The following is a 72,089-nucleotide window of genomic DNA, read 5'->3' as shown; positions in this document are numbered from 1 at the left end:
CACAGTGCAAATCAAAAGTGTTATAATTATCTGTGTGTACAAATTGCTGAGATCATTTTGACCTGAGTGCACCCTAGATCTATATATTATTGAATTCTAATAATTGCCATGTTGGGCTCCACTATCACAATGTTTTACACTGCATAAGGGTGCTGGGGGAGAGGCAAAATAGGATCTTTCCCAATTGTGCATTTTACGGATGTCATTTTAACACATTTGGGCCTAGTACTACTAGTGATATTTCCCAATGAGATTTATACCTAGAAGTGCATGATGTTCTTGTTGTGGTAGTTGAATACGAACTTTATTTACAATCACCATGTGTGAAGTCTCTTTTGTGACGATCAGTGTATTTATTGTGTGTGACGGCTTTTTGCTGAGGCAGCGGTGCGCTTTACAAAACACGCTAACATAACAGAACTTAACAAAGTGCTGTGCCAATGCTTTACACATTGCCCTGAGATAGGCCTAACTATTCAGTGCAAAGCTAGCCAAGGGTTAGTGCAGGCTATAAAGTGAGTGTAATCACCCACCCATGACAGGAGTGGTAGGTTCTACCTGGCTAGGGCCTCACCTCAGCCAACCAGAACGTGCCAGTTCCAACAAGCAGGCTTTGGAGAACTTCCACCATTTTTGTAATAGTGTTGCTACCTATTTCAGGGACAAGAGTCTGAAGTTCTTTTCAAAATTTGACAGTTTTGAGGACAGGCAGGCTCTCATGCTAACGGAAGGTGACTTCATTAATCAATCCCCTAATAATATTATGTCTACATTTTCCACATCTCCTCCTTGAAAATAAAAACTCTTCTTTCACACATAACATCTGTTTTTTCAGCTGATCCTTGTTCTCCCAGAGTGCTGCAGACCGCATTGCTTTCAGGGACTGTCCGGGACTATGTGGGGAACACTGTCAGGGACTTGGGCAAGGACTAGGAACTGGGTAGAAAACTTACACAGGAAGAGGAGTACAGCGCTGCCCAGGATCATACAGGGAGTCAGAAGAGAAAAAGGGATCCAAAGGGGAAGCCTGTACAAGTGAACAAGATGGGTAAGACTCAGAAAGGAAGGGCACTCACAAGGTAATTTAGCATTCAGAATAACTACACCCAGAACGAATATGCAAGACATATATATGAAACAACATTAACAATAAAGGGGGGTGTGGGGTAAAGCACTCAGGAGCTCCACATGGTAAGACTGAAGCTCAGTAAGTTTCTTACCCACAATTGCTGTTACAGATACTGACTGCAAATACCCTCATGTAGGATATGCATGCACAGGCAGGGTCTGTGGAGCTTATACTTATAGTGATGTTATAAATGTAACTCAAAGACAAAACTCACAGTGAACAAGAAACACCACCTAGGTAGTCAGCTGAGCCCACGGATCCTGGCGATCAAACAGGAACGTGCAAGGCAGTAACAGCAAAGGGGTAGAACTAAACACAAGCACAATAGACAAGGAGCTAGCAAGGAGGTGTGCTTAGCAGGAAAGGAAGGAAATGACAGGGCACACTTGGCAGAAAGCAGGTAACAAACATACAAGGTAACAGAAGTAAGACAGCAGAATAGAAAGGCAGCAAACTAGAACTGGAACCAAGGAAATGGGAAGCAAGGCAGGGACTGGAAACGGATATACAGAAGGGGAGGCTACAAGGGTATACTAGAATAGTGCAGGTTAAGGAATCAAGAAAACAAAGTAGCATAGAAGGCAGTGCTGGGGCAGGAACAAGAAGTGAGCTAAGGCTCAGGAGTCAAGGCAGCACTGCAGGCAGTGCTTGTTCAGGAACAGGGAATTTACTAGAGCTCAGGAGTCAAGGTAGCACTGCAGGCAATACTGGTTCAAGGAAACAGGACATAGCTACAGCTCAGGAAACAAGGAGTCAAGAGAGCACTGCAAGCAGTGCAAATCAGGAACAAGAAATAGCTAAGCCCAGGAACAAAGAATAACTAAAGCTCAGGAACTCAGGAAACAAGGTAGCACTGCAAGCAGTGCTAATTCAGGAGAAGGGAAACTGCTACAGATCAGGAACAAGGAATAGTAAGGCTATGGGGTCAGGGTAGCACTGCAGGCAGTGCTAATTCAGGAACAGGGTAAACAGCAGCAGGTCGGGAACAAGGTATAATTAAAGCTCAGGAAACACTGGAAACAAGAATAGCAAAAGCTCAGGGAACTCTGGAATCAAGGATTGGTCTCACCGGTAAACAGCTACAATGACCAACCTTTGCCTGAAGGGAGCTGGGGCTTAAAAGAGCTCACAGTAATCACATGCAGCTGGTGTGAGCAGGCTAGCAGCAGCCAGCCACAGGTGAGCTGATTTCCTCCATCCATCTTTGGCCTGCAGGGGTGGAGACAAAGCAGTGAGCAGGGAATTCTGGGTAATGGAGTTTCAGGCATGAGTAGGCTGGCTATAAGTCTAAGCCGGCTGGCTTTCACAAAACCCGGCATGGATTGGGAATGGATGTCAATTCCCAAATAGTGTCCAAATGGCTGGAAGTCAAGAAATGCATGCAGGGGAGTGTCAGGAAGCATATTAGAACACAGGAGAGTCCCACAGTTCAGCCCCTTGGTGGTGGACACGAGAACACGGGGAGCGAATCATGACAATTGCTGCCTTCTTGAAAAAGGTTAATAATCAGATTCTCGAGTCAGAGTCTTCTCCTAGTGCTGGAAAGAAGCAATTGGGGATCCTGGAGACTTACAAACATGTCACCTAATTTCTCTCCTGCCTACACCAGCTAAATCTTTTGAGAAGTGCATCAATCAAGAACTAGCTCAGTTCTTTACCACTGACAACCATCTGGACTCATCTCAGAATTGTTTCCAGAGTGGCCATAGCACTGAATTTGCACTGGTCGCAGCAGCAATTTCCATTCACTGCCAGGTGGATAAGGGAGGTGCGGCAATCCTGATTATGCTAAATCTGTACACAGCCTTCAATACAATATCTCCATACTGTTTGGTGCTAAGATTGCAACAGACTGGTCTGAGGGACACTGCTCTGGATCTCTTGGGATCTTTTCTGGTGTTCCAGTGATTTTCCGGAGTCCCAGAACTACGCTTGGGATTATAGAGCTTTAGTAGGCAGGGACTGAGTCATCCTACCACCTGATTACCCATGAGCCTAGGACCGATTAGCTATAGTGTCTCATTTGCCCTCCTATTCACTAACAGAGGAACAAGTGATTAGACACCCCAGAACACAGCACTCCCGACCCTCTCAGGAATCGCATTTGCAGGACACACCCTTTTACTCTCACACTGGTACTACTCCACAATAAGATCGGACAGAAACACGAGAACATTTCAAAATGTTTATTTTAACTTTCGTGCTCTAATATGCAGTAAACATGCCACAATAAGTAAGAAAATGCCTAACTAAAATACGGTCAGCATAGTAAGTGGTCCATAAATCATAACAGGAGCTGTCATTTTATAAGATAGGGTAGACTAATCTCCCTCCCCTTCTACAGAAAGAAATTATTATATACCAGAAGATCTCTGGGTGTTTGCAGCAGACCCCGTACCTAAGCATACACAGATGAAAGTTCTACATATCAGGTGCTGTAACGATCTCTTCCCTGGAAAGATCCCTCTTCAGTGTGTTGCTACCCCACTGTGTATACCTATATGACAACAGTCTGTGTTCCCAAAAAACAGCTGCATTTGTGTGTTTTGTCTAAGTATTAGGGCCTGACCAGAACAGAATAACAAGGGGCATTGTTTTTGGACCTTGTCTACAGTGTTCAGACTAAATCCCAGTAAAGAACGCCATGCGAAAACAACAGCAGGGTCTGTGTGAAAGTGCAGTGTGGTACAAAGCAAAATATGTTTGTAAAGTAAATGCACAAAGCAGAGAGCAGTCTGCAACATGTACATGCTAACTGTTAGAACTGGGGGTCTCTAGTTGGCAGAGGTAGGTACCACTGTCCAAAAAGGGACCCTTGCTTCCAGTCAGGGTAAGGAGGAAACACTCTTTAGATAACCTCTGCTCACCCCCTTGGTAGCTTGGCACAAGCAGTCAGGCTTATCCAAAAGCAATGTGTAATTATTTGCACCAACACTCACAGTAACACAGTGAAAACACCACAAACTGACTCCACAACAGTTTGGAAAAAAAGGTATTTAATCTAAACTACACAAGACCAAAACTGCATAAATCCAACATACACAGTTCAAGAATATGGTCGCAAAAGAGTTCTTAAAGTTGCGATAAAAATAATCTACAGTTGCGTGAAAAGTTCACAGTTGCGTCACGTTTAGCCAACAGTACATTTAAATGCGACAAAGTTCTAAAGCAGAAGCTGGTGCGGTGGAAAACAAGCGATGCGTTGCTCCTGAGACCCTGGGGAGGCGATGTGACAACCCCGCTGCAGCAGCGGGTGTGTTGCGACGAATCCGATCTGTTTGGGGAGGAAGGCGATGACTTGTATAGATTCCGGCACATAGGTTCCGTAGGAAGTTTACCCTCACAAGGGCACGATGCGATGATCTTTGGAGTTGCGATGATCTCCGGGGCGATGATGCGCGGACCAGCGTGATCTCTGTCTCGCAGCTTCTCAATGAGATGGCTTCTGCGACGACACTCGCAGCGACGTGATGCGGTCTGCAAGCAAGCAGTGCGGCGATCTCACCCAGCGACGACGGGCTCTGCGACGACACTTGCAGCGATGGTAATCTTCCCGCACCAGTCTAGTGCATCCCGCAAATGAAGGATGCGACGGCTTGCGACGATCTCGACCTTCGTAGCGGCGGGAATTTCCTCGTACTGTCGGGGGTACGCTCTGCAAGCGAGCGATGCGACAAAACTTGCAGAAAGTATTTAAAAGCTTGGTTTCCAGCTTCCCAACACAGGTACAACTTCCAGAGGCATCACAACTGGCCCAAGCACTCTAGGAAGGACAGAACTCTCTCAGCAGAGTTCAGGGAAGCTGGGGGTGAAGTCCTTTTGTTCCTGGGACTTCAAAAACAGGGAGCCAGCTCTTCTCAGGGCCTTGAAGATTCCTTCAAGCAAGGGGACACAGCACAAAGAAAGTCCTTCCCCTCTCCTTGGCAGGAAAGCAACAGCAGGTCAGTCCAGCAGAGCAACAGCAGGACAGTCTTCCTTCTTCAGTTTCAGCTTTCTCATTGGCAGAGGTTCCTTCTTGATTCCAGGATGATCTAATTTTCTTTAGTCTGGGGTCCTGTACTTATACCCCTAAAAGTCTTTGTTCCCTTTGTGCAGGAGGACTCTGAGCCCGGTCTGAACCAGTTCTGGGTGTTCCTTGAGCACTTTGTTTTCCTGGCCTCTCCTTTCCATTCAGAGAGAGGGGCAGGGTTGTCAGCCGCCCAGCACGAGGTGGAGCCAGCATTGTGGAGGGAAAGCACAGGCCTGGAGCACTTTGTTGACATGATTCCTTCTCTCCTTTCACAGTGCAGGGCAGAGACCTCAGATGCACCACAGGGGGTGGAGCCAGCGCTGTGGGGGGCAGGCACAGTCCTATTCAGGTCCCAGGTGCAGCTCCTCCCTCCCATCTAGATGCAGATCTCTCTATTCACCACTGGGCGGACTCATTCTGTCTCCTGGAATCCCCCAGCCCTGTCACTCACAAACCAGACAGTCAATTCACAAACAGGCCAAGGCACATAGAAAGGTCAGACAAGAGAACAGCCACTTTCTAAAAGTGCTGTTCTCAAACACAGGATTTAAAAAACACCTTTCCTAAAAGATGTGTTATTAAATTCTGAGTTCAAGGATATCTGACTTTTATGTCCTATCTTGCTCCTGTGGGAAGATATGCAGGTAACCACTGTACACAACATTCCCCATTATAGCCTATGGGCAAGATAGCCTTACAGTAGTGGAAAAGGAATATGGCTGTAATTCATTACCAGAGCATGTCACCCACACTAGTACATGCTCTACCTTTCACATATACTGCACCCTGTCCAGGGGTGATCAATGTACACAGAAAGGGAAGGGTTAGGCCTGGTCAGTGGGGGCAATGATCAGGAGGACATGGCAGTTCACAGTAAGCGTGGGTGTAAAATCTGTTTCGTTCGCGGAATTTGCGGATTTTTGGCAATTTCGCGGTCCGTGAATCCGGCGAATTTGCCAAAAAATCCGTAAATTCGCAAGCTTGTGGATTTTTTTGCTTGGTCGCGCTTGAAAAATACAATATCGCGCATGCGGCGTTGACTTACCGTGATTCTGAGTCCGCCGAGTTGTTTTTCTCCAGGTTTGCGTGTGCTGCGCCATTTTGGATCTTGCTGTGTGACCGCGCGAGATTTTTTCGACCGCAATTACGTCATCGCTGTCCGCCATCTTGCACAGCGAGAGTTTGACAACGTGAGCATGTCATAAGGGCCCGCGATCACGCGTCGCGGGAGTAAACAATGCCGAACACGTAGATGCGGCTCGCAGCTGACTTCCGGCGGGAGGTTTGAACAGCTCGCTTTCCCGAACTTGCAAAAATTGCAATTCTGCACAAGAAATCCACTGCAGGCAGCATAAACGTTCTGAAAATCATGATTTTGATCAGAATAACTCCTTAGATTGAGATTTGGCTGCACTTTTTTGTGCAAGGAGTCCATTTTTTGGGGGGGGGGGAGGAAGGAAGTGCCCCAGAGTCTCCAACTTCCTGTTCCTGTCCAGCAGATTCCTCCCATTGCTTCGTCCATCTCCTGGTCTCTTTTCATTTGGATCTGGAGCTGCAAGGAATACTTTTTGTGGCTGCTGCTGGATATTTGTATTTGAGGACTTTTTGGACTTTGGAGTTTTTGGATCACTTTTGGATTTGAGATTTTTCAAGTAAGTTGGTGTTGTTTGTTTGGGGCATTGCAGTTGCTGCAACTACAATTTTAAAACTTTTTCACAACTTTAAAAAAAATATATTGTGGGAAGCCACGGTATCCAGTAGGCCCAGGGTTAGTCATGGGTGCATGATACAACTGTTTCTGTGAGTTTTGTTGGACTTAAATCTCATTTATGTCATTGAATGTTAGCTCACTAAATGTTAGCTCACTAATTGTGGATTTTTAAAAAAAAATTATTTTGGAGTGCCTGTAAAGCCACACTAGCCAGTAGGCCCAGGGGTAGTGAGTGGTGCATGGACCAAGTCTTTCTGTGGGGTGTCTTGAATTTAAACATCAGTGAGGGCATGGATGGCATTAGAATGTGGTGATTTTTGTGTGTTTTTTTACTTTTTGGGGTGGTGTTGGGGCCTGGCCATGTGGTTGGGGGCCATTTTGAGGCCTGGTCCAGGCAGGGCCTGGCCATGTAGCTGGGGGTCAAGGGCCCATTTTGAAGACAGTCACTGTGCTCAGGCCTGCACCCAGTTTGCCTTGCTTTCTTCCATTAGGCCCAGGGTTACTCAGTGGTGCATGGACCAAGTCTTTCTGCGGGGTGTCTTGCATTTAAACATCATTGAGGGCATAGATGGCATTGGATTGTGGTGATTTTTGTGTGTTTTTAGACTTTTTGGGGTGGTGTTGGGGCCTGGCCATGTGAGTGGGGGCCATTTTGAGGCCTGGTCCAGGCAGGGCCTGGCCATGTAGCTGGGGGTCAAGGGCCTATTTTGAAGCTAGGCAGTATTCTCAGGCCTGCACCCAGTTTGCCTTGCTGTCTTCCATTAGGCCCAGGGGTAGTGAGTGGTGCATGGACCAAGTCTTTCTGTGGGGTGTCTTGAATTTAAACATCATTGAGGGCATGGATGGCATTGGATTGTGGTGATTTATGTGTGTTTTTCAACTTTTTGGGGTGGTGTTGGGGCCTGGCCATGTGGGTGGGGGCCATTTTAAGGCCTGGTCCAGGCAGAGCCTGGCCATGTAGCTGGGGGTCAAGGGCCCATTTTGAAGCCAGGCAGTTTGCTCAGGCCTGCACCCAGTTTGCCTTGCTGTCTTCCATTAGGCCCAGGGGTAGTGAGTGGTGTATGGACCAAGTTTTTCTGTGGGGTGTCTTGAATTTAAACATCAGTGAGGGCATGGATGGCATTAGATTGTGGTGATTTTTGTGTGTTTTCCGACTTTTTGGGGTGGTGTTGGGGCCTGGCCATGTGGGTGGGGGCAATTTTGTAGCCTGGTCCAGGCATGGCCTGGCCATGTAGCTGGGGGTCAGGGGCCCATTTTGAAGCCAGGCAGTTTGCTCAGGCCTGCACCCAGTTTGCCTTGCTGTCTTCCATTAGGCCAGGGGTAGTGAGTGGTGCATGGAGCAAGTCTTTCTGTGGGGTGTCTTGAATTTAAACATCATTGAGGGCATGGTTGGCATTGGCTTGTGGTGATTTGTGTGTGTGTTTTTCAACTTTTTGGGATGTTTAACTGATGTTCCTCTGGCTTCCATTGCTTTTAGAACCACCAGTGCCAGGAAGAAGTCCTGCAGCGGTGTGTGCAGCACAACATTACGTGACGTCATGTGTGGCCACAGACAAGACAACTCTGCAACTCGTGCGGCCTGCTGTTCTAACATCTAAAGAAGATGGGCCCAAAGAAAGGTAGCTGTAGCGCCTCAGTGAAAAAAAGTTGCCAGCGCCACTGCCAGTAAGAAGGAGCAGAAGAAGCAAGTGGCGCCACCTACCAAGGAGACTGGTGGGCCCACCGACACCTTTTTTGGGAGAAAAAAAACTACGCCTGCAGCAGCAGCGGTGTCCGCCGGGGACCAAGCTGGAAGCAGCACCTCTGCTTCATTGGGCTCAGTGCCACCACGCCAAGTTAGGTCCAAGACCATGAGTGCTGCTGAGGCAGCCACTTTAGTTTCTCAATCACCATCGACCAGTGATGTTGGCTCATCACAAGAAAGTACCATCCAATCAACGCCGGGTGTAACTCAGCTGACGAGTGTTCAACAACCACAGCCGCAACGACAACCACAGGTGCAACTAGTACAAGCGCAATTACATGTAGAGGCGCATCGAGAGGTGCATGGAGAGGTGCAACTAGAGGTTCATGGAGCGGCACAACTGCCTACAATGCTTGTTCCTCCAGAAGTAGGGGCACATCAGGAAATTGATATTCAAGCGGAGGTATCATCCGAGGAAGCCACTCCTCCTGATGATCCCCAGCAAGAAAAAGGTCAAAGAGGGCTACTACTACTACTACAAATTTTTCTTCAAGCCCCCTTCATTCTGATGACCTTGATCTTGATTGGAACCCACCAATGCAGTCTGAGAGTGAGGCACGCCATGAGCCGACAAAGGTAGCTGAGCCTAAAAGGAAGGTTCCCGCAAGGCTTCCACTTATGGGTGATGACGACGAACAAGAAGTGGTGTCTTCTGCTGCTGATGAACTGTCTGATGACGACCCAGTCATCACATTCGTCACACCAGCCCCAGCGGGCATGCAGCAGACAGACATTTTCACCCTATCCCGAATGGCTGCTGAGCGGATGTGGGCGGCGTGGCACTGGTACCACCACCAACGCAGTTAACTACAACACCAACACGACCTACAGCTTCCATATTTTTTAGTCAGAAGGGCTGGCAGGGACCTCCATCCAGCTCGACCTCCATTACCTCAAGTAGTGGTGCTGTAAGTGAACAACAGAGACAAATTCAGCCATGCCCATCCTCCACTTCATCTGGCATTGAAACTGAAAGTAGCACCTCCACCACCAGCAGACATCTCCAGTCCCCAGTTTGGGACTTCTTTAGTGTTAGCAAAAATGCGGAAAACATGGTCGTTTGTTTGATTTGTAAAATATTAGTTAGTCGAGGTAAGCTTGGTACCAACTATGGTACCGGAGGCCAGAGAGGTCATCTCCAAAAACACCACAATATCCAGTGGGAGGCGCACTTAAGGAATATCCGGGAAGCCAAAAGTAGAACTGCTCCAAATGTATCCATTCACATTGCATCTGATGCTGATGAGGGGCTGATTGTGCAAGGGGGAAGTCAAGAACCGACCGACATTTTTTCTGGTACACCCAGTACCCCTGGCGGCAGCACTGCAGTGGTAGCGCCCACACCCTCTACCCCTCCAACATGTATGAGGCACACTATGAGGCACACTAAGAGTCTGGGAGAGACACCAATGCGAAAAAGTACATCAATGAGCCTAACTGGTTTGAAGAAGTCTGCATCATCATCATCATCACGTAAAACGGTCCAGACCACCATTAGCAGAATGTTTTGGTCGGATGCGCCATTTGAACGCAACCACCCAATGGCACGTCTGTATAACGCAAAGCTGGCTAAAATGTTAGCGCTGGACCTTCTCCCTTTTTCTTTCGTGGAAGGGGTGGGTTTTCTAGAATTTGTGGCAACAGTCTGCCCTAAATGGAAGGTTCATAGCCGGTCCTATTTTGCCAGGGTTGCCGTTCCAGCACTACATCAAGATGTGCTGGAGGTGATTGGCGCAGCTATCCTGAAGAGTGTTGTTCACACTATCCACCTGACAACAGACATGTGGACCAGTTGCCAAGCCCTTGATTACATATGCATCACTGCACACTGGGTCTCTTTTGCAGGGGTTAAAGACTAGTTAAAAGCAGGTGTTGACACGAACACAGGTATTGAAGCTACTCGGAAACATGCAACAGTAGCCATGTTTGCCATAGAGAAAACTCATACTGCACCTAACCTTTTGGAGGAGTTTGATAGGAAAGTCTCTGAATGGCTGCATCCAAGAAATTGCATAGTTGGTTATGTTTCCACGGATAATGGCAGTAATATAGTTAGGGCCATGGCTGATGGTGAATATTTCAGAGTGCCGTGTTTGGCGCACAGTATTAACATCGTGGTGCAAGATTTCTTGAAAAAAGAAAACACAGTCAGCAAGTTACTGACCACCTGCCGAAGAATCTGCACACATTTCAGCCATTCTTTTAAGGCCTGGAAGCAGCTGAGGAGCATTAAACATGAACGTAGACTGTCAGTCAAAGGACTCATCCAGGAGGTGGCAAAACATTGAAACTCAACCTTTTACATGCTTGAGAGTCTGTCTGAGCAGTGGGGGGTAATAAATGATTATGTCTATAAACTGGGTTCTACTATGAAAGACATGAGGCTAGAGTTGGAGGAATGGAAGCTAGTTGGAAGCCTGACAGACATGATTCGTCCTTTTGAAGTCTTCACGCGTGAAGTCAGCAGGGAGGACTGTTCTTTGGGCAAAGCTATCCCATTGTTGGTCATGCTAGAGCACCAACTGAAGGCGGTGTCTTCAAAGTTCCGAGATGATGTTGAAAAGCAAGAAGCATATCAGTTGGTGGAGAGGTTATTAAGCCGCCTAATTGACAATGAAAGGCTTAAAAACATACATACAGAACAATATTACATTTGTGCCACTATTCTGGATCCACGGTACAAAAAGGCAGTGGCCAGCAAAGCATTCATTCCTTTTGATGAAGCAGATGTTTCAAAGTACAAACATTGGCTAGCTGTGTCAGCCACTCGGTTAGAAAAAGAGCGGCAGAAAATTCAAGGAGCCGGCAGAAGTACAACTGAATCAGCAGGCCATCCGGCATCAAGTTCCACTTCTGAATCTGTGGCCGAAGGGAGTCACTTTCCCTCACAGCCGTTAAAGACACCAGCAACCGTATCATCATCCTCACCTGCACCAGGCCCAGCCATAATATTGTCGGAAGCGGATTGCCTAACTCAGCAATAGATTGCTCGTTCCAGTGATGCAAAGGCCACAGATGGTACGCAAAGTGAAGTAACCCTGGAGAACCTTGAGTCAATGGTACAGGTCTATCTGGATGACACAACAGAGGTCTTTGTTAATCAGAACCCATTGCTGTATTGGTATAGGAAAAGGCCTCTATGGCGACTGATCACCAACCTGGCTCTAAATTATTTGTCTTGCCCACTCGCAAGCGTGTCTTCTGAACGTGTTTTCAGTGCTGCTGGTGCCATTGTAACTTCAAAAAGGACCCGCCTCTTGCCCAAAAATGTGGAGAGGTTAACACTGATCAAGATGAATCAGCACTTCATACCACCAGATTACAAAATACGTGAATGCACGCAGGAAGAAGAGGACACCGACTTAGGTGACGGAAGTTCTTCTCTGTTAGCTGACCTACTACCATCTCAATTCATAGAGTTTGAGGACGAACTCTCCTTCCCTGACACCTAGGCCTGAAAATGACTTCATTTTTTTTGTCCTTATTCACTTTTATTCCTGTGTGTCTTTCTTTTGTTTTGCAACTTTTACCACAACAAAACTCTAATCACCTAATCACAACAAGTCCATCAGCAGCACTGTCTTCATCTTATTTTCCTTACTGATTTGAAGGTACCGCAGTCTGCATTCCTGAGGTTCACAAGTTCACAACTCAATCATGCTCCTCTATCCTCCTCCTCCAGACTCCCCCTACTCATTTCCCTCAAGGCAGATGGATGGATTACGAAGAATAAAGAAACTTTGTCTTCGTAGACGAGTCCCCTCAAGTGGGACTGAAATTACTGACTGACTACATGCTTGCTGATTGCTGACAGAGTTACTTCTGAAATTGACAGGAGAGGCTGCCCTGTGGGCCCTCACTTTGCGAAGAAGATGCGGACAAAAAGTAGAACAGGTAATGAATAATGAGAAGATGGCATGCAGTGGACAGCAATGGCTGTCTGGCTCTGATTAAACCAATTGCTGTTTGTGCATGAAATGATCATATGTCTTGTCTTAGTTATCATTTAATCTTTTACACAGTAATTGTAACTCATGTCTACTACTCTGTTTTTTTATCTTGTTTAATTCAAATTGTACTTAAACTTCAGGGGCCACTATGTTGCATTTTCCAATTTGCAAAATGTCCTTGGAGTGGACTCACTTGCCAATATACCATGATGATTGATTAAATAATATATCTTTTTTCTTTACAGTCACTCACTGGGATGGACAGATCATCAGCGTCAGTTTACAGAAGAACCTTGGCCAATTCGTGAGTGGCAAACAGGTAAACCAGTCTACAACAACTACTACAGCAGAACTACATGTCTGTCTATTCGTGGTATGTAGTGGTCGAGGTTGAGGCAGTGTACTGTTGTTGTTATGCCAGGCAGAGTCCACTCCACTCCAGACTGCAGTTCATGTAAAATTGGGGCTATGTGGCTTGCTGCATACAATTAGATATGCTTTGTCTGTCTGACAAAGAGCCTAGGTATGCTACATCAGGTTGCTTCACTCAGTGGTGCCTCCCTTGACAGTCTGCATGGCCCTGCCTCAAGCTTGGGCCAAACATCCGTTATGATTTCGAAATTTGCAGTTTTTCGGTTTGTCGCGAAATTACAGAAAATTCGCAAAATCTTGAGCGGAACGGATTTTTGGCCCATGCTTGCGGCAGGGCCATGCAGATGGTCAAGATAGGCGCCACTGAGTGAAGCATCCTGATGTAGCATACCTAGGCTCTGTGACACAGACAGACAAAGCATATCTAGTGTTTAGGGTTCAGAGCGATTTACTAGGGTTTTTGGGTTTCAGTTGGTAGGGCTCCCGCGGAGTCTAGGGCTCAGGGCCTGATGTAGGCTCGTTCAAAATGATGTTGGCAAGGTTTTAGGGGGATTGGCGTTCTTTGGTCCATAATTGGCAGAATTTTGACCTTTTTTGGTGTTTTGCGGGCGTGTGTGTTTGGGTGAAAAGTGAAAACTAGTCGTAGACCTTCTTCTTCTTCTTCAAAGAGCGCAGTTGTTCGATGTTGTTCAGCCTTGCTGAGATTCTTGGGAATGGCTGGAACAAGTGCCCAGGTAAGTTTCAAGAGGATCGAAGTAGTGGAAGTGCTGAAAACAGATTTTGTTTGTGCACAGCGCAATTTGCAATGTTATGGATATCCCAGTATTGCATATTTTTTGGGGGCTGATTGGGGGTGTTCTAGATTTGTGGGGGTGGGTTTATGGGTCTGGGAGCACTGCTGGGAAGGGCTAATTTTGATTGTAAGTGGTTTGAAGAAAATCCAGGGTGGAGAAGGGTGGTTTGGGATTATTTGCAGACAGCGTTTTGGCACAATTTAAACTGAGGCCTAGCAGTATTGCACGTGTTTGGGGGTCTGTTTGGGGGGTTTCTAGGTTTTTGGGGGAGGGTTGGGGGGTCTGGGAGCACTGCTGGGAAGGTCCAATTTTGATTGCAAGTGGTTTCAAGAAAATCCATGGTGGAAAAGGGGGGTTTGGGCCTAGTTGCAGACAGCGTTTTGGCACAATTTAAACTGAGGCCTAGCATTATTGGAAGTTTTTGGGGGGCTGTTTGGGGGGGGGTTCTACATTTTTGGGGCTGGGTCAAGGGTTCTGGGAGCACTGCTGGGAAGGTCTACTTTTGATAGCAAGTGGTTTGAAGAAATTCCATGGTGGAAAAGGGGGGGTTAGGGCCTAGCTGCAGAGCGCGTTTGGAGCGATTTTCAGGTAGGCCTCTGTAGATTTTTTAAGTGTGGCATTTTCCATTTCTGCTTTTGGCCTGTTTGGGGGTGTTCTACTTTTTTGGGGGTGGGTTGAGGGGTCTGGGAGCACTGCTGGGAAGGTCTAATATTGGATGCAAGTGGTTAGGAGAAAATCCATGGTGAAAAAAGTTTTTCTTTTTTAACTCACTTGGGTGTTTTGGGAGGGCTGTTTGGGGGTGTTCTACTTTATTGGGGGTGGGTTGAGGTGTCTGGGTGCACTGCTGGGAAGTTTGTTCTAAAATCGCAGTTTACACTTTACACCTAGCTTGAGGGGAAAGGTTCGCAAATTTCGTCCACAATTATTTATCCTTGAAAAGGAGACACAGAGTACGCACTTTCGAAATGATGCTTGTATGTAATTTGTTATACTGTTGACTCTGAAACTGAAATTGTTATTTTGCACTACACAGCGTACCTTATATTTTTTACTCTGTGGTGTTTTAATATCACTTCCTGTTTTTCCATCAACAATTACAGGCCGTTTTTTACCCTGTGCAATGGGAAAATGGATGAACTCAGGCTTATGTGTGCGTGGGGGTGTGGCGGACCGGAATACCAAGCGCGGAGGCCGTATATAGTGGGCAATGTTTGATTTATTTCCGTATGGTTGCTCAAAACAGGGTGATTAGCAAGAGTCAATGATCCAGAAATGAAAGGCACGTCTCCACGGGAGGGGTCCAGGTCCGGTACCGATGTCAGCGGGCTCTCCGGGTCTTCTACTCTTGGGGATGTCCTCGGAGGTACCGGGAGAAAACAAAGAAAAGAAAGGAGCCGTTAGTCCTGCCGGACTTCTCTCGTCAAATCCCTGTTACCGGCACCGGGAAGTGTGAGGGGTAAGAAGACGAAAGTGAGGAGGGGTCGGAAGGGTCAGGATAGGGACGGACACAAGCAGGGTATCGAGAAGCAGTAGGGGTGTAGGGTGGTGGGACGTGAGGATTAAAGGGTTTATTTACAAAGTGGAGGAGTGCTTTACAAATTTTACACAGTGCTCCGAGTGACGACGTGAGCCTAAAGGGTAGTTCAAATATACAGAAAGGAATTATTTACACTGCACCTAATGTGCTATCAGAGGGGTTCCGTGTCACTCACCCGCTCCGCCGCAACTCTCCAAGTTGAGTTGCGGCCGCTCCCCAGCAACCTCCGGTGGACTCCACCAATCTTCGGACCAGTCTTCTTCCTCTTCGGTCGCCGTCTCCTTCGCCTCTCCGGTCGGGGTCTCCTGCCACAAGCTCAATCCGACGTCGGACTGTTTCCTGGTTCCGGCATTTCTAGTGTCCCGGTCACGTGAGGGGGAGGTACTTCCGGGGTCAGGTGGTAGTGCTTCCGTGTTTCCGCCGTTCCGGATTGGGTCCTGGAACAGAGGACAGAGGGTTGGACATTTGGTGGGTTGGGTTGCTACTATGGACGCTCTGGCCGGATTCTCTGTCGTACGGGAAGGACTGCAATACCGTGGTGTGTGACGGGTAGGTGGGGCCGCCGTATCACAGCTTACCATTAGCGAGCCGCAATTCTGCATCCGCCAGGCAGGCAGTGGACAAGGTGTATTCTGGTCCCCAACATTGATTGACTCAGCGTCAGATGGAATGGAGGAGTACCGCGAAAAAGAGGAATGGCTGGATGCATGCAACTTCCCAAATTCAACAGGACAACTACAACAACATACAGTTACAGTATCCATCTTCATTTCTACTTATCTTTTAAGTAATGTTATTGCTGTGAACTTCTATGAGTGTGACTCTGTGCATTTGTTTGCTCTCTGCTTCAATTCATCCCTCCAGCCATTGTATGCTTTTTTCTTTGCTATTTTTTAAACTAATTTAATGTACTAAGTAGTTCTTCTCTCTGAGGTCAGATAGGGAAGTGAAATTGCGTAATTACTGCAGCCCTGTACTGTCACATTGGTTCTTCATAGTTAGTACATTGTAGAAAGTACTACTTACTTTTCAGTAATCTATCCATTTAGCAAACAACTTCATGCATGTAGTAGTGCGCACACTCCCTTTATGTCCCTTAAACGATTTATGGATAGCTTTGTATCCAAAGATTTGTTTATCTTCATTTGTTGTTTGTCCATGCTGTGCTTTTTTTACCTCTCTCCACAAAACTTTCCCCACAAACCCCATTCCCATCCAAGTTTCAAACTCTAACCCTCTTCCCCCGGGCTGTGTGGTTTTCATTGAGGTGTGAGTAAATTACAACAATAATTCCACACACTCCCTGGGGAGGATAAGGTGCAAGCAACCTCCTCAAATCAATTTTAAGGCAGCTTGATGAATCCTAGGATGTTGTAATTCTGGTTAAAAAAACGAGTATTTTAAAATAAATTCTGAATTTCATGCCCACCATCGATTGGATCCATCGTCAACATCATCCTCCTACATGTCATGAAGACTTGTTACGCTGCTGTGTCACTGTTCTTGTTGTAGCCATAATCATCCATGCAATTCTTTTTTCCCCATACTTATCTTCAGCATTGCTTAGGCTACTGTTCCTTCTAATACTCCTCTCAGGCCACTCAATGTCTCATTTTTTTACCTTGTTTTTCATATGCTGCTACTGCTAGTGTGGTACCACTCCTACTAACACCACAACAGCGGAATTTTGGTCCGGGGTGGCGTAATCGCCATTTGCCATGCAGCCAGCGCTGTGCCTAGCTCTATTCTCAAACACGAATCACAGGTCAGATACGCATTTTGGGGAGGTAGAATAATGGGCTAGGACTCGGATGAGAGACTGACAGTAGTACTAGTAAAGTACTAGTAGGCCAATTGAATTCACTAACTCTGTTAGTGGCACTTTTGAACATTTTTGGACGTTTTAGATAATTCATGCTGGTAAGTTTGAGGAAACCAAACGTGTTGTAACCCCCGCCCACCACCCCGCAAAATAACATCAACGCATACACTATGTTGAAGTATGTAAAATAAATAATTGTATTTACCCTAACAAAAATAAACTAGTCCCACCCCTCCCTAACCCAAACAATTGTCCATTTCAAATAGTCCTCTGAAAAGTCCCAAATAATCCCCAACTCCTGATTCCACCCCGAACAGTCTTTAAAAAAGGGGCAAGGGACAGTCACTTCCTCTGGTGGTGTCCTGTAGACAGGTGGTCCCGTAGCTCTTTGCGTGGGTCCCGCAGCTCTTTGCGGAGGTCCCGCATCTGGCGTTGTTGTTTCTCAGCCAGGCGCTCCAGGAAGTCCACTCTTTTTCTGAGGCGGCGCACACGTGTCATCCAGGCTCTGGGGTGGGCAGCAGTTGTTTTTGCTGCTGTGCGGCAGCGGCGGGAGGCTGTTGGGCCACGGCGGCGTTTAGCTGGAGGCTGCTGGCTGGTGGACCCGGGGGCACTGGAGGAGGATGCAGTAGTTGCCGCCTCCTCGTCCTGCTCCCGAGCCCACAGCCGCCGATATTCAGCGCAAATGGCCTCCAGCTTACGGGCTCTGGCCCGGACAGCCATCTCCTTCCGGGTGAGCTTTTGTTGTGGAGCATCTATATGAAGAAAGAAAGAAAAATACTGTAGCCAATAGTCTTTAACATTAACTCAAAATAATTCATCAGAAAGTGGTCTGACAGTCAGTAACACTAGCAACTTGCAAGCACAGTATAACATTTTGGCATGTAACTTTCCGCCGTCTTTGTAGGCCTGTGACATTAGTGGGAGTTTCAGGAATTCTACTAGCAGCACTATGGACTCACTACTACATAGTCAGAGAGTCAGAGACTACACCAGTCTTCTTCTTTTTTTCTCTTGTTTTGCAAAAGAAATTACTTGTACGTGAACTTGTGGTAGCCTAGCCAGCAGCATAATGCCAGCTCACTCAGCTTGCACCCAAGAAAAACAGACACAAGCCATGATGACGCAGACTCAAATTACTTTAAGCAGTACATGCAGGTGGTGATAGGGAAACTCTTACTTTTCTATAGGGGTGGCACTGGCCATACTCGGTTACATCAAGGGCTACTGCTCAATGTAATTTATATTTCGCACTGTCCCCCCGGGCCTTGACTACTACAAAAGGAAAATGAAGATTATTCATTTCTGATCCTATATCCTGCCAATCACATGATCTTTGCTTATATGATGGATGGCTTTAGGTGCTTTGTTTTGATAGATTGAGTGAACAACAGCGATAGTCCACCCATGACACAGCTGAAAGAAAATTATTAACATAGGGAGTGAGGGTGGTACCCATAATTGCCGGAGTAAGGGACTTTAATTGATATAATGTCAACTATACAATACATTGACAATATATGCTGTGCTTGCAAAGTAAACTACTGTACTGTTAGTCAAGGGAATATTTCTGAACAATCACAACTTCTTGTATTTGGATTTCCTCAGCTTTGCTACTCTGGCACGGACATGCTGTTCAAAGTAACACTCTTCATCCACTGAGCGTCTGCTCTACTACATACACCTCTGCTATCTATGGGGAAGAAGAAGATACCATCCAGGCTCCCAAAGTAAACGTTTATCATTCTTCTTAATGTCTCAACTGTACCAAGTTTACTTTTTCTCAACAACCAACTAACACCCTTTTCATTTTATTTGGTAAACCACCGTCTTGACTTGCATTTGAGTTTGACCCAAATGATATAGTGCAATGCACACCACACATTCATTTTCTCTGATTCTCCCACACAGGCAGTCATCTTTTCTTTCTCCTCCAACCATCCTTGCTTCAAGCAGCCATGCATGTGATTCCTTCCTATCAGCCACCTCTGGCTGCATTCAAAAACACGTATCGTTCTTTACAGTCATAAATGTTATGACTCGCTCGTCCTTCCTTTCAACCTTCTTTCCCTTTTCGGTCTTCACATCCCTCAAGTTCATCTGATATGACTTGGCTTCACGATAAAAGTTTCCCAGCTGAGTTGAAGTCATAGAGGGGGCCATGGCTTACCCGAGAACTACCGCCGCTAATGCTATGGCTAAGTCAAGGTTGACTGTCTTCTCCGTGATTGGCAAAAATGTAGTTCTAAATTAGTCATTGTTCTTAACAGTACAGTGTACTTGTACCAGTGTACTGTCTACTGTACAGTACATCATACACTCCTTTGCGAGCCTACTCAAAAATGTCAATAAGTAAGGAATATAATAACTTACCACCGTCCGCCGCCGCTGAGCCTTCCCCCCAACTCCTCCTAGTGGCACTTGTTGTGGCGCCACCGCATCACCTGGAGTGGACCCCTCCGCACTGCTGACCCCGGCACTGGTGTTAGGTGCCGCATCCGATGTTGTGACGTCTAGAAAAAACATGTCATATTTTCAGATGCCATACACCACCCCTATGTCGTCTCGTAATGAAAGAAAATGTTAATACATAACCAATTTGTAATTATTGGGAATAAAAAAAAGTGACGGTTTTGGGGAGGGTGATAACCTTTTATATGGTTAGCCATTAAATGCTACACTTTTTGGCACAACTAATGAATGCTTGCTTTTTGACGTGCACCATTTTTATAATTACAGACAGAAGATTCCATTGCCTATCTGCCAACAGGACAATTCACCACCTACTCCTCATCACCAGCAGTACTTTAAGTACTTTAAAGAAGGTGGGGGCTCCCGCACAGTTATTTTAATATTTGATGTGTTAAGTTATATTGATTCAAGGGAATGTTGTTTAAACTTTAACGTCATCTATCTCATCACCAGTGCTCGCTCGCAATACTGCGCTATTAAAAATGAAGAAGTATTTTTTTTATTACTTATTTGAAAATAAAACTTTAAAACTAACAAACACTGTGTGGTTTTTGTTCACGAGTGAGTGAGCGGAAGGGTTTGAACTTTGTACTACTGCACTGTGCAGGCATGTTTCCGTGACTCTGATAGGTCGGTACTCGGCGGTAGTCTTCTTCTGTTCTTCTGGGTCGTAACGTAATCATTGGTCAGACTCACTAGATAGTCGGTCAGGGGATTGGGGGTTGAACTTCTGTTCGGACTGAGGTATGTGGAAAGTCGAACTGCACTCTATCATGAACAATGTCCTATTTCTCTTGTCCATACTTCTGTATGTGCAGAATAGTCCCTGAAACACTAGCGGAATGGTATGTGCTCCTATCAAATCAAAAAAGCCAACTACTAGCTTATTCTTGTTGGACATATTGACATTTTGTTGTAGGAAATTGTCAAAGCACTTACATTAAGAAGACTGGAATAGACAGCAAGGGCAACCCAGAGGACTGCACTCAGTGCCTGGATCAGAGTTTTGTTTAACACCGTTTGCCGACTGGGCAAGCTTAGCTACCTACACAGACCGACTCATAATAATAGTAAATAATAGTAGTAGCACAGAGAGTGATGGTAGAGGCAGGATAAGAATGTAGAAACAGTCTACAAGAAGATCAAAGACTATTTTCTAGAAAATAGAATTAGGAAACAATTTTGAATGAATAGGACCTGTAAAAGTTAGTGAAGTATAATTATTAATATTACCAAAAGAACAACTTACTGGGGCCAGCAGAAGAGCCTGCAGAGGACCGTTCCTGCCCACCTTGTTCTGCCGGAGTTTCAGTCTTCTTGCCCCTGGGAGGTGCTGATGATCATGAAATAAACACAAACATGGATGATTGTTTTTTTGAAATATTTGATTTCTTTGACCATAATCTAAAATTATCTCGGGGAAACAAATTACCAACAATTGCACTACATGTATTGATTGACCTATCTGATCTGGTCAACTAGGATAGATAGTACAGTATTGCTGGATTCGCAGACCGTCTACTTGGAAAGTTATGTAAATCACTAACTTAACCAACAACAAAAAGGTTCTACTACGACTGCCAGCACTCAACAGCACGCGACGTGACAGACACAGTCCGTCACGTCGCGTGCTGTTGAGTGCTGGCAGTCGTAGTAGAACCTTTTTGTTGTTGGTTAAGTCCGTCATCATGATTGCAGACCACTAAAAAAAGTCCTACTACTAAATAACTGTTAGGAATCAGGCGCAGTCCTCTTTCGGTGACCATGCCCTGTTGTCACATGACCGGCAGGGGTGGGATAAAGGTCAGTCCTACCTTGCTGTCGGGGCTTGTTATTGTTCACCTGTGGGTTCCTGTTTGCTGGCTGCAGTGTTCTTGACCTTGGTGCTGTCGATTCCCACGGACTCGTGAGAATTGGATCCCTTTCTATTTCTAGCCCCCTTTTTTTTGAGTCAGGCCCTTTCTTTGTCCTTGTTCTGCCCCCTGTTTTTTTTTCTGCCCCTGCTTAGAGAGTTAGTTTCTTTCCCTCATTTTTTGGATTTGGTCCCGTATTTTTCATTGTTCATCGTGATTTCTATTCACCTTGTGGTCCTGGGTTTTTGGGACTTATCGTGTTTTTCACTTCCCAGGAAGCGGCACTTGATTCCGTTTGTCCGCGAGGAGACAGCGGTGAGAGCCGGCGCTTTGTTTCACTTTTGCGCGGCTCTCTGATTCACCGCTCCAGGTCCTTGTGAAGCGGAAATGACGTTTTAGGTCATTCCGCGAGTGCAATACACACCCGTTTGCATTCGTTTTTCTTCCCCGTCCTACTGACTTAGTATTTTCCGTTTTGGTTTTCACGCTGTTACAGAAGCGTGAGGGTTTTTTGTCCTTTTGGAGTTTTTTCCCCTATATTACATACGTTGCTGTGAGACACCTTGTTTCGTTTTTGTTGATCCAGCATTATTTTTGCTCCAAGAGACTTATCTTGGGGAAGAGGTGGCTGGCTGTCTCCACGATACAAAACCTGTGCTTCAAACCGGTAAGCCTTTATGAATGTGGGAACAGGACATGGTCATTGATGTTGGGTTTTCAGATAGGGCATGTACTATGAAGTGTATGCCCTTGTGTTTCCCTAGGTGCAGACGCGTGGAGGAAGGAGCAGTTCGTTCTTTGCTCTATAGGGGTGGTAGACTTGGTGTCTCCCCGTAATCCACCCCCTTTTCTGGGTCATCAGTCTACTCATTTTATATCTTTTGTGAGTGGCTGGTGAGTCGGGGAAGTGGTGGGTACATACGTCGTTCCTGCAGTGTGTGGGCCGAGTGGGAACCTAACAATAACAAGTCATAATATACTCAATCTATCAATCCACCACTATCTCTTCTTACTGGCAGCAGGAGTACAATGGAAGGACTAGACTTGATTCTCTAGTCTCTCTAGCATTACGCAGTTCTGCTCTCAAATAAGCACAAAGTTGCAAACAAGTAAGCATAGTAGCAACGCCACTGAGCAAGCAAGCACCTGCAATCACAGAAGCTATTTAAACGTTAATTTACCTGCAATGTAATCGAATCGGCAGCATTCTTGCTCTTCGGGAAAAACATATATTAGCAATATAACACAGAGCAGAAGAAAACAAAGTAGTTATTAAATAGCTACTCACCAAGGCCAGGGATCTCCACATCTAGCAGGTGGAGCACGTCCTGCTTGCGGTCACGGAGGTCCGACCACCGGTGCGTCGCTTGATGGTAGGTGCGCCGGACCCTTGACTCCCTCCGCATGGCCCGGCACACCTTAGCCCACAGCTGGCGACGCTCCCAGAGGCCATACCCTGACGCGAGCCTGCCCCCTGCTGCCACGGTCTTGGGGAGGTGGTGCTGCACATAAAAGATCAGTGCAGCCACCTCCACCGGGCTAAAAATCTCCCTGGCCGTCACATCCTCCTCTCTAAAGCACCTGCAAGGGAGCTGGCTACATGGTGCAGGACCCTTCCCCTTCAGATCTTTGCCCGCTCCCTTTGTCATGGTCCTGGACAGTAAAGTAAAATAAAAAAAGGAAAGAATAGGCAAAAAGTAATGAAAAGAAAAAAGTTAAAAACAGTAGTTTTAAACTAACCAAAAGTAGAAAAAAACACAAAATATAGTTGTAGAAAAAGAGAGGGATAGAAAATGAGTAAAAAAGATTAAAAAAAACTTTTAACAAAGAAAGGATGGCAAAGATTCAAGCTGGATACAAAAAGCATGCCCAGGACCATAGCAATGAATGAAAAACAAGATGGCCGTGCCCATTGAGGACCGCGTGGGTAAGTTTGCGCGATATTCCCCCCGCGAGCACGCACAAATGCACGCGAACACGTAATCGCTCCCCGCACACAACGCGAGCTTGCAAATAGCACCCGGAAACAGAAATACACAACGCGCACAAGATAGCCGCGCCCATGTTAGACCGCATGGGTAACTTCGCGGTAACTTCGCGGTCGGTGCGCTGCAAGCGGCCCGCGAACACGCAAAAAAAAATAATCTTCTAATTCGCACGAATTCGTGGATTTTGCGGATCGCGAATTCGTGCATTTTGCCCATACTTAGTTCACAGACTGCACACAGGCACTGCGGTGGCAGGCCTGAGACACCATTTTAGGGCTACTCATGTGGGTGGCACAACCAGTGCTGCAAGCCCACTAGTAGCATTTGAATCACCAGCCCTGGCACACTCAGTGCACTTTACTAGGGACTTCTGGGGGATACAAATATGCCAATCATGGATAATCAATTACAATCACAATTTACACAAAGAGCATATGCACTTTAGCACTGATCAGCAGTGGTAAAGTGTCCAGAGTCCTATTGCCAGCAACCACGGGTCAGGAAAAATAAGGGAGGAAGAAGCAGAAAGTTTGGGGATAACCCTGCAAAAAGGGCCATTTCCAACACTAACATAGCATAAAAAACAATAATGGGCCTGCATGGAACACATGACTAGGACCCAAACAGTGAGCTGCAGGGACTACAGGGACACACCTTTCCAGCCTCCTTGTTGAGTTCCACAGGAGTCCTCCCTCAGTCCCACTTTGTTTAATCTTTATGTGTCCCCATTAGAAAAAATTGGTACAATCTATTAGGTTCCAGGTATTGTACTATGCCGCTGACATCTAAATCTTTGTCTCCATATCTGACAACTTGGCAATGGTGGCAGACAAGCTCAAGTCTCTTATTACTTAAATTACACCTGGGTGAAGGAGAACTGGCTCAAATGTATTGTAAAAAAAGACTGAGATTTTGGTCTTTCGAACACGAAACTCTGTGTGGCCTGAGCTCTGATGGCCTGAGAGGTGTGAACTATTTGCCACACCTGTGGCCACCGCCACTAGGGTGATTTTTGACAACATCCTTCCTTTGACTCCCAAGTCAACAAGACAGTGAGCGCTTCATTCATCATTATTAAGATCCAGAAGAAGATCTTTCCCTTCTTACATGTGGAATTAAAACCTTCAGTGGTCATCGCCCTCAATACATCACGCCTTGACTATGGCAACACCCTATATTTAAATTCCAACAAGAACTCTCTTAACAAACTTCAGGTCATCCAAATTGCAGCTGCCCGAGTGGTTCTGGATGTTCATAAACATCTTTCTGTTAAGGAAAGATTGTGGTCACTTTGCTGGCTACCGTGAGGAAGCGGGTGAGTTTCAAAGCTGTCTGCATGGTCTATAAGGCTTTTCACCAGCAAATGTCTTTCATTACATTTAGCATTATCTGGCTTGTGTTGTAAGGTTTTCCAGCTTCATTGCACTGCAGTAAGACACGGCTGATGCTGTTGCTTTATTCCACAGGCGTGGTAGGGCCTAGGTATCACAGCTCCTCTCTCCAGGGGTCTCCTGTCTGTGTGTCAGCTTCAATTTCTCAGAACGCAACAACGTACTCGAGAGTCAATCGAGCCTGCAAGGAATTCTGGTGTGACTTCCTCATGCATACTTGCACTGTACACTGCTTGCAGGTAGCCTTTTTCTCAGACCACGGCTATCAGATCACGGTTGATACAAAAATTGATTTTACGTTCCTTCGTTAATAAAGAAAATATAAAGCTTCTTGTGCCTGGCAAACTGTTAAGAAAAATTAATCAAGAAATGCTGCAAGTTAGTCTCTCCATTCTACTAAAAGAAAATAAGACCTTTCAATAGAATCATAGTGCTGCACTGGGCTTTGAAAGACTTGAGAAAGAGTTTAATCGAGCTTCTCTTGAATGCCGGCGTCCTGAAGGTGTGTGGATAGGGTGCGGTGGCAGACTGTGTCAAAGGGTGCTGATAGGTCCAGGAGGATGAGGGCGGCTGTTTCTCCTTTGTCCATCAAGGTCCTGATGTCGTCAGTGGCGGCGATGAGGGCCGTCTCGGTGCTTTGGTTGCTGCGAAAACCGGATTGGGAGGGGTCCAGGATATTGTTGTCTTCAAGGTAGCCGGTTAGCTGTTTGTTGACAATCTTCTCTATTACTTTCGCCGGGAATGGGAGCAGGGACATGGGCCGGAAGTTCTTGAGGTCCTTGGGGTCCTCTTTGGGGTTCTTCAGAAGGGCGTTGATCTCGGCATGCTTCCAGATTTACGGGAAGGTGGCTGTCTCGAAGGAGCAGTTGATTGTTTTCCGGAGGTGGGGTGCGATGGTGGTGCTGGCCTTGTTGAAGACGTGGTGAGGGCAGGGGTCCAATGGGGATCCGGAGTAGATGGAGTTCATGGTTTTGATGGTGTCTTTGACGCTGATGCAGGACCAAGTGGTCAGGCGGCTGGTGCGGGTGGTAGTCACAGGGGCGGTGGACTCGTGGTGGGTGCAGGGGGATAGAAGTTGAAGCTGTCGTGGATGTCGGTGATCTTGCGGTGAAAGAAGGTGGCCAGGGAGTCGCACAGGTCTTGTGATGGTGGGATGTCGTTGGTGTTGGAGCTGGGGTTGGAGAGTTCTTTCACGATGCTGAAGAACTCTTTGGTGTTGTGTGCGTTGTGGTCTAGGCGGTCCTTGAAGGCGGTCCTCTTGGCGGTCCTGATGAGTTGGTGGTGTCTGCGGGTGGCGCTCTTAAAGGCTGTGTGGCTATCTGGTGTTCGGTCTTGGATCCATTTCTTCTCCAGCTTCCGACAGTTGTGCTTGGAGGTCCGGAGGTCTTCGGTGAACTAGGTGGCTTTCTTGTTGGTGTGGTGGGTTGTGGAGGTCTTGAGAGGGGTGAGGGTGTTGGCACAGTCGTTGATCCACTGTGTGAGGTTGGTTGTGGCGGTGTCTGGGTCGGTGGGGTCGGTGGGTGGACTCCGGGCGAGGGTGGTCGTCAGTTGGTCCTTGGTGACCTTGCCCCAGCAGCGGCGTGGCAGCTGTTGGGTGCGGTGGTATGTGGTGGGTTTCCTGAAGGTGAAGTGGACGCATTTGTGGTCGGTCCAGTGGGGCTCGGTGGTGTGGTTGAAGGAGACGTGGGGGCTTGCGGAGAAGATGGGGTCCAGTGTGTGTCCGGTGGCGTGGGTGGGTGTCGTCAAGAGCTGTTTGAGTCCGAGGTTAGCGAGGTTGTCGATCAGGGTGGTGGAGTTGGCGTCGTTGTTGTCTCGAGATGGAAGTTCAGGTCCCCGAGGAGGATGTTGTCTGTGGAGGCGAGGGCGTGGGTGCTGATGAGGTCGACGATGGTGTCGCTGAACTGTGGTCGGGGTCCGGGAGGTCTGTAGATGAGTGTTCCTCTGAGGGTCGTGTTGGGGTCGGTGTGGATCTGGAAGTGCATGTGCTCGGAGGTGGTGTGGAGGTCGTCGGTGTTTTTTATGATTCTGATGGAGTCTTTGTGGACGATCGCGATTCCAACTCCTACTCCGTTGTCGCGGTCACTGCGGGAGATCTTGTAGCCCTGTGGGATGGCTATGGCAATGTCTGGTGCCGAGGTGACGTTCAGCCAGGTCTCCGTCAGGAGGGCGACGTCGGGTGAGGTGGAGTCTAGGAGGTCCCAGAGTTCGATGGCGTGCTTGCGAGCGGAGCGGCTGTTGAGGAGAATGCAGCGGAGGTGGTTGGGTTCTTTGGCTGGTGCTTTTGTGGGCTGGATGCTGGTGTAGCTGCAGTTGTTGCAGGTGAAGGGTCCTTGGGTGCATCTCGTTGTGGCTCTGTAGCAGGGGTGGGCTCGTCCGATGGTGAGTGCATGGAGGGTGCTGGAGTCCTAGTGCAGTCTGGCGTGGTGGGGGGCGCGGGGTCCAGGACTTCTGGCGCTGGGCGCAGTCCAGGCGCGGACGGGCGCAGACGGGCTTTCCTTTGGCGCACCTTCGGCGTGCCAGCGGCGCGTCCTCCATAAGAGGCGAAGTGGGAGGGAGGAGCAGCTGGGAGGCGGGAGTGGGGCGGCCAGTGGGCGAGGCATGGGACAGTCGAAGGCAAAGGGGGCAGGGCCACAGGGGTGCAGCGGCGGGAAGCGGTGGGCTGGGGGCTGGGGAGCACAGAGGGAAGGGCGCAAAGGGACGCCTAGAACACAGTAACAAGAATTAAAGATACAAAAATGCACAAAGTAACAACAGAGTACAATCTAAAGGAAGGTTAGCGGTACAGCAGTCACCCGGGGCACACCAGCGGCGAACCCTTGGTGGCGGCAGAGAGGCGGGGCAGAGTCTCAGGAGGAGCCGTGCGGCGTGGGGAGCGCCCTGGGCAGGTCACACTCACCTTCCCCGCGCGTCCTCCGTAAGAGGCCAAGTGGGAGGGAGGAGCAGCTGGGAGGCGGGAGCGGGGCAGCCAATGGGTGAGGCACGGGACAGTCGAAGGCGAAGGGGGCGAGGCCGCAGGGGTGCAGCGGCGGGAAGCGGTGGGCTGGGGGGCACAGAGGGAAGGGCGCAAAGGGACGCCTAGAACACAGTAACAAGAATTAAAAATACAAAAATGCACAAAGTAACAACAGAGTACAATCTAAAGGAAGGTTAGCGGTACTGCAGTCACCCGGGGCACACCAGCGGCGAACCCTCGGTGGCGGTGGAGAGGTGGGGCAGAGTCTCAGGAGGAGCTGTGCGGCGTGGGGAGCGACCAAGGAGTTTTGTCGCTCCTGTGCCACCTGCCAAGCAAGTGGCAAATCAGGTGGCACCACAAAGGTGGATTATTTTCCCCAAACGCAGAAGGAGGGGTAGATAGTGCTGCCAACCATATTACAGGTTTTGTGACGGTGCCTTACACTGCTCTCGAGTATCGGAATAGACGTTACCCGATTTTGAATACATATCCCTTCGAAGCACCTGTTGACGCACAGGACCTCCGGCCGCCCCTAGGAGGCGAGAATCTCCGTACGCTCTTTCTGATGGACACTATCACTTTGTACCGCACATAGGAATGCAACTGGATCTTGCTCTGGGAAACTAGCCTATATGAAGACATTTGGACAGTTGGATTATTGACATCATGCTCTATCGGCGCGTATGAGGAACATACTGTTTTGTATTTGAACTGTGGGACTGAGATTGTAATTATTTCTTTTGCCCTGACGAAATTCCCAAGGCACGAAAGGGAATGAAACGCGTTGGCTGTGCCATTGTATTTTATAAAGACGGAAATAAAGAATTCAATAAAGAAGGAACTGAAGGTCCTCAAATCTTGTGAACTTTTTCATGCTGAACATATTACTGAGTGCACCTCTCAACAATTTTTGTAAATCTTTGGCACCACAAAGGCCCCCCTAATATCACTACCTGTGGTGAGGGTTCCCTTTGAAAGAGTTGGGATAGACATTGTTGGACCAATGGATACCCAAACAGCATCTGGGCACAGGTTTATTCTGGTGGTAGTGGATCATGCCACCTGGTACCCAGAAGCTTTTCCCCTAAGGACCACAACAGCAACTGTTGTGGCAAGAGCCTGCCTGAGAGTTATCTCAAGATTGGGTTTTCCGAAGGAGGTTGTCTCAGACAGAGGTGCAAACTGTATGTCTGGATATTTGACTGCTATGTGGAAGGAGTGAGGAGTGAACTAAAAGTTCACCACACCCTTTCATACACAGTGCAATGGTCTGGTGGAGAGATTCAACAAGACCTTAAAGGGCATGATTAAGGGTTTACCTGAAAAGCTTAGGCGAAGATGGGACATCCTTCTGCCCTGCCTTTTGTTTGCTTACAGAGAGGTCCCACAGAAGGGGGTTGGCTACAGCCCTTTTGAACTTCTGTTTGGGCACCCTGTAAGAGGACCCCTTTGTCTGGTGAAGGAAGGATGGGAGTTACCTCTCAAAGCTCCAAAGCAAGACATTGTGGATTATGTTGTTGGTCTCCGCTCTAGGATGGCTGAGTATATGAAAAAGGCATCCAAAAGCCTTGAGGCTAGCCAGGAACTCCAAAAAGACTGGCATGACCAAAAGGCTGTGCTGACTGTTTACCAGCCAGGGCAGAAGATGTGGGTGTTGGAGCCAGTGGGCTCAGCAGCACTCCAAGACAAATGGTCTGGACGCCACACTATTGTTGAACAGAAGGGAGAGGTAACCTATTTGGAACTCCCAGGAGCACCCACAGGGTGCTTCATGTCAACAGATTGAAGCCATATGTTCACAGGGCAGACATGGGCTTGCTCATGGCTACAGATGAGGGACAGGAGGAGGAGAGTGACCCTCTCCCAGACCTGCTTTCTCAGAACCCTGATGATGGTTCAGTTGATGGTGTAGCCTTGGCAGGCAGACTCACTGACCAACAGCAACAGGATTGCAGACAGGTTCTACAGTCCTACAGACATATGTTTTCACTGACTCCAAGTGAGACTACCGGGTGCACTCATGAAATGGACACTGGGGACAGTCTGCCTGTCAAGAGTGAAATCTACAGGCAACCTGATCATGTCAGAGACTGTATCAGGACAGAGGTCCAAAAGATGTTGGAGTTGGGAGTCATTGAGCCCTCAGAGAGCCCTTGGGCCAGTCCAGTAGTCCTGGTGCCTATATCTCACACCCAAGATGGTAAGAGAGAGATGAGGTTTTGCGTGGATTACAAAGGCCTCAATGCTGTCACTAGGACAGATGCCCACCCAATACCAAGAGCAGATGAGCTCATTGACAGATTGGCTTCTGCCAAGTTTTTGAGTACATTTGACTTGACAGCTGGCTACTGGCAGATCAGACTAGCTGATGATGCAAATGCCAAAACAGCATTCTCAACCCTAGGAGGTCATTATCAATTTGTGGCAATGCCCTTTGGTCTGAAGAATGCACCTGCCACATTCCAAAGGTTGGTGAACCAAGTCCTCTCAGGTCTGGATGACTACTGTGCAGCTTATCTTGATGATATTGCTGTCTTTAGCTCCACTTGGGAAGATCACCTGATCCACCTGAAGAATGTTTTGGAGGCCCTGCAAAAGGCAGGCCTAACTATCAAGGCTACCAAGTGCCAGATAGGGCAGAGCAAGGTTGAGTACCAGGGCCACCTGGTAGGTGGAGGTCAGGTTCAACCATTGGACAGCAAGATCCAGACCATAAAGGACTGGACTGCTCCCACCACCCAGACACAGGTCAGAGCTTTCTTGGGCCTGACTGGGTACTACAGGACGTTTGTCAAAAGTTATGGGTCCATTGTGACACCTCTCAATGACTTAACTTCAAAGAAAATACCAAAGAAAGTTCAGTGGACAGTAAGCTGTCAAAAGGCATTTGATGACCTGAAGCAGGCCATGTGCACTGCACCTATTCTGCAAAGTCCAGACTAATCCAAGGAATTAATTGTTCAAATAGATGCTTCTGAATTGGGTGTGGGTTCTGTTCTTTCACAATTGAATAAAGATGGTCAAGACCAGCCAATAGCTTTTATTAGCAGAAGGCTGACCCCCAGAGAGAAATGTTGGTCAGCTATTGAGAGGGAGGCATTTGCTGTAGTTTGGGCCCTGAAGAAGCTGAGGCCATACTTGTTTGGTACTCACTTCAAGATTCAGACAGACCCCAAGCCCCTCTTGTGGCTAAATCAGATGAAGGGTGAAAATCCCAAACTGCTTAGGTGGTCCATTTCCCTATAGGGTATGGACTTTACAGTGGTACATAGACCTGGGACTGACCATGTCAATGCGGGTGGACTCTCCAGATATTTCCACTTAGAACATGAAGTCTCAACTGGTCAAGGTTAGTTTAATGTCCCTGCGTTTGCGGGTGGGGGGGGGGGTTGTGTAGGAGAGTAGGTTCTGCTTCCTATGGTCACCCCCACTTTTTGCTGTGATTCTCTGGTTATTCGACTTTAGTGTGGCTGTGGGCCTGCTAATCAGACCCACAGCCCAGCTGTTCTCTCTCTAAATTGATATCATGTACTTTAGGTACATACCTGATTGGGTATTGGGTCACCTTTGTGAGCCCCTGTATAGTGTATTATACATGTAGAGGGGTGGAGAGGAAAGAAATACATATAACGAAGCGTACACGCAGTGACACACTTGTGTATTATGAAAAACTGCCCTCACTGACACACAATGTGTGTGACATGCATCATTATCGGTTCTGCTGTGACGCCCAGACGTAGCCAAGCACAGGGCGGAGCATAGGGAGGGGGAACATAAAATACAAGGACAGAATACAACACAAAAATGAAGGTGACAACAGTGTTCACAACAGAATATGACAATCCAGGACTGGGTGCAGTGATAGAACAAAAAGTGCAGTCAGAATAGTAAGGTTAAACTGGCTCCTGGATACCTGATTAAGCTTTATTAGTAAGTTCCAAGGTCAGGATTAAAACTGAATTATGGATGGTGGTGTTAAAGTAGGAAATTAGGACCCCCTATGTTAAAAATAGCAATGTGTATGTACATAAGCGGCGTTCATTTATGTTCACAGTACCCCTTGGTGTAAACAGAATGGATATCGTTAAAACTCTGACTGTGTTGTCCCACTAGCATAGACCCATGCACACACGTACATGACAGCCACTTTAGGCACCATGGTCTCTCAGTTTGCGGTCGATCGCCAGCGCCCCTTCCTTGACCCTGCAAGCTTCCCCCATGCACCCTGGCTGCCCCCTCTCCCACATGCGCGAGTCATGAGCCCACCCCTCCCGCATGACTCTGTCCCTAAGAATCGAACCCCGCGCCTGACCAACACCTCCTGTCCCTCCATGAATACCCCTCCTTTGATGACCTCTTCCTCTGAGCCTGAACGTCAGCCCTGACCACTGGTCATCCCTTAGCCTGAGGATACAGTTTATTGCCCACTACTTTATGCACTCGTCTCTCTTGGAAGAAGCTACTATTGATCATGGCCACCCCACCCCCTGAGACTCGATCAGGCACACACAATCCAATGGAATCAGCAGAACACTCAGCCGCATGACAGCCCCCTCCTATTGCATGGAGGATAAGGGCCCTACTGTAGCCACGTGGTGGAATACCTCCATACTATACAAAGTGTTGATTGTAATAAAGGATGCCTGTGTGCCACAAACCTGTGTATAAAAGAGGAAGCCTCAGAGAAACTTGTTAGAGCACCTCCCGAAGACACTATGCGAGTGTCCCAAAGGACAGGCTCTCCTCATGAGTAATAAACCCTGTTCTTGTTTTCCTACTTCCAGTGCCCGTCTCTTTATTTGGTAGCTATTCAAGATGCAAACGAAGAGTCGCCCTGCACCAGCGGCCTGGGCATCGGGTGCGATATGGGCGGACTTTTCACAATTGGCGTCCCAAACGCGGGGCCCATCAGCGACATAAGGTCCGGTAAGAGAGGTCCAGACGATGGGGTGAACATCTAAATGATTGGAGTATACCTGCCTTGAGAGGGCCTTCGTCCGGCTGCCGATTGAATGAGCTTCACCGATTCCGAACGGACCTCTCTCAAGTGACCTATTGTCCTGACTGGAATCCCACAGGAATGCTGCGGTAAAAACATGGAGAAAGAGAATGATCGGGCGCTGGAAAAAGGAAGGCGAAGAACTGCCCACATGGTCCGGTCCGGGTAAGGTCGTGACACACGACAAATTGCGAAATTGATTGATTGATTGATTGTTTGAAAATACTAGTATTGCCTATTGATTGCTTCTGGGAGATTCTCTATTTGCAAACAAACACAGAAACGCCATACTCTGTTTAGTCTTTGCAGATAGTGAAGGGTAGGCAACGCAAAACTTTAACACGTCGTGCCTATTTTTTTTCTCCCCATTGATTGATTGATTGAATCGGGCATTGAATTGTTCGAAGTTGGTTCTCTTAGGAATCTTCTCTGCCTGCAAACTGGGAAGAATAGGAATATTCTCTCTCCCTTTGCAGAGAGTGAAGGGTAGGTAACGCAAACCTTTAACACGTCGTACCTATTTCGTTCCTCATTGATTGATTGTTTGTCCAAACATTGACTGTTTGGAATTGGTTCTTTCTGGAGGTATTCTCTATTTTGCAAACGAGCACAGAAGTCGCCATACTCCAGTCTTTGCAAGTAGTGAAGGGTAGGTAATGCGGACCTTTGTCCCCCGTTGTAATCTGTCATGCCTATCTACTCCCCACTGGTTGATACGCCAGTTTCACCCGGACCATTTACTAGAGGAAGGTCATCTGGCCCGACCAGAAAGCACCCCTAGTAAAAAGGACATATACAATAATAGCGAAGTGATCACTGTAACCTGTTAAACAGAAAACTTTAGCATGAAACCACCTGGAAAGAAAAGAATAGGAAAGCGAAAATCAGTAGGCCACTGATGAACATGAACTTTTTAATAAATAACAAACAAAGAAACGATAACAATATATAATGATAAAACTTATTAATGCCCTAGAAACAAGAAAACGTTAGAAATAAGAACGGTAAACTGGGGAAAATACAAGTCAGCAGAACATCCGCCCCATTCTGGAAACTTCCAAAGTGCAACAAGTTTACGGCTACGCCCAGCCGGAAACAACACATATAGGGCGGGTCCTGCTGCCAACAGTCGGCCAAGAGATCATCACGTAGGGTGTAGCCGGAGGAGAGGCCGAGGCCAGCGGGACCCGGCCAGGGGATTGCCTTGACAACGCCGGAGAGTTGCAGGGGGGGGAATGTCTATGTCCTCGACCCTCCCCTCTCTCTCCTAGTCCGGCCGCGGTGGCACTTGAGAGTTGCAGGTAGTCCCTCCACTCCCTCTCCCGGTCCGGCCACCAACGGCCGGGGGCTGGGGCCAACGGGATCCGGCTGCAGCCGATGAGCCAAGGAACCCGTTTATGGGGCCAGAGCAAGGGGCGTCCGACCGACATCCACCGGAAGCCCGGCCAAAAGACGGACGGGACATTTTTTTCCTTTTCTCCTTCGTAATGGCAGCGACAACACGCCAGGCGCCACTTCTTTCTTTTTTCTTCCGTAATGGCAGCAACCACACGCCAGACTTCTTTCTTGTATAATGGCTGCGACAACCCTGGGGGGGGGATGTCTTGCACATGCCACCGACCCCCCCCCTCGTCCTCATCGCCTGGTCCGGCCATGACAAATGTCAAGCGAGACGCCGTGGGGTGCACTGGGAGGGAGAGACGGTGCGAACAGGCCTCTCCCGCCTCCCCAGGTGGAGGCTTCCCAGCTGCACCCTCAGCGCTCCAGGCGCCCGGAGAAGGGTTCTTCCACTGTGGCGATGCTGCAACACCTCGCCCGACAGGGTGGAGCCCGTCCGCTCCTTTGACCCCGCGATCGCCGGTAGTTGCCGAACTTTCAAAATGGCGATCGACCTGGCAAGAGCGGGCCCAGCACGAAGGAATGGCCCGGTCGCCCGTTGACTCCACCACCGTAGTTCTCCACAACCTTGAAGATTCTAGAGGAGCCGCGGGAGTCCCCGACTCCCGCAAATACCCCCGATGGGGAATGACTGCCATGAGTGCCCTCGGAACGACGGTAATGTAGCCGCAGGACGCCGGCGCTCCCATGCTGTCGCCAGCCTCAGGTTGAATGACTAGAATCCTGCAGACTACAGATCGGATCAGTTCCGGCGAAAGCACAGTATGACCCGGTAGAAAAAGATTGTTGCCTCCCTCCCCTTTTGACTGATGGTTCAAACCACCGATCCTTTCTTTTGCCCTTTAACGGAACTTTTGGACTGCCAAGAGAAGCTCTGAGCCAACCACGAGTTAATAGACATTTAGACTATGCCTGGTTCTGCCTGACTGCACCCAAAATGGCGCCGATGCAAATGAAACTCTCACACTCCTTATTGTACCCCGATTGCTCAGCCTTGATGTCATAGGATATGTATGAAGCTTTTTAAACATATAGATTGATATAGAATGTGTACTGGTTATGAGTTCGGACAATGGATTGATATAGGATGTGTACTGTCAGTTCGGGAAATGAATTGATATGAGATGGGTACGGGTTATATGTTCGAACGAAGAATTGATATTGGATGGGTACTGGTTATGTGTGCAGACGGTAAATTGACATCAGATGGGTATTAATTGAACATTCGGACAATGAATTGTTGTTGAAATTTGGCGCATCATGATTATTGAAAGTTCGAAATTTCGATGCTTATGATATTCGCTCACACTAAAGATTCAATATTACACTTGGTGCACTTTTTATGAAATAAACGACCACCGACTCCACTAAAAGTTTTTCTAATAAAGTATTCCCACATCTACAGTTCTAGCCTGCTCCGTGGCCGGCACACGGGGTTGTAGGCCCATATTTTTGCACTGACATTCTTATTAAAGATTTTTGGAAAAAGCAAACGTAGTTGTCACGTGTGAATTAGTAAGTTTCGAATAAATGACCACTGTTTAAAGATTAAAAAGTATAGTACGCAGAGATACTGCAAAAATGAATAATACAGTTTTTGTTGTATGTACTTTGCACACTTTTGTACAGCTTAAAGCAACCGCTAAAAGATCCTGGAATTCAGTCTATACTTTAATGCTACCTGTATCAGAAAGATTGTACTAAAATGCCCCTAAGTCGCTCCAAAGGAGTGCCATCTGGCCTCCCTGCATACGATCTGTAATACCACACTTGGGTGACCTATGCTATCCACCGGCTTCCGATAAACATCTCTCGCACACTAAAAGGTTCATCTGGGCTTAAATGCCGAATTGGCAAGAACTGCGTTCCGGGGAGATAGACCGCGTATGTAGTAAGTAAAAGCCTTTTCGGGTTTATGCGCGCTGTTGTATTCTTAAATGCTGCCCCCGCCCCCTTCTTTTTCCCTCTTTCTGCAGGTCACCGTGGAACATCGATTAGGAATACAAAGAAGGAAAATGGTGATCTGGCGGACGAAGAAGACAGGAAAAAGGCGTTCGATTATGGTGCCCATGCACTCCGAATAATACCACCAAAAATAACGTGCACACATGATTAATCACTCCACGCTTAACTAAATAAGGAAAAGTTTAGGGTATATTTCGAGGTAGGGGTTACACAAGTATCCTCCGCCGAGAGGACTAGGGACATTGCCAATATTTGAAAACCTCCTACCTCCTTTTCCGCATCCTCATAGGCACATAACTAAAAGCTGCCCCATTGCTCTCCAATTGACACCAACTGTTGTCTCAGCCTGGAAACGCACTTGCTAAAAATGACTCGAATAAACCTCCGTGAGCACTAGCCCGACCAGGTTAGTTCACGACCAGTTGCCAAAGGCGTAAGTGTGTACAATCAAAGCCACCAGTAAGAGGCAGCCAACGAATGAAAGATAAGAAAAGGGTAAAAAGAGCTTAGGATGATAAAAGTGCACAGCATACAGAAAAGGGATAATTTTGGCCAATAACTGTTTTATGTTTTGTCTTGGATTTTTTGTGTATAATACATGTACTGTCTTCCCCGTCTGAGTTTGTATATACGTGATGTATGGATCTACGTCATCCCTCCGTTTGTGTTTCCGTATTACTTAACCCCTGTTGTTCTATGTTGTGCGCGCACTGAATGGTCCATTACTGTACACGTTTCACTCTCTCTCTCTCTTCCACCCTCTTCCTCTCTCCATGCCACACGTGTACTGAAATGGACCACTTAGAGTGCGGTCTCTCTCTCTCTCTCTCTCTCTCTCTCTCTCTCTCTCTCTCTCTCTCTCTCTCTCTCTCTCTCTCTCTCTCTCTCACTCTCTCTCTCTCTCTCTCTCTCTCTCTCTCTCTCTCTCTCTCTCTCTCTCTCACTCTCTCTCTCTCTCTCTCTCTCTCACTCACTCTCTCTCTCTCTCTCTCTCTCCCTCACTCTCTCACTCTCTAAAAGCCCCCTTGTTCCCTCCTCCCTTATGCAAGGACGATGTGCCCCACCGGCACAAACCTAATTGGACTCCACGAACACAAAGGTGTCCGGCAAAATTGACCAAAACCAAAACGATTGTGACTTGCCATATTACTACCTCTCCCTTCTGCAAACAATAGAACCCGAGTTGGTAATGAAGGAAAGGATAGGTAAGACGACGGATGTCCCCTAATCTGGCCTTCTATGGGGGGACTATAACGTCACTGGCCTTCTTTTTCTCAGTTCGCTAAAAAAAAGCAATTCCCAATGCACAAATTACTTCGCCCCTCTGCCCTTGAGTACGAATGTCCAGAGTACCCCACTTCTCCCGATCGACCCCAGCTCCCTGTCCAAAGCGCCCCCGTTTCCCCCGATTAACCCCAGCCTCATGTCAGCTACCCACGAAACGTAATTGATGACCTTGATTAACGGTCATTCCCCAGGAAAGCCATGTTTTACGTCCACCCCCTTCTTCACGACGATAACGCCCCACTTACAAGAGTTAGCCGACCCTGAAGGGGGATGTAAGATTGTCGATGCTTGGGCTAAAGGGAAGGGTGAGTCTCTACATAAGGACTCGACTTTGAGTTTGATATGATACACTGTGTATAAAGGTCAAATTTCTCTCCACGCATGTCACGAATGAACGCCAAACAAGTCTATGAATTCAATATGCAATGCCCTTCTACAGACTCCATAAAAACGACCTCTGACTGTGACCGATGAACCTATCCCCCACCTACTCAGGAATAGGGAAGGAATTGCGATGTATATCTGTTCTCCCGATCAGTTTTTCTAAAACTTGTTTTTCACCCATTTAAAGATACAATCACCAAAGGAGAGGAGCTGGACGTGACGCACAGCCTGGCCACAGATCATGGAGCACGTGTGACGACCAAAGGTGGAGCCGCAGAGCAACGAGACGCTGGACGAGGCACAACTTTCAAGTTCAGCTGATGAAGGAATAAGGGGCTGCCTTGAAGCCCTCGACTTGCTGACCCACTCGTGCCTGAAGTTCCCGTCCCTTTTTGAGTCCGACTGATGGGCCTGACTGCTCATTGTCCTTTGCTCCCTTGGTCCCTTGGTGTGTTCGAAGATCTGGCCCCACTCCGCCCTCTCCTCCCTCGATTATTCAACAAACTCTTTCATATAAAATTTGACTATGGACTGGGATTTTGTCACGGAAAAAGAAAGACACGCAGGTGCCCAGCATAAGGCACCCCTAAGAAATTGAGTTAGGAAACAGGACTGTGATCTAACAGCAGAGGACTGATTGCACCCTGCAACGTGTAAGGACGAATCCGAGCTGGACCTATAGCTCCACCGCCGGTGCTCAGCAGCGCCAACAAAAGAAGACGGACTCTGTTAAAAGACATTGCGACAAAGACCCTCCCCCTTTCCAGAACTTTCTATTCGCCCCTTGACTAAATTACTTGTATCGAATTGAATACCTCCCTCAACCATTTTGTATTGCCTTTTAAGAAATGTTTCATCGGTCATTCATGTGGTTAGTCTCTCAAAAATCCCCTATAGTACTGACAAGCCGGAAGGTATCAGAGCGTTCTTTCTGTATATGATGTCACTAGAGAGAAAATGTGAACTTGATTTTTATGTGTCGGAACATTTTTCTTGATTCTACACCTACTAAATATTATGCCGATTTCTAGGCTTGTATAAAGAGCCCAACAGATGTAAAATTAACATGTGTTGTATTCTGCCTATCACATCGACTGTGTAGAAATTGAACGTGCTTATGTAAAAAGCGGCGACTGTTAAAAATAGCAATGTGTATGTACATAAGCGGCGTTCATTTATGTTCACAGTACCCCTTGGTGTAAACAGAATGGATATCGTTAAAACTCTGACTGTGTTGTCCCACTAGCATAGACCCATGCACACACGTACACGACAGCCACTTTAGGCACCATGGTCTCTCAGTTTGCGGTCGATCGCCAGCGCCCCTTCCTTGACCCTGCAAGCTTCCCCCATGCACCCTGGCTGCCCCCTCTCCCACATGCGCGAGTCATGAGCCCACCCCTCCCGCATGACTCTGTCCCTAAGAATCGCACCCCGCGCCTGACCAACACCTCCTGTCCCTCCATGAATACCCCTCCTTTGATGACCTCTTCCTCTGAGCCTGAACGTCAGCCCTGACCACTGGTCATCCCTTAGCCTGAGGATACAGTTTATTGCCCACTACTTTATGCACTCGTCTCTCTTGGAAGAAGCTACTATTGATCATGGCCACCCCACCCCCTGAGACTCGATCAGGCACACACAATCCAATGGAATCAGCAGAACACTCAGCCGCATGACAGCCCCCTCCTATTGCATGGAGGATAAGGGCCCTACTGTAGCCACGTGGTGGAATACCTCCATACTATACAAAGTGTTGATTGTAATAAAGGATGCCTGTGTGCCACAAACCTGTGTATAAAAGACGAAGCCTCAGAGAAACTTGTTAGAGCACCTCCCGAAGACACTATGCGAGTGTCCCAAAGGACAGGCTCTCCTCATGAGTAATAAACCCTGTTCTTGTTTTCCTACTTCCAGTGCCCGTCTCTTTATTTGGTAGCTATTCAAGATGCAAACGAAGAGTCGCCCTGCACCAGCGGCCTGGGCATCGGGTGCGATATGGGCGGACTTTTCACACCTAACACCCCTACTCTACTGCTAAAATCAACATGTTTCGACCTAAGCGTGCCCTCAAATGGTCGGTCACATCGGTTTTCTTCAGGACATCTAGCCGTCCCAGTCTCATATAGTAACCCCCCACTTGTGCTCCTCTCAATGACGTCGCAACGTCGTTGAGAGGGGCACAAGTAGTGTCCAAGCTATCCGCGGAGCTATCCACCAGAGCAGTTGTGCTCCTTGGAACTCCACCCCCCAGACGTCAGGTTGAGTTTAATCACTTAATAAGCTTGTATATGTCATCCGTGTTGGCGGAATTCCCTCCACATGGACCTAAATGATTGACAAATCTACTAGTACCTCTGTAGCACCAATCTAAGGCAAGGTGGGTGTTGGACTTGACCCTTCTGGCAGGTTCACCCCTGAACATTTTGCTTTTAATGGTGACACGGTGTTAGTGATTTTTGGCTTCTGCGCACTTTACCACTGTGTCCCAGGGTGAAGTGCGTGCGTGTAGTGAGGTTGGCCTGCCCTCCCATAGGAATGCAAGGGGAATGTATGTGTCCCTGGTAGTTCCTGATGCATGGGGAGTGCCAGATCGAGTTTGGTATGTGCGGACTCGTGTGATTAAATGCTGCGCGATGATGTGTGCGTCATGAATGTGTCTAGTGTGGAAGTGCCACTTCTAGAAGTTGGCATGTCTGTGTAAATTATGTGAATTGGCTGTTTGGCTTGTGATTGGCTGGATCTGGCTGGTGAGCCTGGCTCCAGGAATCAGGATGGGTCTGCCCCGGTGGCGAGTGGAGAGATCTGCATGAGTAATGTGAGGGAGGGGTGCACCTGGGACCTGAATAGGCTGGGTCTTTCCTCACACAATGCTGGCTCTGCCCCCTGTGGTGCGTCTGATGACCCTAGCCTGACTAGTGAATAGAAAGAGTGGCAGAGCACAACAGAGTGCTCCAAAACCAGCTGCGACTGGTTTTTCCCCTCACCCTGAAGCCAGACAAAGGGTTTCAGTGTATAAAAGGGGCTGTGTCCCCTTGCAAGATGTTCTCTACCTGATCCTGACTTGAGGGGGGCCTGCTGCTGCTGGGTGCCAGAAGGACCGCCACTGGGACTGCCTCTCTGCCTGGAGGGCACTGTGAGCTGGCCCCTGGGCCCAGCCTTTGCCCCCCTACCTCCATTTCCTTTCTAGACCTTGTCCCTGGGCTTTTGGGACTCCTTTGACCTGCAGCACCTGGGGAGTGCTGACCTCCCCCTCCAAAAGAGCGCGTTGCGCCGCTCGCGCGGCGATCCCGACCTCAAGGGATTCCCCGGCGTGGGATCCCCCCTTTGTTGCTGTCTTTCCAAAGCAGGTGCCCACCCTGCAGAATTGCCGCAATTTGTAGTGATTTGTACCCTACACGGGTGCCACCCAGCCTATCTAAAATGGGAGCCTACCCCGTACTCTTGCCAAGAGATCACCGCGCTGACCTCAGCAGTGTGCCCCGGAGCCTAGAGGCTCGCCCAAGGGGCCGCGCTGCCATTGGCTGCCCAAACGGAAAAGTCAGGCAAGCTGTAGCGTGACGTGGCCAGGCCAGCAACAAACAGGAAGCGGACGGGAGCCCACCCCGCGCTCCTGGACTGAGGGAGACTCCTGCGTCATCACTGGAGGCTTAGGCCACCCCCGGAGTCCAGAACCCCGGAAGGAAGGACCCTGCAAAGCGAGAGCCGCCGTCCAAGAAGCAGGTTGCAAGAGCCCACGAGAGAGCAGAGGCCCCGGAGGAAGAGAGCTGACCGGCAAGGCATCTCGACCAGTGAGTGGGGCCCGGTGTTGTTTGTTTCAGAGGTGGGCGTCTGGGCACATTGCCGGTGCCCGCCCCCCCAGTGTGCTCTCTCCGTCTGAGGGCATTTGTTATTTAGAGCCTGTCAAGGCTCTTCCGACGTTGGGGGCACATTATTTGTAAAAGTCCCAGAGCGGGACACCAACAGGGTCATTTCTGGATTTCGAATCCTCCAAGAGGGCCTCCAACGATAAAGGGGCCTTTAGGGTGGTAGAGCGGCCCCGGCTGGCAGCGGGCCGCTCCCCCTAGTGTAGGCAGCATCTCTTTTTGAGCCCACGAGGCTCCAAGGCCACAGTTTTGTATTCAGAGCCCACGAGGCTCCCATGTTCCCACATTGTTTGGGGCCCTACCATTCATTTTGAGCCCTACAGAGAGCCAGGAGGCATGCTGGTGCCAGGCTCAGTTCTACAGCTGCCCAGCACTTAGTGGGCTGCTGCTCTTTTTAGGAACCTTTGCGCAATCTCCTTTGGCTGCCTGCGCAGCCTGCCCTGACATTTTGGACACAGGGCGTTCCAGCCCCTGAGAGGCCAGTTGGCCTGGGAACAGTTATGGTGTTGTGCCCTTGTGAGGGGTAAATGTTTTTGGCCCTATGTGATCTTTGCGCAATTTGTGATTACCTGCCTAATGTGTGATGCCTTCTTACCTACACCTCTGAATGTGTCTTCATGCATCATGTGTCTTGCCTATACCCCTAAATGTATATTTTTGCTTAGGTGGTTGTGTTTCCTAGTATAGTGATACTAGTGAGTTCCTGGTTCCCTGCGTGATATTTTCCTAAGGTGGTTAGGGTTGCATAGGTGGTACTTACCTTTTACCAGTGGTTACTGGTTGTGTGCTACATTTGCTATTTTGTGCTACAATGATATGTTCTATGTTCTAAGTGTTATTCCTACAAAGGGCTAATTCTACCAAGTGCTAGTTCTAAAAGTGCTTATTCCTGACAGTGGTCCAAGTGGCCCTGTCCCATGTATATAATACCCTGTAAATTCTGTCCATGCCTATGGCACATTGTAAAGTGTGTGTTTCTTATCTAATGTGTTTGGTATAATGCAAAGGCTATTGTTATATAACCTTCTGTGGAGTTCTTTTTGTGGAGGGCCTTGGATGTTGTTGCTGGTGGGTGCGTGCACAAATACTTAACTTACATTGCCTCCGGGGTAAGTCTTACTGCTCGTGTCACGCTACCAAGGGGGTGAGCAGGGGTTATCTTGGTGTGTAACTCCCTTGCCCTGACTAGAGTGGTGGTTTCTGCCTGGTTTTGGCGCCAGCCTTAGCCAAACGGAAATCCCATTTATAACAGGGGGTTACTATATGAGACTGGGACAGCTAGAAGTCCTGAAGAAGACCGATGTGACCGACCATTTGAGGGCACGCTTAGGTCGAAACATATTGATTTTAGCAGTAGAAGAGGGGTGTTAGGGGGTCCTAATTTCCTACTTTAACACCACCATCCACAATTTAGTTTTAATCCTGACCTTGGAAACTACTAATAAAGCTTAATCAGGTATCCAGGAGCCAGTTTTAACCTTACTATTCTGACTGCACTTTTTTTTCTATCACTGCACCCAGTCCTGGATTGTCATATTCTGTTATGAACACTGTTGTCACTTTCATTTGTGTGTTGTATTCTGTCCTTGTATTTTATGTTCCCCCTCCCTATGCTCCGCCCTGTGCGTGGCTACGTCTGGGTGTCGCAGCAGACCCGATGATGAAGCATGTCACACACATTGTGTGTGAGTGAGGGCCGTTTTTCATAATACACAATTGTGTCACTGCTTGTACGCTTCGTTATATGTATTTCTTTCCTCTCCACCCCTCTACGTGTATAATACATTCACGTTAGGAGGTTCGGGGTGGCAAAGTTGTGTGTAGACCCTCTCCCCTCCCATGTGTGAGAAAACCCCTGTATAGTGTACAATAGCTACCCAGGGCATAAGTGCATCCAAGGCCTACCAGGGGCTGCAGCATGTATTATGCCACCCCTGGCTGGCCATCCAAACTGACACAACAGGCTGATCACTCAGCTTGGGTAAGGTGGTGTAATCACCCCTTACTTAGATATAGTATATCTATATCTGCCTTTTATATAGACACATAGTAACCTATAAGTCACTCCTATGGCAGGCCTTAACAATCCTGGAGGCAGAGTGCTTGGTTTTATGTGAGAGGGTGCCCTAGCATGAGCTGAGCCCCTCTGCAGCTTTTGGAACCATGTCCTTATAGCTGTTCTATGATATAGCCATACCATATACTCTTAAGTGCATTATAATCCTCGCGGTTAATGCTAACTTTGGTTTGGCTTTATCAAAACATGTCGTGTAAGGTGTCAAACACTTTGGAACACTACCCCCCCCCCACCAATTCTGGTGGCAGGGGTAGCATTCCACCCTTCTAAAGGGAAAAGACATGTATGTTACTGCTTTACCCGGTTAAAGTTAAACAGACCCTCAGCATTACAAAATGGATGCTGCTGTCACAGACACGAGTCTGACCTCCTGCAGCTGGGGGAAACTCCAGCCAGGGAGGCCTCGACAATAGGTTTCCTGTGGAGGGAGGTGCCAGCACCTCCCCAGACAGCCTGTAGTGTATTGGGGCAGGGTGAGTTGAATGGAAAGATGCTTTTCCATACACTGCCTGGGTTCAAACCAGTTGCTGGGGCACTCCAGCCCGGCTCTGGCGTGAAACTGGACAAAGGGAAAGGGGTGTAACCATCACATTCTCAGGTCCACCCATAGGAGGGATCTAGCAGGTAATCCAGCCCATTTTCTTAGTATAAAGATAGGTGCTGTGTCCCCAGGACTTTAGATTATCCTGTAACGAAACTCTCAAATGAAATAAAACTCTTAGACTTTCGACATTCTATTTCAACTAGAAGACTGAAGACATCTCCCTTGTGGTAAAGGAGTGACCACCCTGTGCAAACAGGCACCACCAGTAACTTGCCAGTCTGCTTTGTTGATGCTCCCGATGGATCCCAAATCTCAGCGACTCAGGAACTGAATTCTCAGATTTTTCTGACTCCATCCCATATCCACATCAAAGCTGAGACCTGTGGCAGACACGAAAGACGTGGGACTGGACACCCTGGACATCCTGCATTTTGCTAGCTGTGCAACTACCGAGGAACCCTCGCAGTTGTGCATTGGGATACGAGAAGCCCCATACCGGAGTGCCATTTGCACTGAAGCTCAGCCCTCCACACTCCACGAGTGCTGCGTGTGGTCTGCTCTTGCATTTCAGCTCAATGCGTCTTCCCAGTTGCTAGCCCATTGGCTATTGAGCACCCTGAAGACAAACCTTTGAAGCCAAACTGCTTTCCTGGTTGCTCTAGGCTTGCTCCAGCTTCTCTGCAAAGGAGAAGCTCCCCAGACCTTGCTGGTCTGACTCGAAGCCAATCTTCACTTCCTGCGCGGATTGCGTTTGTCAAGGCTTGTTGGGTCCAATCCGGATACCGACACCGCAGTCAACTAGATCCTTTGTAGGAAAACTCGAATCCAGCTCCTGGTTATCATCAACACCTCCTGGTCCTCGTGGCTGCAGAGACAAGCTTCACCTCTTCACCTGAGATCATCGTGACATCGCCTGGTTCCTTCCTGGTTCCTTCCTGGTCACTGGCTAGTGACCCAGACTCTGTCCCCTCTGCTTTCAGGTTCTTCAGTTCTTAGATCCACCTTTGGATTCACCCGGAAACTCTTCCTTTGGCCACCTGCAGCACTTCTTTTGCAGATCTCCATTGACAGCATCGACGAAACCCGACACGAAAAGACACCTATGCACCCGACTTCCCTGGGTGAGGTAACTCGAGTACTCCGTGGGTATTGACTCTCCAAGTGTCCTAGGTTAAAGGGGTTTTGTGGTAGTCCATCCGGAAGTGCCCTAAAACAGTAACTTTGTAACTTCTTCGTTCTCCATTATAAGTCAATAGTAACTCGTGACTGTGTTCCCACACTGCACGCGTCTCCCGTGGGTCTCCTACTTCCTAACCTTTGGTTGTTTAGTGTAGCCCCAGCGATTCCCTAGGCCCTAGGCCTAATCACTATTCCTGAAGTGGTTCTTATACCACTTACTTAGTATATGGTTTGTGAGGCCCCTAGGGCAGAACTGTATTTGTGCAACTTACCGTATGCTAATTGAGTAACTTGTGATGTACTTCGATCTCTGACCTCATAAAGTGTGCAGAGGGGTTGTGTTAGAAATAAATACATATATATTTTATATATACCTTGTGTGGTGTCCTTTCATTTGGTATTCAAGGGATTATAAGGAGTAGTTTCTGTCCTGTAACTCCAGTTCTGTAGTAGGGGTATCTCTGTTATAGTCATAATCTAGTGAATAGTCCCGCCCATGTGCGCGGACCCCGGAGCAATCAAAAATAATCTCTTAAGTTGTCCAAACATGCAGAACTGCACAGACACTTAAGAGAGAATTTAAGGACAGATAATGCAGCCTATATCCACAGGCTACACTGTCCAGTACTTCGACTAGAAATTCCACCAAAAGTCCACAAACAGCACAGCCTGTCCAGGGTTTTCTTACAGAGAAAACCTTGCCTGTAACAGCAAAACCCTCTGGAATGATAGAGAGGAAGAAGTGGACAGACAAGCCCCATAGGCTGCCATTATGTGGCTCAAAACAGGATACTGTGCCTTTAAGAGAACTTTCCAGAAGCCTCACAGTATCCCAGAATGCACTGCAGGACCCTTCCACCTTCAGTTCCTTTTGAAGGCGTAACACGCCAGACCTGTAGTATTTCTTACATGAATATCTCTCTCCACCGGGGAGGAGGGCGGGCGCTTATGACTATAACAGAGATACCCCTACTACAGAACTGGAGTTACAGGACAGAAACTACTCCTTCTGTAGTAGGGGATCTCTGTGTATAGTCATAATCTAGTGAATAGAATGGCAAGCCCATCCCCACACCAAAGCGGCGGTGGAGAAAAGAGAAATAACACCACTACTGTGCGAACAGATTTCGCAGCGAAGCCTGCCCAACCCGAGCATCTGCCCTGGCAACAGTGTCCAGACAGTAATGCTTAACAAAGGTATGGACCGACTTCCAGGTGGCTACCCTGCAGATATCTGCAAGCGGAACACTACGGAGCAAAGCAGCCGTGGCAGCTTTGCCCCTGGTGGAATGAGCCTTAGGTTTACCCCCTAAGGTCTTATCAGCCTTTAGGTAACACAATTGTATACAGGACACAATCTACCTCGAGATGGACTGTTTAGAGGTAGCAAGACCGTTCCTGACTGATCCATAATTGATAAACAATTATTCTGACCCACGAATATCCTTGGTTTTATTTAGATAAAATTTCAACACCCTCCTAACATCCAGGGAACGCAGAGACCGTTCCGCTGGAGATGAAGGATCCTGAAAACTCGTAGGCAAAGTTATAGTCTGGTTAACATGGAAGTCCGATATAACCTTCAGAAGAACTTTTAGGGTGAGTACGCAGAACAACCTTAGCAGCATGAAATACAGTATAAGGTACCTGGCCACACAACGCCTGAATTTCCCTCACCCTGCAGGCCGATGTAATGGCCACGAGGAACGCCGCCTTCCAGGACAGGTGCTGCAATGAAGCCTTATGAATAGGTTCAAAAAGCCCCTTCATACATCAGGACAGCACCACGTGCAATTCCCATGAAGGCGAAGGAAGCCGGACAACAGGGAACACTGTCTTCGAGCCTTCCAAAAAACACTTTGATCACAGGGACCTGAAAGAAGGAAGTCTGTGAAGGCCATGTCCTGTAGGCCGTCAGTGCAGCAAGATGAACCTCAATGCAATGGACATTAAGGCCAGATTGCGCCAGGTGTAGAAGATACGGAAGGATGACATCTTCCTTCTACGTCCGTAGGTCATAGTCCTTGAACTTGCGCCAGATGCAAAAACCTCTTCCACTTGTAAGCATAAGAAGCCCTAGTGGAAGGTCGCCTAGCCTCCTTCAGTATGTCCATACAAACTTCTGGTAGATTCAAATGGACATAACGCACTACTCAGGAGCCATGCCGCCAAACTCAAAGACGAGAGGTTGGGGTGCAACATCTGCCCCCCCGAACTTCGTGAGAAGTTCCGGCCTGCACGGCAGCCGTATGTGAGGAAGGAGAGACCGGTGAAGCAGGTCCGTGAACCACCACTGCCTGGGCCATTTCAGGGCAATCAGGATCATCCGCGCCCTGGACTGGGACAGTTTGATGAGTACCGCCGGAATCAGGGGAATGGGCGGAAAAGCGTACAGACAGCTGTTCGACCAGTTAATCCATAACGCATACCCCAGCGTCCCCTGCTGGTAGTACCCGGAGGCGAAGTCTCAGCATTTGCTGCTTTCGGAGGTGGAGAACAGATCTACGTCTGGAGTCCCCCACCATGCGAAGACTTCTCCTAGTACTTCGTCGTTTATGACCCATTAGTGGTCTTCCTGAATCAGTCTGCTCAGTGCGACTGTCCGAACCTTCCGCACACCTAGCAGATGGGTAACCATGATCGTCAGTCCTCCGGCTAGAAGCCAGTGCCAGATCGCCTGCGCCTCCTGCGACAGAGTGCGCAATCTCGAACCCCCCCACTTGGTGAGGCAATACATCGTGGCCGTATTGTCCGTCTGTACAAGCAGAGATTTGGTCTGGAAGGACGTAAGAAACGTATTCAGTGCCAAGTGAACAGTTCTGAGTTCCAGGAAATTGATGTGATACGTGGACTCCAACGGGGACCACGTTCCTTGTATCCGTAAGTCTCCAGAATGTGCCCCCCAGCCGTGGCGAGACACATCCGTCACGATAGTGTGTGCGGGAATGTCCTTGTGAAAGGGAACCCCTCTGAGGACATTCTCCGCCGAACACCACCACTTCAGAGACTGAAGCTCATGCAGAGACAGTCGTAACCTGTCATCCCAAGATCCATTCCTCTGATCCCACTGATCCTCCAAGCACTCCTGCAGCGGTCTCATGTGCAGCCGTGCGTGTGGCGTGAGGAAGATACCAGAGGCCATCGACCCCAGTAGAGAAGACACCGTCCCCACTGTTGAAGATGGAGCGGTCGTAAGAGCCTAAGCCTTCCGAAGGAGCGATAATCGTCTCTCCTCCGAAGGAGACACGCTTGCTGACAGCGTATCGATGGAGGCTCCCAAGTACTGTATGCACTGGACCGAAATCGGGACAGCCTTGGACATGTCGATGTGCAACCCCAGCTTGTTCAAAAGAACGCACGTCTTCTGGAAGTGTGCTAGAGCTTCCGAGAAAGAGGAGGCCTTGATCAACCAATCGTCCAGGTCCGGGTAGACAAACACCTCGTTTATCCTCAGGTGTGCAGCTACCACCGTCATGCACTTCAAGAATGTTCTGGGCGCAGAGGGCAGCCCTACAGGCAGTACTGTGTACTGATAATGATTGGCGCCGACTTGGAATCGCCGGAAGTACGCATCCTGTCGACCTATGACAGAGCCAATCTCCCTGTTGCAGCTGAGGAGAAAACCTGATGCAACGATAGCATGCGAAATTCCTCTCTATGCGAATCCACTTGTTTGCTTGTCGCAAATCCAGAATGGACCTGAACTCCTTCTCGTCCTTCTTGCAAACCAGAGAGAACCGGGAGTACAGACCTCTTCCCCTTGAGACAGAGGCACGTCTCCTATCGCCCTTTTCCTGAACAGGATATCGGCCTCCGCCTGTAGCTCGCGCAGCTGAAACTGCGAGCTGACCGGAGGAATAGCTGGAGAAGGGTTGATGAACCGAAGACTGACTTAGACCCGGCCGGCCTTTGTTCGCCGAGGAGCATCAAGCTCTCCCGCGTATGCGCACAATATACTTGTGAAGTATTAAAGGCGGCCCGGGACCACAGACAAACCCTGGGAGGAAAAACGCCGCTAGAAAGGGAAGGAGACCTCAAGCCGGTCTCCACGCCCCAAACCTACAGCCTTCCAAAAGTCTTGAGTCAGACTTATGCGGGCCACTCACTACCCCCATGGCAGCCCAAGGGTTGCCCAAAGAACGGGAGAGTAGAAGCACCCTGCTGAGTCGCAGGCTGCAGAGACGTCCGACGAAAACAAGTATGGCAACGTAGGACAAACCCACAATACTTGGGGGTCGGCAGGAGAGAAAACTCCGCTCCGACACCGATGCTTAGAACTGAAACCATCAGGTCTCTTGTAAGGCTTCCCTTCTGTCTCTTGGCAGGGGAACCATAAATCGGTGAAGAAAACACCCCCACACAGGGATCCTACCACAACCGCCCAGCAACAGCGGGCCACAGCATGACGTCTACGTGCCGCCACCCCTGCGACCAAGTCAGAAGTACATTCGAAGCCAGAACCTCCTGGCAGGTGGTAGCGGACCAAAGCTAAGTACCGCCAACCAGTTAAGAGTCGGAGAGGGACTCCCCGTACTCGAGGAAGACGCATCCCCGGCATCAAGGCACGGGGATTCGCGGATTGAGGGGCCAAAGGCCCCTGCCTAGCTGATGAGTAGGCATGCGAATACTCAAAACTAAGCAAAAAAGGACTAACGTCCCTCGCTTACACGTGGTGAGTAGCCACAGACTCCCCATCAGAAGGGTTCCTCGACGCCGGTCAACTGCTCGGCGTCGTGAGTGGACGGTGCCGGGAACACAAAGTCCCCTCCTACGAAGAGGGGCTCAACACGGAGCGAGGCCTGGAACAAGACCCAGGCCGCAAGCACCGGTAAGTGTTCCGCGGCTGCAACCCATGACGACGACTTCACTACGACGTCACCATCACTAAGACAGTGGCTGTCTCTACGATAACCAACACTCCGACGTCAAAATGTCACCACGGTGGCAAACACCGAGACGCCTAGACATCCATAACCGTGACGTCTGGACCCAACGGAAGATAGCGGAGTCCAAGCGACCAATGCCCCAAAAGGAGCATCACTGCTCCATGATGCAGAGCATCACCGCTCCATGACGTCGAGCATCACCGCTCCATGACGTCGAGCATCACCGCTCCATGACGTCGAGCATCACCGCTCCATGACGTCGAGCCTCACCGCTCCGTGACGTCGAGCATCACCGCTCCGTGACGTCGAGCATATCTGCTCCCTGACGTTGAGCATCCCTGCTCCATGACGTCGAGCATCCCTGCTCCATGACGTCGAGCATCCCTGCTCCATGACGTCGAGCATCCCTGCTCCATGACGTCGAGCATCCCTGCTCCATGACGTCGAGCATCACTGCTCCATGACGTCGAACATCACTGCTCCATGACGTCGAGCATCACTGCTCCATGACGTCGAGCATCACTGCTCCATGACGTCGAGCATCACTGCCCCATCGACGTCGAGGCACCCCATCGACGTCGAGGCACTCCATCGACGTCGAGGCACTCCATCGACGTCGAGGCACTCCATCGACGTCGAGGCACTCCATCGACGTCGAGGCACTCCATCGACGTCGAGGCATCGAGGCATCTCCACGACGCCGAGGCATCTCCATGACGCTCCACGTCCCTCAGACGTGCCTTTACCGGGGAGAACCCCAGGGGTTACAGCATGGGACTCGGTAGAGGACCCACCCTCTCCTTACCCAGAGGCTGAAGATGCCTTCAAACTCCTCTGTTCTAAACCTGGGAGCCAAAGCTTCCCAGAAAAGAAGTCACAGAGAAGACAGGTGTCAAAAGACACAGGCAAACACAGAATACAAACCTGTGAGCTTCAGCTTTGGCCTTTAGTACAGCTGCAGACAAAGCACTTGTCAGACTAGAAGTAGTATAAGACAAGATTACTGCAGAAATTCTGCCAAAAAAACACAGCAGAATGTAGATAAAGGCCAAAGACGTCGAGTGAAGCTGTAAAAATCCAAATTTATCACAAAAATAATATAGAAAAAGCTCAAAGAAGAAGAGCTAATGCTCCAGGGTCCTGCTAGCAGGAGCCGGAAAAAAGAACTGAAGGTGGAAGGGACCTGCAGTGCATTCTGGGATACTGTGAGGCTTCTGGAAAGTTCTCTTAAAGGCACAGTATCCTGTTTTGAGCCACATAATGGCAGCCTATGGGGCTTGTCTGTCCACTTCTTCCTCTCTATCATTCCAGAGGGTTTTGCTGTTACAGGCAAGGTTTTCTCTGTAAGAAAACCCTGGACAGGCTGTGCTGTTTGTGGACTTTTGGTGGAATTTCTAGTCGAAGTGCTGGACAGTGTAGCCTGTGGATATAGGCTGCATTATCTGTCCTTAAATTCTCTCTTAAGTGTCTGTGCAGTTCTGCATGTTTGGACAACTTAAGAGATTATTTTTGATTGCTCCGGGGTCCGCGCACATGGGCGGGACTATTCACTAGATTATGACTATACACAGAGATCCCCTACTACAGAATTGGTAAAACAGCTTGCTTTACATGCTCTCTGAAGTCTTAGCCTATGACTGATGGTCCATGCTACCACTTGCATAGCTTGTCTATAAGGTTGACTTTACAACCACCATCAATAAGGGTAGTTTAGACTGGTGCAAGGTGCCCACTAGAATAGTGGACATCATCATGCCAGGCTAACTTCTCACACTCAATTTCGAGAAACTGTCTGTACTGGCCACTGAAATCTTCAAGTTTTCAACCAAGCTGAATGTTGGAATAATAGGCAAGCCTGATGGGTGGTCATTTTTTAACAATTTTCTTGTTTTCTAACCTAGATTCCCGACTCAGAAAATGTTATCACTGATTCTTTGGCTAGGTGAAATATTGAATTATAGAATTTCAGGACTATTGAGAAAATGATCATACCATAAGCCTTTATTTCCTAATCTACTTCCACGTCCGTTGAGGCTATATTTCAAGAAACCAAAAGTATTACTTACCAATACCTAGAGAAATATTTAACTCAATTTCAAATTACAATCACAATGGGGCTGATTTCTGTTAAGAACAAACTCTTTATTCCTTCAAATCTTGACAGAGTTTAATTCTACAACTGCGACATGATTCCTTTATCTCTGGACATCGAGAAGAATAGTCACTGAATATCTAATCATAAGGAAGTACTGGTGGCATTCTCTTCACCACGATGTAACAATATTTTTGAAATCTTACAAGGTCTGTGCTCAAAAGAAATCTGAGCCGCAAAGAAAAAATATTATTGCCACCTAAAATTATCTCCAATCTTTGGAAAACAGATTCTACTATCATTACAGTAGTAGTACTGAATCTTTATTTAAATCAATCAATCAATCACTCAAGGGGTTTATAAAGTGCACTACTCACCTGTGAGGGTCTCAAGGCTCTAGGGGGGGGCTCGCTGCTCCGTATCAGCCGAGGAGCCAGGTCTAGAGGTCCTTCCTGAAAATGTGCAGGGTCAGGGAGCGTCTGATGTTCACTGGGAGCTTGTTCCAGGTCTTGGCTGCGATGTAGGAGAAGGCTCTCCTACCTGCTCTGTTTCTGCAGATGCGGGGATCTCTGCCACGGCAAGGTCGGTGGAGCGGAGGTTTCTCCTGTGTACATGGAAGGAGACTCTCTTGTTGAGGTATTGGGGTCTGATGTTGTGAAGGTATTTTTAGGCGTGGATGAGGAGTTTGAAAGTAACCCTCCTCTCAACGGGGAGCCAGTGGAGGTCTCAAAGGTGATGGGTCATGTGCTCATAACGCGGAGTTCTGAGGACGAGTCTTGCTGCGGAGTTCTGGATGCTTTGGAATTTGTGTAGGAGAGCTGTGTTGATTCCGAAGTAGAGGGCGTTGCTGTAGTCCAGTCTGCTGGTTATGAGTGCGTGGGTGACGGTCTTTCTGCATTAGGGGGGATCCATTTGAAGGTCTTGCGGAGGATGCACAGGTAGTTGAAACTGGAGGAAGCGACAGCGTTGATCTGGCGGGTCATGGAGAGGGAGGAATAGAGGATGATGCTGAGGTTTCATGCATGGTCTGTAGGGATGGATGGACTTCCAAGGGTGGGGGGTACCAGGTGTTGTCCCAGGCGGAGGCGGAGGGTCCGAGGATGAGGACCTAATTTTTCTCAGAGTTGAGCTTTAAACAGCTGTCCTTCATCCAGGCTATAACGTCCTTCAATCCTTCCTGGAAGCAGAGCTTAGTGTGCTTGGGATTTTTCATGATTTAGAGGACGAGCTGGGTGTCATCTGTGCAGGATACAATGCTGAGCCCATGCTGTCTGACGATGGCAGCAAAGGGGGCCATGCAGATGTTGAAGAGCATGGGACTGAGCGACGATCCTTAGGGTAGTCCGCAGTTGATCACTGTGGGTTTGGAGAGGAAGTGGGGAGTCTGACCCTCTGGGTTCTGCCGGGGAGAAAGGATAGGATCCAGTTGCGGGCGGCTCCTTGAATCCAGGTGTCATTAAGTCTGGCTGCGAGCATGCGGTGTGAGACAGTGTCGAAGGCTGTGGAGATGTCTAGAAGGATGATGGCCACGGTGTGTCCCTGGTCGAGTAGCATATGGATGTCATCAGTGGCGGTGAGCAGGGCAGTCTAGGTGCTGTGGTTGTTTCAGAATCCAGACTGGGAGGTGTCTAGGATGGAGTTCTCTTCGATGAAGGCCATCAGCTGGGAGTTTACAGGTCTCTCTGTGACTTTGGCCATGAAGGGGAAAAGAGAGGTGGGCCGGTAGTTTTTCAGGTCCATTGGGTCAGCCGAGAGTTTCTTGAGGATGGGTTTAACCTCCGCCCGCTTCCAGTTGACTGGGATGGTGCTGAATCTGAGGGAGGCATTGATGGTCCACCCTGGTTTGGGTGCGATGGCGGCCCTATGGAAGATTTGCAGTGGGCAGGGGTCTGTCGGGGCTCCTGAGTGGGTTTTCTTCATGGTTGCGATGATGTGTTCGATTGTAGTGGCATTCCAGGTCATGATGTTTGGCTTGTTGCTGGAGGTGGGAAGGGGGGTGGTGTCCGGCGTCCGTTCGTTGAAGTTATCTTAGAGGGCCTTGATCTTCAGATGGAACTAGGAGCTGAGCTTGTTGTAGAGTTCCTGGGATGGTGTGATGTCCTTGGCTGCGCTGGGGGGTTTGGTGAGATGCTGTATGACATTGAACAGTTCTTTGGTGTTGGTTGCGTTGATGAGGACTTTGTTCCTGATGAAGGTCCATTTGTTGTCTCTTATGAGATGGTGGTATTCCTTTGTCTCCTGTGTTTGTTCAGTGCTTCCGTGGTTTTCTGGTTTCGCTAGGTTTTCTCTAGGCGTCTGCAGAAGCGTCTGGCTTCTAGTAGTTCTGTGGTGAACCAGGTGCCCTTCAGGGGACATTATTTGGTGGGGTGGAGGAGGGGTGCGAGCCCGTCGGCACAGCAGGCAATCCAGCAGTAAAATTCTTTAGCTGTGGAGTTGGTGTCGTTTGTGGCACTGGGGGGGACTTGGAGGAGGGTGGTGATAAGGTTTTCCTCTTTGACCTTGCTCCAGTTCCTTCGTGGCAGGTGCAGGGTGGGCTTGGGTGCGGTGGTGGTGTTGGTGTTGGAGGTGAAGTGTATGCAGTGGTGGTCCATTCAGAGGGGCTGGGAGGTGTGGCTGAAGTGGATATTAGCGATTTTGGAAAAGGGGGGTGGTGGTGGACAGAGCTTCTGAATGATGCAGAATACTCTTACCAAGTCAAGAGATCATGGTTTTAATCCATCACCGTTTTTTAGCTCACTGCACCATCCCAGCTCAGAACTTGGCTATATGCAAATTAGTCTGTTCCTGTCCCAGTGCATGATGGGAACAGGGCAAACCAAACTACCAAGCCAATTCTTATACTGGGAAGGAAACAAGTTTCCGGGGACCGGTTTCTGGCATCACAGCCTTCTTCGGCCCGGCTTGCTTGAATCCTGATGGTGAAATGAGCAAGGGACTCACGTCTGAGTATACCCTCCCACACATAGTGTGGATAAAACCGATTTTGGAAAAGGGGGTGGTGGTGGACAGAGCTTCTGAATGATGCAGAATACTCTTACCAAGTCAAGAGATCATGGTTTTAATCCATCACCGTTTTTTAGCTCACTGCACCATCCCAGCTCAGAACTTGGCTATATGCAAATTAGTCTGTTCCTGTCCCAGTGCATGATGGGAACAGGGCAAACCAAACTACCAAGCCAATTCTTATACTGGGAAGGAAACAAGTTTCCGGGGACCGGTTTCTGGCATCACAGCCTTCTTCGGCCCGGCTTGCTTGAATCCTGATGGTGCAATGAGCAAGGGACTCACGTCTGAGTATACCCTCCCACACATAGTGTGGATAAAACCGATTTTGGAAAAGGGGGGTGGTGGTGGACTGGGACAGGAACAGACTAATTTGCATATAGCCAGGTTCTGAGCTGGGATGGTGCATTGAGCTAAAAAACGGTGATGGATTACAACCATGATCTCTTGACTTGGTAAGAGTATTCTGCATCATTCAGAAACTCTGTCCATCACCACCCCCTTTTCCAAAATTGCTTTTATCCACACTATGGGGCCGATTAGGATGGCGGACGGAAATGGGTACTGTCCGCCATGGTGGGGGAAATTTTACTCCCGGCTGCGCCGCGGAGAAACCGCGGTTGGGATTAGGATATTCATGTCACGAAACTCCGACCGCGGCGGACGGAACACAACCAACACCGTCCGTGGTGGACGGAACACAACCAAGTCCGTCCGCGGCGGACGGAGTCCAATGAACAACCACTGCCGCGGACGGAAATGACCGCGGAAAATAAAACATGTACCGCCATCCCTGAGAATACTCCGTGGCCGCAATTAGGATAAATCCGCCCGTACAACGGAACTCACAGCCATCCACGTCCGCGGCGGAAACAATGCAACGAGAACCACAGCATCAGGGCGGAAGGCCAACACGCACAACATCCCTAGCGCCTAACAAATGTATGAAAGTGCACCGCAAGTCCTAAGCAAACATACGAACATTGACAAGGCCCCCCCCCCAGCACAAGCCACCATGACACGTCCCAATTATCCAATAATGCACACAAGTCAACACGCCCACCTACCACCTGACTGCAAACAACCATCGAGACACGACTATAAAAAGACACCCCCACACAACCACAATCCCTTGCACCACAGCATTGCTGCCAGCAAGAGGGCCATTCGAGACACTGCTAACTCACATAAAATCACATAGAAGACACCCACCCACCACCCTACCACACAAACACCCACCACACAAATCCTACACATCACACACCACACACCTGCACCTCCCAACTCACTCAACTCACACACTGAGCACCACACACCATGGCACCCAAAAAACCCCCCAAATTCACGGAGACAGAGTTGCGGGTAATGGTAGATGAAATTATCCGTGTGGAGCCCAACATCTTCGGGGCCCAAGTCCAGCAGACGACCGTGGCGCAAAAGAACCACATGTGGGACAGGATCGTCACTCGTGTGAATGCGTCGGGGACTGTGCCGAGGACCAAGCACGACATTCAGAGGCGGTGGCATGACCTTAAGACCAGGGTCAAGGGCATCCGAGCGAAAAACCACGCCAGAGCCAATCTTACTGGCGGTGGCACACCCCCGGAGCCCATACCCTACACCGATTGGGAGGAGAAGGTGCTGGTGATACTACACCCAGAGAGCCTAGACGGCCTTGACGAAGGAGAAGAGACTGGTGAGTACAAACCAAGCACCACGATCAGCACGACATGGTCAGGCTCACACAACTGAGAAGAAACATCCCCCACGCCCCAACCCATGCACGTCGGACACCAACACACTAACATGTCCATGGCTCCCAACAGGCCCCCATGTTCACGGGGAGGGTGGTGGTGGTGGTGGCGGTGGTGGAGGGTGGGGTGTGTGAGAGGCCCAAACTACAACTCCCAACAGGCCCCCATGTGCACGTGGAGGGTGGCGGTGGTGGAGGGTGGGGTGTGTGAGAGGCCCAAACTACAACTCCCAACAGGCCCCCATGTTCACGGGGAGGGTGGTGGTGGTGGTGGCGGTGGTGGAGGGTGGGGTGTGTGAGAGGCCCAAACTACAACTCCCAACAGGCCCCCATGTGCACGGGGAGGGTGGCGGTGGTAGAGGGTGGGGTGTGTGAGAGGCCCAAACTACAACTCCCAACAGGCCCCCATGTTCACGGGGAGGGTGGTGGTGGTGGTGGCGGTGGTGGAGGGTGGGGTGTGTGAGAGGCCCAAACTACAACTCCCAACAGGCCCCCATGTGCACGGGGAGGGTGGCGGTGGTAGAGGGTGGGGTGTGTGAGAGGCCCAAACTACAACTCCCAACAGGCCCCCATGTTCACGGGGAGGGTGGTGGTGGTGGTGGCGGTGGTGGAGGGTGGGGTGTGTGAGAGGCCCAAACTACAACTCCCAACAGGCCCCCATGTTCACGGGGAGGGTGGTGGTGGTGGTGGCGGTGGTGGAGGGTGGGGTGTGTGAGAGGCCCAAACTACAACTCCCAACAGGCCCCCATGTGCACGTGGAGGGTGGCGGTGGTGGAGGGTGGGGTGTGTGAGAGGCCCAAACTACAACTCCCAACAGGCCCCCATGTGCACGGGGAGGGTGGCGGTGGTGGTGGAGGGTGGGGTGTGTGCGACAGGAAACAGAAATGTCTACAAATCAATGTAACCATGTACTGTCCACATTACTGACCTGCTCGATCTTGTCCCTCAGGTGATCGTCAACTGACTGGGGAAAGCAGTACCCGGCCGCCAGCCTCGCCTCCCACACCTACAGGACTCTCTGCCGACGACGACACAGGCAGCTCCGGGGCGGAGGATGGAGCGGGACCAAGCACGCAGCCAGGGCCATCTGGCTCACAGGGACTCCCGGGACCAACCAACGTCGCATGTGTGACTCCCGCGGCACCCGTCTCTGTGATCTGCACAGTCCCCACCACCACCAGTACCACCAGTACCACCACTACCACCACTACCACCACTACCACGAGCACCACGACTCCTGCCGGTGCCACCCAGCATGACCCAGCGCGCAACGCTGGTCCAACCGCCCCACACACAAGCAGGGTGAGTGGGCCACAAACACAGGCAACGGGACAACTGCCAATCAGGCGACCCACACACCGCCGGTCAGAGGAGGGACAGCTACCCGAGCCAGTGGCACAGTCCCTACAAGCTCTTGCCAGGTGCCAGGCCTCATACGACCGGTCCCAGGCAAACGCTGATCGTGTTCACGAGGACTCAGTGGACAACACCAACAGCCTGCGCGAGATCTCTGGCATCCTTGGCCAGATGTTGGTGATCATGGGCCAGCAGGCAACGATGTGGAGGGAATGGGTTGCCCGGAACAACCCCCCCCCCCCTCCACCATGTGTGTCAGCGCCACCGCCACCGTCACCTCCGCCTCCCCCGTCACCTCCGCCTCCGCCTCCACCGCCGCCACCACCACCTGAGCCCCTGGCGACGGATGTGGCCCATCACCAACCTGCCCTCCCAGCTGCCTCTGTACCACCTCCGAGACGGAGGGGGCGGCCGAGGCAGGAAGTTGCTGAGAGCAGTGTTGGAGCGCCAGGCACACGCTCCAAGAGGGGACGACCTTGACAATGCCACTGCCTGTGCCAGACATTCACCCTGCAAACCATCCTGTCCCACATAGACAATCATTGCCACTGGTCTGCTGGACTAGCCTGACACCCCCCAATGTGGTGTCAGCACGGAAATTTCATCTGCCATTACCTACAACTCCAACTCCCTCCCTCCCACTTACTTGTAAATATTCACCAGCACAAAAGCACAACCTGTCAATAAATTGCATTTACTCACACAATGATGTTTTGCCTCCATGTTTATTCACATGATTGCCATCAGATACAGACGTAAACAGGTACAGGGATCATAGTCGCACATGATCATGGCGCTGCGGGAGTGACCTAGAGAAAACCAGAGACAGCAAACACACGTCAGTAAAGAGATTCACACACATCACAACACAATGCACAGCAACATTACACAAACGACAACCATCACACAAGCATGGGATGGGAGCACACACATCATGGACACTCCTATGTCCAAAGACATGAAGACACACATGTGCAACCATCACAAACCACACCCAGCTGAATAACCCCATATCCACACAACACCAGAAAACATACATGAGGCATTGTCAACCGCCACTAGAGGTAGATACTCACATTCAAGGGAAGTAGCGATCAATGAGCTGGCGCCTCTGGTCCACACCTTCCTCCTCACCACTATCCTCATCAGTCGACATGGGTGGGATGGGAGGCCGAGGAACTCCTTCGTCTTCAGGGTCCAACAGCAGTTCAATGTCATTGCGTACTGCCAGGTTGTGGAGCATGCAGCAGGCAATCACGATCTTGCATACTTTTCCTGGTGAGTAAGGCAGTGCCCCTCCGGTCTTATCGAGGCACCGAAACCTAGACTTCAGCAGTCCAAAGGTACGTTCGATGACTCTCCGTGTCCTTCCATGTGCCTCATTGTACCGCATTTCACCCGCCGTCCTCGGATTACGTAGGGGACTGAGGAGCCAGGGCCGGTTTGGGTAAGCCGAGTCGCCTATGTAGGGGGATGACAGAGACAAACATCAGAACAAGATATGGTGGGTACCCCATGCAACACAGAGATCACAAGAGTCCCCACTGCACACTCACCAACAAGCCACGCTTGACCGGGTGGCAGATTTGCCATGAGTCGTGGGACATTGCTGGTTCGCATGATGTGGGCGTCATGTGCGGATCCAGGAAATCTTGCACACACATGGGAGATGATGTTGCTCGCCAGGCACACCACCTGCACGTTCAGCGAATGAAAGTGTTTGCGATTCCTGAACACTTGTTCGCGTGCCCGTGGTGGAATGAGCGCGATGTGCGTGCCATCAATTGAGCCCACAACGTGAGGTATGTGGCCCAGTGCATAGAAACCAGCTTTGACAGCTGGCAACTCTTCCGGACGTGGGAAATGTATGTACTCATCCTTGTACAGCATCATAGCTGTTAACACATCCCGAAGAACCGTGCTGAACATTGCCTGTGACATACCCCCGGCACCTCCAACTGTATACTGAAATGTGCCAGTAGCGAAGAAATGTAGTACCGCCATGACCTTTGCAGTGGGTGTAAACGAGCCAGGATACGTTCTACGTGGCTGCAGATGAGGAGCCAATTGAGCCACAAGCTCCAGCAACCGACGTCGATCCAGCCTGAATTTCCGAATCACCTCCTCGTCTACCATATCCTCCAGCTGAGTGTATGGGCGATGCACATTTGGAGCCCTCCTGTGTGGGAGAGAGATGTAACATAGGTCAACGTACAAACGACGCATACGTGTACAACTCCATCACATGTGTACCTTACTGACATAACTCCAGTCGTCACCCTAATGTATCGTAGACACGTCACAGACACTCATGCAACTGCATGCACACAAACGATAAGTTTACACACGCCATGTCATCAAGCACAAATGCCACCACCAATGATGATGTGCATACGGTAATGACATGCATGGTGACAGAACGTATAAATCACATACACGGAATGCATGTGTACCACCACCACTGTAGTCACCTCGACACAACAATAAACCGACAACAGATGCATGAATTGGCCACACAGCCGTGATGTACTGTGTAGTTGTGAAGATGTAACAACGTCTGTAGGGTCAAACCCGACGTCAACACGTACGAATGCACATCTGTTGGCCATTGTGTGCCGACCGATGTCCATTGTATGGACACACATGCTATATTGTATGACATATGACCTTTCACAATCACGCTCACATCCCTCATGACGCAACTGCACACAACACATCACGGTGCAGCGTCTGACAAGATCACATATTTGGCGCCGCCATGGCGGTGCTCAACTTCCGCTACTTCCCAAAGGCAGAATGCGGCCTGCGTCCCTCTTCCCATTGGCTGCATGTGCAGGGACCGTGACGGGCACACATCGGCAACCGCACGTGCAAGCTTCAGGCACGGATGCTTCAGTTGCAACAATGTACTATCACTGGCGCCTCCATGGCGGGGCACGTACACAGCGGGGGAGGTGCAGGCCTATACACCCTGCAGATGTACTCAATGGACATGCCAGTTCATGACCCCCCTTACAGTCACCTTGCATCATCCACCGTACACCGGCCGGAGCGGCCGGCCCATGAACAACCGCCGTGCCCGGCCATGAACAACCGCCGTGCCCGGCCATGAACACAACCGCCATGGCCGGGCACGGCCATGAACAACCGCCGGTCCCGGCCATGGCGGTTGTGTTCATGGCCGGGCACGGCGGATGTTCATGGCCGTGCCCGGCCATGGCGGTTGTGTTCATGGCCGGGCACGGCGGATGTTCATGGGCCGGCCGCTCCGGCCGGTGTACGGTGGATGATGCAAGGTGACTGTAAGGGGGGTCATGAACTGGCATGTCCATTGAGTACATCTGCAGGGTGTATAGGCCTGCACCTCCCCCGCTGTGTACGTGCCCCGCCATGGAGGCGCCAGTGATAGTACATTGTTGCAACTGAAGCATCCGTGCCTGAAGCTTGCACGTGCGGTTGCCGATGTGTGCCCGTCACGGTCCCTGCACATGCAGCCAATGGGAAGAGGGACGCTGGCCGCATACGGCCAATCGCAAGTAGCGGAAGCTGTGCACCGCAACAACAGGGCCAGTCATTGGCCCATTTCACGATCACGCTTCCAGGGCTGACCAATTGCTGGCGACGTATGCCACTGACACGTGCTGAGGGCCCTATATATGTGTCTTGGCCAACATGAAACTTCCTACCCTGGGGACCAGTGCTGCCTGTGACCATCACCTCGACCTGCTGCTGCTGCTGCTGAGCTGACCACCGACTGCTGCCTGTGACCATCACCTCGACCTGCTGCTGCTGCTGCTGAGCTGACCACCGACTGCTGCCTGTGACCATCACCTCGACCTGCTGCTGCTGCTGCTGAGCTGACCACCGACTGCTGCTCTAGTGCCATACTCCGTGATCTTGCCATGTCGAGTGGCAAAGAGATCCGGTCTCGACCCTTCACCGCCGCGGAGCTTGATGTCCTCGTGGACGGTGTACTCCGCAACTATGGACGCCTCTACGGCGCACCGGGACGGGTGGTAAGTGCAGTGTGGGACATGTTGGTGTGCATGAGGGGGCCAAATGATCAGGCCTATTTATATCTTAGCTGTGTAGTGTGGGCTAGACATATGTTCCTGATTGTGCATGGCTGCTGACAGTAACGTCTTGCCCCTATGTGTGTGACAGGCCACCTGTCCACTGACTTAAACCCTTTTGTCTCCCATCATGGTAGGTCAAGCTGCACCTTCGCAAGGACCTGTGGAGGACCATAGCACGGGAAGTACGGGCATTGGGGGTGTGCAACAGACGACATACACACTGCCACAAACGCTGGGACGACATTTCCAGGCTGAGCAAGAATGTAGCGGAAGTAACACTGGGCCTGATTCCAAGGACGCCCCGTCTGGCCCGACGCTCCATGACCCCTCTCATGCACCGTATCATTGCAGTGACGCATCCTGACCTGGCCGAACGTCTGAGTGCCGATCAACAGCAAACTAGCGGTGAGCATACTGTCTGTGTAGGAAACTTGTGAGTGCTATGCATGTATTGGTGCACAGACACACTATTGAGTTCCGTGTTGCGTATGTATGCCTGTGATGGCATTTTGGTCCCATTGGGTGGTACTCATTTGACATCCAGGTCCGCCATGTTGACACGCCACTTGCTTAGTAGTTGAGTGTTAAAGCACATCCCCTAGTGGTCCATGTCCCCATGGCAGAAAATGTGAGGATGACTGGTAGGGGTGGGCCATGTGCAGGCTGAGGGCTCATGAACCTTTGTCTGCTATGTGATTTGGCTATCCTGTTCCTTCTGTACGTGAGTGTGCCCATGACTCACACATCTTTTCTGTGCATTTCAGCTTTGACAGAGGACACTCAGCCACAGACGGTGGAGAGTAGCCGAGGAAATGAGTCCGGCTCAGACTTCGCACACACGCAGACTGACACGGAGGAGGCCAGCGCCGGAGAGGGGGACAGGACCGTCCCTGAGGACTCGCATGTGGAGACACCATCGTCCTCCTCGTCGGACACTCTTGGTGAGCCTGCACTGTTGTCACAGACTGGGAGTGGGCACTCATCACCTTCTGTCGGAAGACAGCACACAGGGCCCACACTTCCGCCAACTGCACCATGTATTGTTCGTGGCCGAAGGAGTAGGGGGAGCAGAGTGGCGTTCGGTGCAGGCACCGCTGCCCCTGCCACGGTGAGCCAAAATGCACTGTGTGCTGAGGCCGTTGATCTGCTGCGACAGCTGTGTGTGGGTCAGACCAATATGACAAATGCTTTCCAGGATCATGATAGGAAGTTGGGGCAGGTGGTGGCATTCATGGAAGGGATGCATGGCGATCTTGCAGGTCTACACAGGACAGTGCAGTCATTGGCAAGCAGTGTGTCGTCTGCAATAGTACAGTCGAATGAACAGGGTGCTACTTCTGTTTCCCCATCTACACCGCTGGATGTCTCAGGGGGTAGTGATTATTCAGAGCAGGACTCAAATACAGGTTATTGCACTAGAAGCAGCGTCAGACAGCACGTCAGGGCACGCAGGGCACAGACCCCATCCCCTAGATCAGCTAAATCTGTTCAGGTAGACGACGTCAGATGCACTGGAGTACACACACAGGATCCACAAGTGTTGTTGGGGGACATGCCTTCCGGAGCTACACAGGCATTCAACACGAAAGGTACTCCGAAGGCAAGGGATACTCACATGTCCATGGACTGTTCCTTGGACAAGGCCAGTCAGAAGACAAAGGCACCTACTGAGAGCAGGGAGACTCCCAAGAGCAGGCCCACAGCAGAGGTAAGGGACACTCCCAAGGACAGTGAGAAGACTAAGGCACCTACTGAGAGCAGGGAGACCCCCAAGAGCAGGCCCACAGCAGTGGATAGGAACACTCCCAAGGACAGTGAGAAGACTAAGGCACCTACTGAGAGCAGGGAGACCCCCAAGAGCAGGCCCACAGCAGTGGATAGGAACACTCCCAAGGGCAGCGACACACACAGGGAGCAGGTGTCTGCTGGAGGCAGGTGCACCACAGACGACAAGTCTGCTGGCAGGAACAGGGCGGCGAGCAGGGCACAGGCTACATCCAGAGACAACACTCCACCTAAGGATAAGGCACATCCTACGGACAAGGCATCTAGCATGGACAATGGCGCAATCAAGGACAGGCATACTTCACCCCTGGCTGCACTGAGGCTGATGTTTTCTACTAAACGCCAAACTGATGTCTCCGCGGCGGAGTCCCCCCATACCTCCACTCCCATCCAGGCCAGTCAGAAGCAGAGGAGGGTGTCCCCTGTTGTTGCATCCCCCATTACACATCATTCCGAGTCCAGGCGGCAGGCACAGAGCAAACGACAAGCAGGCTCCAGCACGTCCCCCGAAACCAGATCCCCGGCAGCAGTTGCTCCACCTATGCTGGGTGGTGATTCTTTGGAGTCCCCACCACTTGGCAGTCCTGTCCTGTCCAGGGTGCACTCACACCTCCCTAAGAAACGCAGACACACACCATTGACACCTGCAAACCCCGATTTGGCTCTAGGTGAGCTATCCCCAGCTCCCAGGCCCACCCTGCCTCCTGGCCCATACAGCCCTGTGGCTCATCATTTCAGTTGTCCCAGTGGCGCCGGTGCAGTTGACTCTCATGTATCAGATGGTGGCACAGTGTCAGTTGTGCCCTCTCCTGTTGCAGGTCCTGGCAGTGTATCTGGGTCTATGGCTCACGTGTCAGTTAGAAGATCTGTGGCTGTGTTGCACACTCCTGTTTCTGGTGCTGGCAGTCTGTCTGGGTCAGTGGCTCACGTGTCAGTGACTACATCTGTGGCTGTGTCTCACACTCCTGTTGCTGGTGCTGCCAGTGTGTCTGGGTCCGTGGCCCATGTGTGTGTCACTCGGGCTGTGGCTGTGTCTCACACTCCTGTTGCTGGTGCTGCCAGTGTGTCTGGGTCCGTGGCCCATGTGTGTGTCACTCGGGCTGTGGCTGTGTCTCACACTCCTGTTGCTGGTGCTGCCAGTGTGTCTGGGTCCGTGGCCCATGTGTGTGTCACTCGGGCTGTGGCTGTGTCTCACACTCCTGTTGCTGGTGCTGCCAGTGTGTCTGGGTCCGTGGCCCATGTGTGTGTCACTCGGGCTGTGGCTGTGTCTCACACTCCTGTTGCTGGTGCTGCCAGTGTGTCTGGGTCCGTGGCCCATGTGTGTGTCACTCGGGCTGTGGCTGTGTCTCACACTCCTGTTGCTGGTGCTGCCAGTGTGTCCGAGGCAGGTAGTTCACGCAGTCCCCCCTGATTCTGTGATGTGACGTGCTGTACACTTCACTCAAATGTTAATTCACATGGTGTGTCCATTGAGAACTGCGTGGCACTCTTGTGGTCCCTGTGACGGGTTGGTAGGGACACGTAGTTGTGCTGCCTCTGATGGGCCTGTTCTGTGCAATGGACTGTTGATGCACTTTGCCCCTCTCACGTGCTGCCTATGATGTACCTGCTCTGTACTCTACAATGCCCTGTTGATGCTCTGATACTGCATGCTGCCCTCTCGTTACCTGCCTCTGATGTACCTGCTCTGTAATGCACAATGCCCTGTTGATGCTCTGATACTGCATGCTGCCCTCTCGTTACCTGCTATGTTGTACCTGCTCTGGTGCCCACTTTGCCCATGTTCACGCATACACTGTGATTTGACCCCTATTATTTGACAATAAAGGTAGTCTATCAAGTCTCGTGGTCTGTCGTTGTCATTCCTGCTTGCGTACTGCTAATGTGTATTCGTATATGCTTCTCATCAGTGGTTTCGGTAACATGACACTCCCCCTCCCTACGTCACGTCCCTTGCTGGTATTCCCCTCCAGACAGCCAATGGTTTGTACCTTACCTGCGTCGTCGTCCATAGTAGGCCATGACTAGGACGTGGTGGATCGCGAAGAGCATCGGGAAAGCGTGTAGCGCCGGGTCCATGGTGGTGGTCAGCTTGCGGTGGGTATCTCGGCTGTGTCACCTATGTTCGCTGTGGGGATTCCGCCGTGTTAAGACAGGTTGTTTTTCCGCAGCGGTTTTATGTGTGTTTTCCGCCATCTTGATTTGGGGGACGGTCTTCGACGTCAGTGCGTACGGCGGAGCGTCCGGATGTGTTCCGTCCGCCGCGTGGTCGTGTGTAGTTGGCCGGCGGAGCGTGTTTTTCCGTCGCGGACGGAAATTTGACACGTTTTCCTATCCTGATATGGCGGACGGAGTATCCGCGGCAGGCGGACACGGAAAAGGCTTTTTCCGCCTACTCCAGGGCCGCGGTGGCTCTTCCGTCCGCCATCCTGATCGACCCCTATGTGTGGGAGGGTATGCTCAGACGTGAGTCCCTTGCTCATTGCACCATCAGGATTCAAGCAAGCCGGGCCGACAAAGGCTGTGATGCCAGAAACCGGTCCCCGGAAGCTTGTTTCCTTCCCAGTATAAGAATTGGCTTGGTAGTTTGGTTTGCCCTGTTCCCATCATGCACTGGGACAGGAACAGACTAATTTGCATATAGCCAGGTTCTGAGCTGGGATGGTGCATTGAGCTAAAAAACGGTGATGGATTACAACCATGATCTCTTGACTTGGTAAGAGTATTCTGCATCATTCAGAAACTCTGTCCATCACCACCCCCTTTTCCAAAATTGCTTTTATCCACACTATGTGTGGGAGGGTATGCTCAGACGTGAGTCCCTTGCTCATTGCACCATCAGGATTCAAGCAAGCCGGGCCGACGAAGGCTGTGATGCCAGAAACCGGTCCCCGGAAGCTTGTTTCCTTCCCAGTATAAGAATTGGCTTGGTAGTTTGGTTTGCCCTGTTCCCATCATGCACTGGGACAGGAACAGACTAATTTGCATATAGCCAGGTTCTGAGCTGGGATGGTGCATTGAGCTAAAAAACGGTGATGGATTACAACCATGATCTCTTGACTTGGTAAGAGTATTCTGCATCATTCAGAAACTCTGTCCATCACCACCCCCTTTTCCAAAATTGCTTTTATCCACACTATGTGTGGGAGGGTATGCTCAGACGTGAGTCCCTTGCTCATTGCACCATCAGGATTCAAGCAAGCCGGGCCGACGAAGGCTGTGATGTCAGAAACCGGTCCCCGGAAGCTTGTTTCCTTCCCAGTATAAGAATTGGCTTGGTAGTTTGGTTTGCCCTGTTCCCATCATGCACTGGGACAGGAACAGACTAATTTGCATATAGCCAGTTCTGAGCTGGGATGGTGCATTGAGCTAAAAAACGGTGAAGGATTACAACCATGATCTCTTGACTTGGTAAGAGTATTCTGCATCATTCAGAAACTCTGTCCATCACCACCCCCTTTTCCAAAATTGAAGTGGATATTAGCACCTCCTGTGAAGATGGGGTAGAGAGTGTGTCCATCTCTGTGGGTGATACAAAAGGGGATGATGGACAGAGCGTTTGAGCAAATCAAACACTTACCCCCAGTCAACTGATCTGGGTTTAATCCATCACCATTCTTTAGCTCACTCCGCCACCCCAGTTCAGACATGGCCATATGCAAATCAGCCTGACCCTGTGCCTTATGGGAACAGTCCAGCCCGAACTTCCAAGCCATGTCTTCCCTGGACCGGAAACAAGCATCCTGGGACCGGTTTCGGGTTCATAACCTTCATCAGCCAGGCTATCTTGAATCCAGTGGCAAAGTGAGCAAGGGACTCGCATCTGAGTATACCCTGCCAACTTAGGGTGAACAAAGCGACACAAAAGGGGATGAAGGACGGAGCGTTTGAGCAAATCAAACACTCAACCCCAGTCAACTGATCTGTATATAATCCATCACCATTCTTTAGCTCACTCCGCCACCCCAGTTCAGACATGGCCATATGCAAATCAGTCTGACCCTGTGCCTCATAGGAACAGTCCAGCCCGAACTGCCAAGGCACAGGGTCAAGGCTGATTTGCATATGGCCATGTCTGAACTGGGGTGGTGTGGAGTGCAGAAAAACTATGGATTTAGGCCCAGATCTCTGTACTGGGGTGAATGTATGACATTGTTCTGCATTCTGTCCATCAACTGTTGTTTTTGCATTTCTCTGGGTGGGCATGTCGACAAGCTGCTTCAGTCCGAGGTTGTTGAGGTTGTCAAGGAGTGTGGTGGAGTCGGGGTCGCTGAGGTTGTCGAAATGGAAGTTCAGATCTCCGATGAGGATGTAGTCCGTGGAGGTGATGGTGTGGGGTGCGACGAACTAGGCGATGGTAGTTGCCGATTGGGTGCGAGGTACCAGGAGTCTCTAGACGAGGGTGACGCCTAGCGTTGTCCTGGAGCTGTTCTGGGTCTGGAAGTGGAAGTGTCCTGTGTTGGAGTGGGAGTCTCTTGTGCTGGAGGTGGAGAGTCAGAGGGAGGTCTAGTGTGCAATGGTGAGTCCTCCTCCTGGGCGGTGGGGTTAGTCCTTTCGCTGGATCATGTAGTCCGCGGGGATGGCAGTGGTGATGTCGGGGCCGGATGTGGCGTTGGTCCTGGTTTCTGTGAAGAAGGCAACGTTGGGCAGGAGGGTGTCGATCAGGTCCCAGATCTCTATGATGTGTCAGTGTAGGGAGCCCACTTTGAGGAGGATGCATGTCAGGACTCCGGCGGTGCGTGCGTCCGGTGGGCTTTCGGCAGTGGGAGGGCGTTGTTGATGGTGAAGGAACTTTGGCAGAGTCTGCAGGAGAACTGTCCATGGGTGGTGTTCGGTGAGGATCTTCCGCAGTCGGTGTGTCTTCCCGGATTGAGTGCATGGAGGGTGACGGAATCATATTGGTGGGGTCTTAGAGATCCAGGGTTTGTGGCGTGGCCGAGGTCGGGATGTGGATGGGGGCAGACGGGCTTGCCATTGGCGTGCCCGGCAGCGTGGCCACACAGTGGCCTCCATTAAGTAGGGGAGGGGGTGGCGGGAAGGCTGGAACGGCAATCGGGGGGTGGGTGGGACTGAGCAGGCACCAACAGGGAAATGCCAGAAAATGGCACTGGGACTAAGATTTAAAAAAATAAGTAAATATACGCAGAGGCACTGGTACTGAGATAAAAAAATGAAGTAAATATGTGCAGAGGCAAGCAGGTGGGGGAGCGGGTCAAGAGCGGTCTCAAACCATGCTCTCCTAGTTCGGCGGTGGAGACGGCTGGGCGAAGCTGCGTGGAGGGAGAGTGGTTACCCAGGCAAGGCGTTCAGGGCACTTGCCTATTTGTATCAGTTAATTAAAACCATTACAAAGAGATAAACACTTTAAAAGCAGCAAGAAATTAATTCATACAAGTGTATGAGCACAATTTATCCAACCATGTGATTTCCACTTCAACTACTTCAAAAAATATGTGCTCTATTTTATTTTGGGGTAACGGATTATGTGATATTTAGTGCTCCTTAGAACACAATAATAATTTCAGGTTAGCAATATAAAGTGATAGTGCATGCTATATTCGCTAATTTCAGGAGAAATATTAAAGTCCATTTGGGCTTACTAAATGTATGAGTTCTTAAAACTGATATTAAATACAGTCCTTAAAAGTGGCGCGGGTTTCGCAGGGAGGACTTGCCATTGGGTTAATAGAGGATATAGACTAGGAGTGGGCATAGTGGGTGTAACAGAGCCACGTGGAGTGCCATGGACATGGAACTAATCTCCGCACACTCTGCGTAGCTCTGCTACGCGCTGCCCGCCTCCCGCCTACCTCCCGCCCGCACTATTAAAACATTATAAATAAGAATTTAAAACACCTTACCTTATCGGCGGCGTCCCTGGGCTTCCCTCCTTCTCCATCGTGCCTTCTTCTGGAAAACTGCTCATGCACGGGCACCAGCGCATGCACAGTTTTAAAATCTTATTTATAATGTTTTAATAGTACAGGCACGAGGCGGGCGGAAGGCAGGTGGGAGGCCAACTCCGCTCCGCCCGAGTGTGCGGAAATTTGCCTGTTCCGCCTAGTTCGCGGAACGCGGAACAGGCAAAATTCTGCACATTCTGTGGGCGGGACGGAGTTGTCCGCCCACCTCTAGTATAGAAAGCAAATTTACAAATGGGCATTTCTCAAGTTCTTGAGTCTTTTTCTATTGTAGTGGGCACAAGAAGCGAGGTTATATAACTCCTGTTTTCTTCGTATAGTTGTCTGTTATACGTTTTTGGACTCTGTGCCAGCGTTGCAGGGGTCCAGGACGAGAGTGTATGATGTCACTAATCCTTTTCACAAATCTTCAGCAATAAGCTATTGTGAGAAACATAGTGCTGATTCCTCTGTGCAGGTATGGACCCACTGTCTCAGAAATATTTGCCTGAGTAGAACGCTCTTTTCTTTGATCATGGCAGGACAGCAACACAGAATGTGCAGCCATAATTAGTGTTTATAGTTACATAACCTACAGGCCCCTCCATTGTCCTGGTTGGCCAATGCTGGATTGTGGTCTAGTATTGGTAGGCCAATCAGACCCATGTACATGCTCTCTCTTCATATTCTGCAATTGATGGCAACTGATAGGTAAGGCTGGGCATTAGCAACCAAATATGAAGAGTTTAGAAGGCGCAAGGTCTCCGTATATTTTAAAGAGGCTTGGTCTTGCTGAAATTAGGCCAGTCGTACTTGTCTATTAATGGTCTTTTTCCATATTGTGTAGGAGATAGATTCCAATGGGAGTGCTGCATGGTTTATCATGGAGGTTGCTACCGCTCTCTGTAGTTGTTTATGCCATGGGGTTCCTTATTTTTCAAAAATGACTCTGAGACAGGCCTTAAGAGAGTTCTCTATTGTGTTTAATGAGTGAATGTAAAATTTCAGGTAGTCTGCCTCAGTGCTTAAGGATTATTTCACCAGCCCGAGTTCCAGTCTGAGTCTAGATCTGCAGAGGTATTTTGGCAGTTGGAAAATTCTCTTGTATCCAATGCACTGAGCATATTCCAGGCATTCAGAACATGCTCCAGGGAAGGTTGGTTGCCATATTTTAATGCTGGAAGGAAGGAGGCTTGAATGACTTTGGTTATTCCTTTAGCAGAGGGGCTGTTTAGTTTGTTGTTAAACCTGGGTAGGCTGTACATGATTGCTGTTGATTTAATTTTTATTGCGCTTTTACAAGCGGATGGGTGGATGGATTTGGTGAACCACACCACCAGATAGTTGTATTTGAAAGCCGAGGTGATGGTCTCTGGTCTCACGGTACATGAAAGCGTGATTTTGTTCTTACAGCGGCCAAATACTAATATTTTTATCTAATCTGGGTTGAAGGTAAGAAAGTTCTTCACATTGTATGCATGGAGGCTGGTCAGTGCTCGCTGGAGCCCCGCTGTTATGATGTCCATGATAACAATGTTGTCCGTGTATTGGAGGATGTGAAGTGGTCTGTGGCCTAAACCAGGGCGGGCAAGTCTACTGTTTGCTAAAGCTTTCTCCAAATCTGCTGTATATCAATTGAAAAGTAGGGGTGCTAGCACACAGCCACCAAAAGTGGGAATTTTGGGGGTGAGTGTAGTTGGGCCAGTTCTCTCACGAACCCACGTTGCAGAGTACAAAGAGATTATGGCCTTTAAGAGGGTCGGTGAAATACCCCATTGTGCTAGCTTCCTCCACAAAGTTGGTCTGTCAACTTTATT

Source organism: Lissotriton helveticus, chromosome 11 (genome assembly GCF_964261635.1).
Source record: "Lissotriton helveticus chromosome 11, aLisHel1.1, whole genome shotgun sequence".
Classification (NCBI taxonomy): Eukaryota; Metazoa; Chordata; class Amphibia; order Caudata; family Salamandridae; genus Lissotriton; species Lissotriton helveticus.
This window is presented reverse-complemented; position numbering follows the sequence as displayed.